Source organism: Armigeres subalbatus, chromosome 2 (genome assembly GCF_024139115.2).
Source record: "Armigeres subalbatus isolate Guangzhou_Male chromosome 2, GZ_Asu_2, whole genome shotgun sequence".
Lineage (NCBI taxonomy): Eukaryota > Metazoa > Arthropoda > Insecta > Diptera > Culicidae > Armigeres > Armigeres subalbatus.
The window spans coordinates 93,038,207-93,110,295 of NC_085140.1; the positions used below are offsets into that span (position 1 = coordinate 93,038,207).

Here is a 72,089-nt window from a genome sequence, read left to right on the forward strand (position 1 = left end):
GCGAAGATCATGAAGGCCAATCCAGCTCTGTATGTACTTCGTGAGCGTATTCGCAAAGCACTACAACTGTACAGTTCGGAGCCGACTGAACCCTACTTGTCCTCGCAAAACTACGGAGAACTCTTCTCGAATCAAATTATTTGGTTCGTGGACGATACCAACGTGTACCGAGTAACGATTCATAAGACATTTGAAGGTAATTTAACAACCAAACCCATCAACGGAGCTATTTTCATCTTCAACCCGAGAACAGGACAATTGTTCTTGAAGATTATTCACACTTCGGTATGGGCAGGCCAGAAGCGTCTTGGACAGTTAGCTAAGTGGAAGACCGCTGAAGAAGTAGCTGCGTTGATTCGGTCCCTTCCCGTTGAAGAACAGCCGAAGCAGATCATTGTCACCCGAAAGGGTATGTTGGATCCTCTTGAGGTGCATCTGCTCGATTTCCCGAACATCGTGATCAAGGGTTCCGAACTCCAACTGCCGTTCCAGGCATGTTTGAAGGTCGAGAAGTTCGGCGATTTGATTCTGAAGGCAACCGAGCCGCAAATGGTTCTGTTCAATTTGTACGACGACTGGTTGAAAACGATCTCATCCTACACCGCTTTCTCACGATTAATTCTGATCCTGCGTGCCTTGCATGTCAATACCGAGAGAACCAAAGTTATCCTTAAGCCGGATAAAACTACCATTACTGAAGCTCATCATATTTGGCCAACTCTCAGCGATGAAGAGTGGATTAAGGTTGAGGTGCAGCTAAAGGATTTAATTCTTGCAGATTATGGAAAGAAGAATAACGTCAATGTGGCCTCTCTAACTCAGTCCGAAATTCGTGACATCATTCTTGGTATGGAGATATCGGCGCCATCAGCTCAACGTCAACAGATCGCAGAAATTGAAAAACAAACTAAGGAACAGTCACAACTCACTGCAACTACCACCAGAACCACCAACAAACATGGCGATGAGATTATAACATCGACAACCAGCAATTACGAAACCACAACATTCAGTTCCAAAACAGAATGGCGTGTTCGAGCCATTTCCGCCACGAACCTCCACCTCCGAACAAACCACATCTACGTTAGTTCGGACGACATTAAGGAAACTGGATACACTTACATCCTGCCGAAAAACATTCTCAAAAAGTTCGTCACAATTTCCGATCTCCGGGCCCAAATAGCCGGCTATCTGTATGGCGTAAGCCCGCCTGATAATCCTCAGGTCAAAGAAATCCGCTGCATCGTGATGCCTCCGCAGTGGGGAACCCATCAACAGATTAACCTTCCCAACACTCTTCCCACCCATCAGTATCTCAAGGACATGGAACCGCTTGGCTGGATTCATACTCAGCCGAACGAATTGCCGCAGCTGTCGCCCCAGGACATCACAACTCACGCCAAAATCATGTCCGAGAACACCACGTGGGACGGAGAGAAAACCATCATCATCACGTGCTCATTCACGCCCGGTTCCTGTTCGCTAACGGCCTACAAACTTACCCCGTCTGGGTACGAGTGGGGCCACAAGAACACCGACAAGGGAAACAACCCCAAGGGTTATCTCCCGTCGCACTACGAACGGGTGCAAATGCTGCTGTCGAACAAGTTCCTCGGATTCTTCATGGTACCGGCCCAGGCCAGTTGGAACTACAACTTCATGGGTGTGCGGCACGATCCGAACATGAAGTACGAACTGCAGCTGGCCAATCCGAAGGAGTTCTACCACGAAGTGCACAGGCCGTCGCATTTCTTGCTGTTCTCCAGCTTGGAGGAAGGCGCCGACGGAAACGGCGCAGACAGGGAAGATCTGTTTGCGTAATTTGACGGCAAACGTGAAAGACTTACTTTAGAACTTTATTTTAAGATTATTAATAAGTAGCTGTGTAAATAGTCGATTGGTTATTTGACGGTATCAATAATAAATAGTTTACAATAATATGTTTCTTGACCTGCTTCACTTTTTCCGAAAACTTGACTATCATGCCGTGATGGGTTAGCTCAAACTGCAGTTGTAGTTGAATGATGTTATTAGGTACTTATCACCAGCTAAGAGAAGACAGTATCGTTAACAGTATGATAATGGGGCTGGGGCTGAGATTGCCAATCGCTCTCATAAGCAGTGTAGTACCCGAGCAAAGTCTGAAAACATAATGAGAGCATATAGAAAATACATTTTGATTTCGACATCAAATTGAAATCATAATTTGTTTTCAAATATGAACCATCATGATTGATTACATATTTTGATCTCATTTTGCTGTAGATTTCTAAATTGTATGATCTGACATCAAATTTGTATACTTATTTTGTTATCGGAACCAATATCAAATTTAGTTTTCGATTTGTTCTCATCGATAGCAAGAATAGTTTTCGATTTGATGTCACAGTAAGATTTTTCTGCTATACATTTTGTTATTTTAACCGTTAAAACGACCAAAAAGATATCAAATTAAGTAATAATATTTGGCGATTTCACAACATCAAAACGAGTTATCGTTTTGCTCTCAAGCTTTGCTCGGGAGATCGTGTATCTAAATATTTCAATTAGGTCTTTTATATTTCAGTTTTTTGTTTTTAGTTACATTAATTCCATTATAAAGGTATTCTAAGCTAAGTTGTTAAACCAGTGTCCCATTCTCACCCTCGTTCGGTGGGGTTTGAACCCAAGACCAGATGCCGAGAATTTGAACATTTTTCTAGCATTTATTTTTTTTTTCGTGAGGATTGGCTGGCCAAGAATAGAGATGGGAGGTAGGGATACGATCATTAACAAAAAATAATTGGTAAGCGTAGTAGCGGACACCTTCCTACATAACCGGTGCCAAATAGTTTTTCATGAAAAGATCCAAAATTTGAGAAAACCCTCGTTAGATGGCTTTCGCCATACAAATTTCTGGTGGTTAACTCATGCTGGCTATTTGCGCATATACGATAGCGCCTGAAAGCTGACAGCGGCGGGTCAAAACCAACCACTGTAAATAATTCATTGTGTTTATTCTGCATCTCAATTGACTCGAAAATTGTCAATTTCGACACGTCTCACGACCGTGTAATTCAAACGAGAGGTACCTATCGACAATTCGAAACACCTCACCTCATAGGAGGTGCGGAAAAAGCACAAATCTAGACCAACATTTGAAAAGGGCGTAACAGCCAAAACTTATTCCTTATTATTCTTTGTGATAGAACATTTACCAACGCATCGCCGCTTAGACTTTCAGTGTTGGCTTCCAGTCCCAGGGCCGCGGTGAAAACTTCGTTGTCGAAGTGATTGGTTCTCCGCACACGGGCCTGACAGGGATCCCCGGACCTCGGATGTTGCACACCATAGTTGATCTTTAAGCGAATTGCTAGATGATTACTACGGATGTAACCCTCGTCCACCCTCCAGTTGAAGTCTGATGCCAGGCCAGGACTGACAAACTTTACGTCAATCCATGACTCGACCCCGTTCCTTCTGAACGTGCTAGCGAAATCATCATTGATTAGCACTGCGTCGAGCTTCGCTAGTGCCTCTAGTAATGCTTGATTCTTTCGATTAGTGCAGCGGCTACCCCACTCCACTTCCCAAACGTTAAAATCTCCTGCTATGACGACCCACTAGGTCAGACGATAGCCTATCGATCATCTGGTTGAACTGTTCTAATGGCCAGCTTGGTGGGGCATAGCAGCTACAATAGAACACACCATTGATCTTGGCTATCGCGATACCCTCCGCAGAGGAGTGTACCTCCTCTTGGATCGGGTACCGTTCCGTCGTGCAAATAGCCGCCATCCTAGACCCGTCCGCCAACCAATTGCCGTTATCGAGAGGGACGTTGTACGGGTCGGACATCGGCCCTCGTCTCCGAGACTAACTGCCACAGCAGTTACTGGGCAGTTGCACAATTGTTAAGATTCAGCGAAGGGCCTGGGAACTTCTATATTCCTCAGGAAAGATATCCACAAATTCCTCTGAAAATCGTTCGAAAATACTTCTCCTGTAATTGTAATTTCTCCTTATCTAGAAACCCCCAACTATTTTTTTTAGGAAATTTCTTGAAGATTTCTTTTCTTCTGTTCAAGTTTTACTTCCAGACATTTCTTCGGCTATTCTTCCAGGAAAATCTCCGGCATTTCCTTCAGGAATGCATTCTAGGAGTACTCCAGGAGTATTTCCAAAAGTTCTTCTAGTAATCCCTCCAGGAACTTCACAGGGGATTCTTTGAGGATATTTGGCAGGATTTTCAAGGGAAATGGGATTTCGGAAGTTCCTCTAGAAATTCGACTCCGGGTGTTCCATCGGCTGTTCCCCTTAAAATTTCTCCGGGAGTTCCACTAGTATTTCGGAGAAAAAGAAAAATTTGGATAGCTTCGCGGAGATAACGCGCAGAAGGCAATCCCCGCATAGACCAAGTCATACATAGTGTGCGTTGGATTGAACATGATACTAAAGCAATTGTCACCTATTGTCACTAAGCCCAAAAAGTTGAATGACGTGTTTACACGCGTTCATAACATGTAAGGACTGATCATCAGCATCCTGTCGGTGTCAACTAACCTTAAGTGTATAGAATTGGTCCCTAATATGTAGTGGCTCAGTGGTCAGGCCAGTTATTCAAAGAAATATCAAATTTAGAAGAATGTCAAACAGTTTCATGCCCTAAAAAAATGTCTTAATAATGATTGGTTTTATAGGGGGGTAACTGAATCTGAACAGCCTTTTTTTCTCACTGGAAGGCCATCGTGTAGAGCCTATTAAGAGTCCCACGATCCAAACACCATGATTTGGACCAGTGCGCTTTGAACGGAAATCGATCGTTCTGGTAGGCAAGTTCCACAACTCGCAGCGACTAAAGGGAAGGATTGTTGAGTATCTCGGGCATAGTTCGTAGTTCTTGTTTTTCTCCACATTGAATTGAATATAGAAATGTCATAGATATAAATATAAACAAAGCATCACAAATTTAGCATTAGCTGCCTTTGATCAAAAACCCGGAAAATATTCATTGGAGGCGCTTTGAATTTTCCAGGACTCTCAATTTTTCTTGCAATGCGTAATAGTTCCTCCGGAAATACATTCAGGCTTTCTTTCAGGAATTCATTTAGGCCAGTGATCCCCAGCATGCTTACAATCAAGGGCCGCATAGCAATTTTGAACTGCTGAAGCGGGCCGCATTACATATGCAACATTTGATTTGTGTTTCATGTAGAATTTTAAAGCCTAATCAAACTTATTTTTAATACACCTAATTCACATTTGAATAAAACTTGTTGCGATTAATCTTCTTCAAATAACATACTAGTAAGCAAATTTTATTCTACGGGTTTTATTGCCGTAGCTGACTTTTAGTTGATACTGACAGATACTTTTAAGGTAGCGGACTTGGCACGAGAAACATATTTTCGCATAATGTCACCCGATACTAAGATTTTGAATTTTTATTGAAGGATTATTGTTCACTACAAAATAGTAACGATTCCTGATTATGGATCGACTGTACGTTTTAATTATATTTATTGAACGGCTACTCAATCTTACAATTTTTACAACGAGTTTATTATTGACCCGACGTTTCGCCACGGGAATTGTGTCTTTTTCAAGGGGAAATCGGCTCAAGGACTTTCAATATGCAAAAATTTTGCGCATAAATTTATGGAATAAAGAGATTTTGATTAGCTATGATTTGACTCTGATAATTTTATTTCCAATTTGGGTAGTCAAAATATTGAAATCTCCCAATTCTGTGTCATTGAACTCATCATCGTGTCAAATAACGTCAAACATGTTTCGGCGATAAGTGAATTTGCCAGCAATTTTGAATAGAAGTTGAATAAATCTGAATTCTGCACTATTTACCGTGTTTCCAGATTTCCGATCAATTGAAATTTATTGAAACCTTCATCAACTAATCGGAGCATGGACAAAATCTTGACTTTGTTAAACAATTTAGGCATTAGCATTAGCATTAACATTAGCATTGTTACGGTGTAATTCGTATATTGGACACTAGTGATACTCATGTTTTACTTATGAGATCCTTATCTAGAATGCTATCAGAAATCAAGAAGGGGAATTGTCCTTGATTCCAGTCTTAAACAAAAATAAATGAGGATTATTACTCCTGGCCACGCCCATCTTCACCGTAACTAGGGAGAGGAAGGAAGTTTTGATGTGGTAGGTACTTACTTAACGAGAGGCCACCGACTTAGCGACACCCTCATAAGTACCACGGAGTTGGATAATGAGGAAGGTATTTGTTGGGTCAGGATTTGCCTGTAGCTGGCAATGTAACCGTGGTAGATCTTACTCCGTAACACACCACGTAAAGGTGTCTACCCAGCGTTACGGGTGGAAGTTGACTTTGTTAAACAATTTAGGTAGCGAAAAGTACGTTGATATTCAGATTCTTTTCTGGAGTTAAAAAACAAGATTTCTCATTTCAGAGCAGTGTATGACAACATTAGTTTGATCTCAAGTCCAACATGTTGTTCGTTTGAATATGTGGGTAAAAATATTTTCATAGCTCGGGACAATACCATCACAGTTGTTTATTATGTTGTCCTACGTTGGTTCTTAAACATCATAATGATGTGAACTTGACAGATTCCCTGAAGCACAAACAATTGGGCATGATGAAAAGCTTTTGATGACATCTAATCCGTATCAACGGGCCACATGAAGTGTATATTCTGAAATCCTTCGCGGGCCGCAGGTTTCGGGGGTCGCACTTTGGGGATCACTGATTAAGGCTTTCTTTGGAAATTTATCTACAATCTCCTTCAGAAGTTCCTCGGAAAATTTCTCTGGGAGCTCCTTTAAGAATTCTTCCAGGAGTTTCTCCTGGAATTCTTACGGAAGTTCATCCAGAAGTTCTTACGAGATTTCAACCAGAAATTCTTACGAGAGCTCATCAAGAAGTTCTTACGAGAGTTTCTCCAGGATTTCCTCCGGAAATTCTTCCTGTAGTTCTTCAAGAAATTCATCTAGAAGTTCCTCCGGCAGTTCTTAAGAAATTTCCTCTGATAATTTCTCCGGGAATTCCTACAGAAATTCCTCGGGGAGTTCCTCCGGAAATTACTCCGGGAGTTCCTTCACAGAGGAATACCCGGAGGAACTGCCAGTGAAACTCCTGGAGAAATGCTCATAAAGAATTTTCAGAGAGCCCCCGTACGAACTGCCGATAGAACTACCGGAATAATTCTCGGAGGAAATCCTGGAGAAATTCTTGGAGGATTTGCCGGTTGAACTCCTGGAAGAATTCCCGGAGGAATTTTCGAAGAAACTCCTGGAGGATGTCCAGTGGAAATCTTGAAGTTTCCACTGGAATTCTTTCAGGATTTCTTTGGGATTTTCTAGGAATTCCTCCAAAAAATCTATTATTGATTTTATTTTCGGTATAATTTCTGTATAATTTTTCGGTTGAATTCCTGATGAAATTCTTTGAAAATTTCACGAAAAATTATTCGAAACTTTCACGGAAAAAAATATGGAATTTACACAGGAAGTTCAAAGATTTTTTGCGAAATTCTCAGGAATGTTTATTGCCAATTCTGCGGAATTTTCGGAATATTCTTAGGAATTCCAAGGTGCAATTTTTCAAATTTTATTATGGGAAACAGCACGAAAGAATTATCTGAAGAATTCCCTGCAGAACTTATAAAGGAATTCGTGGAGGATTTCTTGGAGTAAATAATGATGGAATTTTTGGTCAATTCCCGGCGAAATTGATGGTGGAATTCCTGAAGACATTGCCGAAGAAATTGCTGGAGGCATTCCTGAAGAATCCGGGCGTAAATGCGTCACGTTTATTGGCATTGCGTTTTAGTACAATACGCTGACTTCAACGCTGACGCGCTGTTGTGATTCAGCCTTTACTGTTGGTTGTAGATTTGGTTTCAGAGTGTTTGGAGCTTAGAAGGAAAAAGTACCAAGCACTAATATTCATGTGTTTTTATAAAACTACGATTCAGAAGACCTATAAAATTTGCCTCCCCCTATTCGAAATCCTGGCTACGCCGGTCTTCTCGACCTCTGTACCGCAACCGCACTGGTCTCTGACGGCCGAGACGACGTCGTCTGCGTTCGTGACCTCGTCCAGTTGCTTGCACTAGAGGGTCAATTCCGCCCCCAACGACCTCACTTCGGCGTCGTCACCCAAGACCTCTTGGGCCAGCTTCAAGTAGCTGATATAACTAGCTTCTTCACTAAAAATGGATGTTCTTTAAGGGAAATAAATACACGTCCGAGTTCGTGGTCAGTCAAACTAATTCTGATTTTATTATCATCAGCGCTCAAGCACAAGAGCCCTGCTCCACTCAATACTCTCTCGATACAACAATATTCTGAGAACCCTACTGGATGGATTCTTCCAATTTACCGAACAGTAATCTTTCGCTTAGTCATTACAGTAGCCAGTCCCACTAGCCTGCGTTCCGTGTTTCATTGTCAAGATTATTTCACTTGGTGCGTCTGACGCTTCGCATGTTCTGATCCAGCGCCGAAAGCTTTTCGGCCGCCCGCATCGATTTAAGGACTTCAACGTACTTTTCCTTATCAGTTTTCACCAACAAGGCTTCGCCTCTGTCCTTAGCTTTCTTTGCGACTTCCGCTTTGCCCTACTGACCAGCTGCCAAGGATTTTCGGTCCCTTGCGGCCCGGTGACTTGCGCCTGGTTGGTGCCTTCGCCTTTTTGGGCCGAGAAGTCACCTTCTCGGGTCGACGCACTTCGGGCTCCTCTGCACTCCGATCTGCTCCGTCCAGACGATGTTTGGCGTTAATAGTCGTGTGGCTTTGCTCTGAGCGCCTTCGCCGGATTACTGACTGAGCCGTTTCGGGTTAGGCGCAGTCTTTTTTGCATTGGCCGTCAGGGCGAAATCAATCGCTTCTTGGGCCATGGTCGCTCCTCAAAGGAAGGAGGAGGCATCGGTTTGGGCACCTTTGTCGGCCTTCTTTCTTCCCACCACCCGCCTGATAAACGCATCCTGTTCTTTTCTTGCGACTCGAACAGCCTGGTGGACCATCCGAAGGACGCATCGTGTCAGGACTCTGGAAACCGTACAACAGCTCATTTGCCATATATGTTCCCTTTTGTCTGATTTTTTGGTAATTTAGGGGCCTTGGCCTGGGTTCTGTGCCGGTTGAGAGTTGGGCGCTTCGGTGTAGTAGATGTGTAGAGCTGGTTTTGGCATACTGTCTGGAAAATTGGATTCATTGGTAGAGGTGTTCAGAGGGTCGTTTTCTTCTGGTATGAGTGTTTTTGAATGGCTATAGGTAGCGAGTTCGATGAAGGATCGATCAGATCGTTTTCTTGTGGTTGTGAGGGTTGGCGGTTGATTCCTTTGAATTGTAGTCACTCCCTTCTGCATTTCCACGTTGGCGGTTATCAGACTTCTGATCACTCAGCTAAACATAGCTTCTTGCATATCTAGTATGACTTGGATGCTAAGGGGAACTGCTGGTTTTTCATTTAGAGTCGATTTTTGCCAGAATTTTTGCTATTCGCAAAAATCGAATAAATAACATCCGAAAATTCTCGCCAAATCTCTTTATGCTTGTATTTAGAATTGGCCACAGATTAAAAACGCGTACGGCTCCGCTAAAATAATATCAACATGTGCATCTTCACGCGTACTACGCATGAGCAAGGAGAAGCCAACAGTACGACGGGTGCTACCATGCCAACCGCGTATAGGAAAAGGGGGTTGTGCAGAAAAATGTTCCATCATGCTGCAAATGTGCAAAAAGGGACACGGAATTCATAATAAATAAATTTCGAAGGAGGGTGACTTCAATGATGAATCACCATAGCGATCCGATAAACAGTTGGGGAAAAGATTTCGATTGAGTTGGAAGAATTTTGTCTGGGTGATAAAAAAGTTTTAGAGAAAGATTTTGATTTTTAGGCGATTTTCTCAGGTATTAGCGGTAGAACAGAAAGAAAACGGATGACAGGAAGGTGCTTTTGAATCGTTATAGATTCTCGTTGGACGGTTAGCAAACCACGATGGATGACCAACCGAAAGCGGAAGGAGAAGCCGACAAAAAGATTGTTCATATCTACCCGTTGGTTAAGGTAGGGTAAACATCGTTTTTGTGCAATTTTCATGGTATTCGCTACACTTGAACTAGAATCGTTGGATGCACGCTTATAGACATTTAAATTGTTTTATCCTGGACCAGTTTTCTGACATGAATGACGATGTCCGGGCCGAGGCGATAGAACTGAGCATTACAGCGTGTGAGAAATACGCACAAAACTACGAGGTAATCCGTCTCTCCTTATCTTCGTTTTAAGGATTTTAGAACATTCCCTCAAAAATTTATTGAGTTATTCGATATTCTTTAGAAAATAATTTCTCTTCTGTAAATATTAAAATCTGCTGTTGAAAAGTGGACCACTTTGCCTATATCCATATAACTGACCGCGACCCATATTGTTTGATCGTTTTCCAATACCGTACCGTATAGTTTGCAACAAAAGTAATTGACCTTGAATAAAATATTTGGGGCTTGTTATTGTGAAATGTCCCACGTTTCTTTTGTTAAACCATGTTACAGTAAGGTTCCGTTTTATCACCTCTTGGGAGAACTCGAAGTACCTCGGGTTTTTTAGATTTATTAGGATTTCATTTAAAATAAGGGACGGAAAAAAATAAATGGCAAAACAATCAAACAGCAATGAAGAAGTAAATGGATATTGTGATATCGTCAGTGTACCTATTAATACCTTTCCAATAAATTAATTGATTTTGGGGGAATGTTTTAGAATCTTATACATCTTTTATGTCTGTCTACTATACATTTGTCCCGCAAGTAAATAAATCAATCTAAAACTAAATGTTGCGCCCGTTTTTCATAAACTTTGTATCATGCGATCACTTTTAAAACGCGAACACCACCGGTTTGAAACACGACCAGCACGCCGCCAAGGCAATCAAGGAATTGATGGACAAAAAGTTTGGCACCTTTTGGCACGTGGTCGTCGGCGAAGGATTCGGTTACGAAGTCTCTTACGAAACGAAGAACATCCTGTACCTGTTTTTTGGCGGTAATTTGGCGATCGTGTTATGGAAGTGCTCGTAGATTGCGTGGCACGCAATGTGATTGTGAATTGGAATAAGTTAAATTGGCAATAAAACGGTAGAATATATTGTTGTACATAATAATACACCTACAGGTACCGATGTTTTATTTTGTACAAACTTGTAAATGAGTCGAATGCATAAAAAAGTGAATCCCAAGAAAGCTGTTATTGACTTTTATGATAGAGGGCATAAACTACAAAGGAGAATGGCCAATTATTCATATTTAGTCAGCGTTCTGCTAAGTCGTACCAAGCGCCATTTTTTTGTCTAAGTTTTTGTGTAGCAGTTCTCATTCATTAAAAATTGTATCGAATATCCATCGATCTTGTGGCTGAGTATATCCTAACTAAAGCAAATGTACACATACATTAATGTATATATTCACATTATGTTTTATTTTTACGAAGGAAGTATCGAAAGTCAGTCAAAAAGGCGTTTGTTGCGGTTTCAAGAACACCGACCATTTTATTTATTTTATGTCGTTCAATCATATTACATGCATCAATAGAATAAAACTTCCAGCTATCTTGGTATCCATTTTGATCAAGGCCAATACAAATATCTATAATTAATTTGATTGTTCAGTAGCTATATTTGTAATGGCCTAATTTATTTGTAAATTGTTGTAAATATACTCTAAATATAACTGTTGTTTCGTATCAAAGAAAATTACTCAGCTATCAGAACTACACAAGTATGTTTGAGTGATCTAACTTATAAAAGTATCAATTATGTACAAATTATGTTTCTTGCGTTCTGCAATGCTGTTCTATTCAAATCAGGAACAAACAGCGTCGTTAAGGGTCAATGTACATAAAGTATTGATTTCGCACTCTCGAAAGGGAAGTGTATCTATCAATACGAAAGACCATCCGAAACCGAGGTCCTGTTGGAATATATGTTTGTAGTTTGCTTCCCACAAGAAATAGCTGTAATAACACGCTTCATCACGCTTTGCACCATTGGTCAATTGGAGCTATTAATTATATTTTTAAGGCCACAATTTACATCGATTTTAATTCAAATTCATTGTTGTGTCGTGTTACAATAGATCACAGATAAAATAGATGGTGGTTGTTATCATCATTTATCGTCAGATTAGTTTTACTTTGAAGAAAATATGAGTATAATTCCTGTTAAATATATGTAATCGATAATGCACAGCAGATTTGTAACAAGTGAGCACAGACAAACAGAAATAATACTGGTCAAATTTCCATCGTTCACTGATTTACTGGGCAATTCAAGTAAACATTAGTTGGTAAACGATCACCCGCATCGGATTTGTTCTAGTTTGACGTTTGCTCACTACCGCCATCTGGTTCGTGATTTGAGCCCCCGGTTACTACTCCGTTACTGCCAGGTCAGCTGTAATTACACAGAGAACCAGAACCAGAACCAAGAACAGATGAAGTTTAGGATTAACATCATCTTCAAATACTATGTCTGAAACTCGATTATGCATTTGCACAACATGTGATAAATTTAGTTCGGAAAAGGTATTGAAGGGTAACCGCTCCCTTCGGTTGGGTTCGATCCCACGAAACCAGTACGCTAGAAAAAAAAAATGATTCAATATCTGTCAAAAGTAATCTTGCTCTGCGAGCAGGGTTATTTGAAAATTTTCAAACTGTCACTTTTAAGTTTAATTCGGTTTTAATTCACGAATCGGACCAAAGCCTTAGTATTGTCTGGCTAATACACACTTGCTTCATCAGCAACGGCGCTCAATGAAGTAGGATTGTGTGAGGTTGTGCCAGTTGGTTCGTAGCTTAGTAGGCAAAGCACCTGTCTAGCGTACTGGTTTCGTAGGATCAAACCCCACCGAAGGGAGCGGTTACCCTCCAATACCTTTTCCGAACTATACTGAGAAATAAATGTATTCTAAATAGGTTAAAAGTCATACTAATTGGCTATTCGCCTGGTTGGCCCCGAATTAGTTTAAGCTTGAACAATACGGAGATAGTATAAAATTCAATTTATTAATGCATAGTATAACCTTCTTGTATATGGGAATAGAATAAATGCGTTTGAACGATTTTAGTTTTAATTTTGATCTGTCAAAAACAGTAAATGAAAAATCTTTCTAAATCCTTCAATAAAGATCAGGTTACGCATATATTTTATTACAGTAGAATATATTTAACTGAGTCATAATATTCTATAATGGAATTGCAACGGAAGACTTGTAAAAGGTGTCCACGCTCGGTGTGCGAGATATTGGTCTTCCAGACCCGAAATCAGTCGTCAGTGGCACGTATGATGTTCCGGCGGATCGGTGATGGCCATCCTATGCTCGGTCAGGATTTCCTCCTCCGTCACCTTGATGCAATTGTACGACATTGTCACATGTTGTACAAATGCATAATCGAGTTTCAGACATAGTAATTAATTTCCACTCCGGGTGGCTTAATACCCTGAACATAGGCAATTAACTTTGAATGTACTGAATCATCCGGTCATCGGACCGGATAGTCTGCACACCGTATCGAATGACAACGGCCAACGATGCATAAACTTCGCAGCCTCCCGCGGAATGGTAGTCCGAAGCACCTTTTCCCCCGCAAAAATATCCACAAGGCCACATGGAGATCATCTAACCACGAAACGGAAAACCAAATCGATCACGTTCTAATCGACGGTAAATTCTCCTCCGACATCACGAACGTCCGCACTTACCGCAGTGCGAATATTGAATCCGACCACTACCTCGTTGCAGTATGCTTGCGCTCAAATCTCTCGACACAACACGCGTCGAGGTCGGACGCCGCGGCTCAACATTGGGCGGTTACAAGACGGAAGACTAGTCCAAGAATACGCGCAGTGGCTGGAAGTGGCACTCCCAACAGAAGAGCAGCTAGGCGCAGCGTCTCTTGAAGATGGATAGAGAGATATTCGATCCGCCATTGGTAGCACCGCAACCGCTGCACTGCTGCAACACCACACGAGGGCGAACGAGGCACGATATAAACGGGCGCGAAACAGACAAAACTCGATTTACCGGAGGAAAAAGCGCCAGCAGGAAGATCGAGACCGTGAAGAAACGGAGCAACTATACCGCGCTAATAACACATGAAAGTTCTATGAGAAGTTAAACCGTTCACGTAAGGGCCACGTGCCACAGCCTGATATGTGTAAGGACATAAACGGGAACCTTCTTATAGTATACGAACGAGCGAGAGGTGATCCAAAGGTGGGGGCAGCACTACGAAGAACACTTGAATGGCGATGTGGCAGACGAAGATGGAGGTATGGTGATGGACCTGGGATAACGCGCGCAGGACATAATTTTACCGGCTCCGGATCTCCAGGAAATCCAGAAGGAGATTGGCCGGCTGAAGAACACCAAAGCCCCTGGGGCTGACCAACTACCAGGAGAGCTATTTAAACACGATGGTGAGGCACTGGCTAGAGCGCTACACTGGGTCATCACCAAGATTTGGGAGGAAGTTTTGCCGCAGGAGTGGATGGAAGGTGTCGTGTGTCCCATCTACAAAAAGGGCGATAAGGTGGATTGTAGCAACTTCCGCGCAATCACATTGCTGAACGCCGCCTACAAGGTACTATCCCAAATTTTGACGTAGAACTACGTCTGTCTTTTCTATATTGGGGTACACTTAACGATTACAAAAAAATCGAAAAACGTCACGATATATGATAGACTTTGATCGTTAATATCTCAGCCGTTTCTTGATGGTTTTTCAATTTTCTTGGACCATCCGATCAAGGAAGAGTCAACGCTTCATTCCCGATGTACACTGGAGTCGTTTTTCACGCGTGTTATTTTTACACGAATCGCTTTTTATGCATTTTTTTTTTCACTAGAATTTCGGAATTAACGCGATTCATTTAGACATATTTTGGAATTTATGCGGTTTTTTAAGTTGTTTTAATTTACGCGGCCCATATCCTCCGCGTTAAAGGTGACTCCAGTGTGTTACAATATTTATGTATGATTATTTACTACTGAACACTTGCTAACAGTTTAGCAATCGGTTTTGGTGAATCATTCAAAGTCGTAAATGCATCGCAAGCTTCTTCTTCCATAACACTACATTCCAACTGGAACTTGGTCTGCTTTCAACTCACTCAATCTCAGCAGACAATCACGAAAACCACCAGTACTGCCACGTAGTTCAACGTCACCTTTGCGTACAACCCGATTGGGCTGCACCTTTGAGTTTTTTTTTGCCGTCGACTAGCACCAATTGCAAGGGAGCTCGTGGGGCAGTACCAGGCAGGTTTTATTGGCGAACGCTCCTCCACGGACCAGGTGTTCTCCATTCGCCAAGTACTGCAGAAATGCCGTGAATACAACGTGCCCACGCATCATCTATTCAAAGCCGCATATGATACAATCGATCGGGACCAGCTATGGCAGCTAATGCACGAACACGGTTTTCCGGATAAACTGACACGATTGATCAAAGCGACGATGGATCGGGTGATGTGCGTAGTTCGAGTCTCAGGGGCATTCTCGAGTCCCTTCGAAACGCGCAGAGGGTTACGGCAAGGTGATGGTCTTTCGTGTCTGCTATTCACCATCGCTTTGGAAGGGGTAATACGAAGAGCAGGGATTAACACGAGTGGTACAATTTTCAATAAGTCCGTTCAGCTATTTGGTTTCGCCGAAGACATTGATATTTTGGTGCGTAACTCTAGGAAGATGAAGAAAGCCTACAGAAGATTAAATAGGGAAGCTAAGCGGATCAGACTAGTCATCAACACGTTGAAGACGAAGTAGATGATAGCAAGAGGGTCAAGAGAAGACAATGTGAGCCACCCACCGCGAGTTTGCATCGGTTGTGACGAAATGGTGGTGGTAGAAGATTTTGTGTACTTGGGCTCACTGGTGACTGCCGAAAATGATACCAGCTGAGAAATTCGGAGACGCATAGTGGCTGGAAATCGTACGTATTTTGGACTCCGCAAGTCGCTCCGATCGAATAGAGTTCGCCGCCGTACCAAACTGACAATCTACAAAACGCTCATTAGACCGGTAGTCCTCTACGGACACGAGACCTGGACGATGCTCGTGGAGGATCAACGCGCACTTGGAGTTTTCGAAAGGAAAGTGTTGCGTACCATCTATGTTGGGGTGCAGATGGCGGACGGTACGTGGAGGAGGCGACTGAACCACGAGTTGCATGAGCTGCTGGGAGAACCATCCATCGTTCACATCGCGAAAATTGGACGACTGCGGTGGGTCGGGAACATAGCCAGAATGTCAGACAGTAACCCGGTGAAAATGGTTCTCGACAACGGGCACAAGAAGGCGAGGTGCGCAGCGGGCAAGGTGGATCGATCAGGTGGAAGATGACTTGCGGACCCTCCGTAGACTGCGTGGTTGGCGACGTGTAGCCATGGACCGAGCCGAATGGACCGAGCCGAATCTTATATACCGCACAGGCCACTTCGGCCTTAGTCTGAATAAATAATAATAATAGTAGAAGAGAAGAATGCAGCATGGGAGAGATTGCTGCAATACCAAATGAGGCACGACACAAACGAGCGCGGAACAGACAAAACTCAATTTTCCCGAGGAAGAAACTCCAGCAGAAATATCGTGACTGTAAAGAAACGGAGGAACTGTGCCCCGCTTTTAACGCACGAAAGCTCTATGGCCACGTGGCACAACCCGGCATGTAGAAGGACATAAACGGGAACCTTCTCATGAACGAGTGAAGTGAAGTAATCTAGAGGTGAGGTGGCAGCAGTAATATGAAGAGAACCTTAATGGCGATGTGGTAGAAAACGGTGATGTGATAGAAAATGGTGACGGAGCTGGGAGCACGTGCAGGACAAACGTTTTCCGGCTTTAAATCTCCAGGAAATCTAGGGAGAGATTGCCCGACTGAAACTTGTTGATAAAATAAAAATCATTATTCGTCGTTCGCTTGATCAGTCCGGTTCTTTCATTCCACACAAGGAACATTAATATCGGAAACGTCTCGATAATTCGGCTGCTGCAAGACTACAATTTTTCAGAAGTGGGATAAATCCGCCGAGTGATGACAATAATATGTCCGACAGAGAAGAGTTTTATGGATTTGAAGACGAAGAACCCTAGCAACATGCTCAAACACGCCGCTCGCCATATTGCGATGGTGCTGCAGGTGGCCGCAGCGCATGTGATGAACAGGGGATTATAAATTTGATGAGAAGGTCAGAAGGCTGTAGGTCAGACCAAGATGAATACAGTACAAGGTGCTCCAATCTGCCAAGTTTGTGGAAGAGAAGAAGGCGGGGGTGAAAAATTAATTTTCAGTGCAAAACGAAAATAAAACGGCTGGCTCTCCCATACTAAAATCCAAGATGGCTGAATCGTGAATTTGGCAGATTGGAACACCGATGGGTCAGACCGACATCACAACTTAGATTCAGTTCCATATGCAGATCTGAGATATGCAAATACAGACCGTTTTTTCGGAGCATGCCACGCCAAAGCGGTTGTCAGTTTTCGAACGAAAGGTAGTTCTTCGCCTTCTTCTCTTCCACAAACTTGGCAGATTGGAGCACCCATTACTGTATTCATCTCGAGTTCTTGGGCCGCGAGTCGCCTTCCTCGATTGCACATAGCCAGTGAGTGCGGGGTCTACCCCGGAGTCGATGTCCTCCAATCAGGGATTGAATTTATCATTTCATTATCATTTAGTATTCAGCCAATAACTCATTCCAGAGGCGGAATTCCGAAAAATGTTGTATGGCAGACTTCTAGCGCTGATTCCTCTCTACAACTTTGTCTAAGGGTACATTGCTCTATGTCTAATATTCACCGCGGGAAATGCTAGTATCATTTAATATACTAAATGATAATAACACTTATTATCATTTAGTATAAGGTACAGTGGGGTAAGTGGGTAAATGGGGTAAGTGAAAAAAACGCAAGTATTTCACTGATGAAGCACAGAATTATTCAATTTCACTTCACAATCATACAAGGCCATTCAAATCAATGCGTTAAATAAGTGAAACATGAAATAATGAACCATTTCAACATGCGAGAGTAAAAGTTTATTAACCTTTCAAGTTTATCTTTTGCACAAATTGTTTTGCGTGTCAATAAAAACGAATATTTTTTTTATGTTGGTTTCCATAACACATTCAATTAGTGCATTGATAAGTTGGTTTTCTTTGTAGTTTTGAATTCCAGCCACAAAAATATTGATATATACACCAAAAAATAAAAAAAAATATTTTATTGCTTTGCTTGTTTTTTACCATGGGTGGGGCAAGTGAAAATTTTCCGACACTGAATGCATTTCTCTATTTTTCCAAACACAAATAATTTCTATTAAGCGTATATAAACAAAAGATACCAATTCGAACTCATTCGAAGGCTTTTGGTTATTACAATGATACGTGGTAATACTAAATCAGGAACCCAAAGTGCCAAGCGTGTCAGTGTTTTAAATAATCCATGTTTGATAAATAATTCGTGAAAAAATTGTTATTTATATAGCTTAAATACAAGAATCACTACTATTGCAAATATATCAACAATTATGATTTATTTAGTTGAAATTCATAAAATTTATTTATTTATTAATGTAGACTCTTCTACTGAAATCATAAGTGGATTGTTAATAAAACACAATATAATTCCAGGTTTGATGAATATTTCAAAGATAATTTCTCTGCATTATCGCCAAGGTTCATTATCTTACTATAAACCTGAAATAGAAAGTAGTGTTAGACACAAATGGAGATGAGATATTAGATCTCAAAAAATTCAAGTAAAGAAAACATAAAAACATAAAAATCATTTAATGGAGGCACTCTAGTGCCCTTTGACTTTCATGAAGTGCCAAAAAGCATCACAAAAGATCACAGTTATGTTCTATTCAGTAAAATTATCATTTGCATGAAATATATGAACAGAAAATGTGTTTTTATATTGAAAAATCCTCTTTTAAAATCATTTTTTCACTTACCCCACATGTGGGGCAAGTGAAAAATTGAAACCGATTTTTTTGTTTTCCAAATATTTTGTATCCTAAAAGTATTTTTCAAAGATCTTGTTCGCAGGCATATAAAGATTGGATAGATGATTCGTTATGTCATAAATATGATCAATTTCAATATTATATCCAACTTTTATGACTTGATGAACATGAAATATACGATTTCCTTTACCCACTTGCCCCACTGTACCTTATTGAGTGATCCTAGCGTTTCACGCTGTGAATATCAGACATAGAGCAATATACCCTTAGACAAAGTTGTAGAGGGGAATCAGCGCTAGAAGTCCGCCATACAACATTTTTCGAAATTCCGCCTCTGGAATGAGTTATTGGCTGAATACTAAATGATAATGAAATGATAAGTTCAATCCCTGCCTCCAATTCGTCGACAACCTCAAATCGCACCCCATCCATTTCCATCTCGGGACCAGCACCGTTTGGACTGCCACGTTCTCTGCCAGACACATGGTGCTGAATTTTGACAGAGTTTATGATCAGTCCTCTTCTTTTAGTCTCCCGTTTAAAAGTTTTTGATTATTGCACATTAGAGAGCGCATCGCCCTGCTTCAATCCATTTAATGTCACGAACAAATCGGACATCTCACCAGATATTCTGACACTCGATTTGGATCCATCCAACGTCGCATGAATCAGCCTAGCATTATATGCCACAGTTCGTTGGGTTTCACTGAGTCGTAGGCTGCCTTAAAATCTAAAAATTGATAATGCCTTCGAGGGTACTTTTTCGTTGTACCCCCGTTTCTTACGGTGTAGTTTTTTTTTCCTCAGCTGCCCTTAGTTCTTTATATAGTTCTTTATTTTGGCGTGTAACCGCCACTAGCATGCGGCTCCTGGACTGTTTTTTCTCATCTGTCGCTCTTTGGCACTCAACACCAAACCAGCATTTGCGTAGGTTTCCTTGTATGGTACCAAGTACCTCTGTAGCTGTTGAATTGACCGCCTCGTGGACTTGTTCCCGGAATTTATCAAAGATTTGTCGCAGAGTAAACATCTGGTTCGTCGTAGATCGTCCTTCTCGGATTTTTGCCGACAAAGGTCTCCGGAAACTGGCGCAGTCCGCTAAACAGAATTTGGTAGATTACCTTGTATTGAAGAGTGTTATAACCTCGATAATTAGAACAATCGAGTCTGTGCCCTTTCTTGTAGATAGGATATGTGAGGCCATCGTTAGCTCGAAGGCATTTCTTCTCCCTCCCAAATCATTTCAATGACTTGTTGGACTTTTTTATTCAGCCGACCACTCCCAACTTTCGGGATTCGTTGATGGCTCCACTGTTTGCACATCATTCTCAATCCTGATTCTGTTTGTACTCTCTTTGTCCGATTGTCCATTCATCAATAACTCATAGTGCCTCTCCCACCTAGCAGCCAGCCCTGCTCGGTCGATCAACAGATTTCTGAAGGTCTCATTGATCCATGACTGGCGCCGGTGCGCTTTTCTTGCGCATGTTGTTTGATCGTTTTGTAGAACTGCCTTGCGTTGTTTCTGGCAAAGCTTCTCTCTGCCTACGAGGGTACTTTTTCGTTGTACCCCCGTTTCTTACGGTGTAGTTTTTTTCCTCAGCTGCCTCAGCTTATATAGTTCTTTATTTTGGCGTGTAGCCGCCACTAGCATGTGGTTCCTGGCCTGTTTTTCCTCATCTGTCGCTATTTGGCATTCAACACCAAACCAGCATTTCTGTTGGTTTCCTTGTGTGGTACCAAGTACATCTGTATCTGTTGAATTGACCGCCTTGTGGACTTGTTGCCACAATGCGTTCACATTTTCTTTAGATGTTTCGAGATTTTCTTTTAGATGTTGTTTAGATGAAATTGTTTCGCAACGCCCTCGCCCGGATGATTGGTTCTGGTTTTCGGGTTTTTCAGTACATTCTGGCTGGAATTCGGCACAAAGCAGAAGATCAAAAATTAACAATTTTACGTTACGTAATTCACTAAGTAACTCGATAAAAGGAGGTTTCGGACTAAATTGATGTTTTACTACACAGATGTTATTAGTAACATTTTATTGCTACCAGTTTTTTTTTGTGGTTGTGTAAAGTGTAATGTGATTAAATTCTTGTTTTTTTACTGGGACCGATTAACTACATAAATGTTTTTATTTTGTTAATCGCACGTTGAAAACTTTATGTTTGTTTGAAGACAATGACTAAATTGTTAATAACATGTGAAATGCGCGCGTTTACTAATTTCTTCTACCAAACCATCCTTTTATTTTCTAGGAAAATAAATAAAACATGATAAAACTATATTACTATTTGTTTTATCATGGAAAATACAAGTTTTGTAGAATATGATTGTATTACTTCATTAGTAGTAACAAAGCACTATTTTGGCACATTCGGCAATTAACTGTTATCCAATGTAACTATGTAGAAATAGTAAATACTTTCATGATATATTTGCTACAATAATTACTGTATTTGATAAAATGTATGTAGGTATATATGTATGCGTGTGACAGAAATGTTTGAGCTCGTAGAGAAGAACACAACACTGATTGATTGTCTTTAGATCATTAACCATAAACTGATTAGGATTTACGCTAGTCGTCAACAAAGTGGGATTTTAAGCGCCCTTCGACCTACCAAAGTTTATTTGCTTAATTTAATTTTACCGATTACAATCTGTATCTAAAATAGTTGGTTTTGAAACGTAAGCTGTAATTAAATTTTAAAATAAGAAACTGTTTCATAGTTGGTGAAAACATTTGTACTCTAACTTTTGAATGCAGAGACTTATCGTCAGGAAACATGTTGGTTGATTTCAACCTTAAAAATATCAAATATCAAATAGTTTCCACGAGCAATTTTGCAACTTGAAAGTTTGCTCCGACTAAAATTAAAAACTTTATGTTGAGTAAGTGGAAAATGCTGCTAAATACAAAAGAGTGTTAAAGAGATTTACTCAAACGATTGTTAATATTTTTTTTGTGTACGTGAACAACTAGGGGAGCAAAGGCTCATGCAAGATTGCTTCACTGCCAACATCGGAATATTCGGAATGCTACAACTGTATAAATGATCTGGAGTCGGTTAAGAGAACGACAGAGAACAAGAAAACAACTATACGTGTTCCAGTGCACATGCCAAGTGTGTGATAAGTAGTATTGTAAAATGTTATTAGCATTCATTTGAGCAATTTTCAAAGAACTTTTTTCAGAAGTGAGAAATCAATTCATGAGTTATGACGAATTTGTAGCGCTTAAGTTCTCTTATGACTTTGTCTAACGGGATACAGATATGTTTTCTAAGGCGCCATAACCAAAATGTCATTTAAATAAAACCTGATTTGTCTCAAGTTTTGTAAGGTACAGTGGGGTAAGTGAAAAAAAAACTCAAATAGGTATTACGATGATAAAGCATAGGATTAATCCATTTCACTTCACAATCATATTTTTAAAATACACAAATAATTCACAAATAATAAACTATATGCACGAGGTTCTTAAAAATGCCTAAATTTATATTCTTTCGAAAGCTTTCGGCGAGTATAACAAATTCTTCAGAAAGATGAACCCTTCGTTAGTTATACATACACGAAATCATTTTAATGGACCCCTCGATTTTTGTCAATTCTTGACTCACCAAAACTGTCATAACTCCAACATAGAGATCATCATAGAGATCAGTATATCGTTGGAAAGAGGAAAAGTGTATCCTCAATTTGCAGTAATTAAAATAGAACCAGCAGTATTGAATTTGGGCGCCATCTTGGATTTCTTTTTGAAAAGTATTTTTCCGCCAGGTTCGCAACCACCGATTTCGAATATTAATACATCGATGGAAAGCTTAGCTTATTTTGTGCATTGTGTCCAAAAATCTCAGGTGTATATTTCTTCTATCGAAAGTTATGTACGATTTACCAATACCAAAATTATTGAATTATTTAATACAATAACTTGAATACGGCTGCGTTATGCTCAAAACTTTTGAGCCCTTCAAATAAAATACTGTTGTAGATGTTTCTCATTTTTGAAACATATTTGGCTTAGAATAGTGTATGAAATCAAGGAACTGACGTCGTAGTACAATATTAACCATAAAAATAATGTTCGTTGGTCAGATGGCCCTTTAAAAAATAATTTGGTAAATCGTACATAACTTTAGATAGAAAAAACATACACCTGAAATTTTCGGACACAATGCACAATATATGCTAAGCTTTCCACCAATACATTGATATTCAAAATCGGTGATTGAGAACCTGGCGGAAAAATAGTTTTCAAAAAGAAATCCAAGATGGCGGCCAAACTCAATATGGCTGCTTCTATTTAAATTATTGCAAATTGGGGATACACTCTTCCTCATTCCTACGATATGCTGATCTCTATGATCGGTTGCGAAATGTTGGAGTTATGATAGTTTTGGTGAGTCAAGAATTGACAAAAATTGAGGGGTCCATTAAAATGATTTCGTGTTTAACTAACTAATCTTTCTGAAGAATTTAACTCGGATCCTTAATATACTCGCCAAAAGCTTTCGAAAGAATATAAATTTAGGCATTTTTAAGAACCTCGTGAAAATAGTGGCCCGGTCTCAGCGAGAATTACTCAATACAAATTTTTATAGAATTTTGTTCGCAGGCATATGAAGATTGGATAGATCTGGGAGGGAGCTCTCGATACTACACATCAAATAAATAAATACTGTCGTCAGGCTACAAGCAAATTTTCAAAAAGAATAAACAATCAACGTAGGCGCCACCTGAAAAGACTAAATTTTGTTTTGTGTGTTATTGTTGTTATACCGCCTTGGAAAATTTTCTTGACGAGAGTTTTATTCTCGGCTCACACTGACATGTCATGACAGCTAGATTTCGGCTCGGCTTGACACACACATTTTTTGAATCTGTTTCTCCCTCCCAGGGATAGATGATTCGTTATGTCATAAACATCATCATATGCAATATTGTATTCAACTTTTATGACCTCATAAGCATTGAACATGCACTATACTGTCGTGAATCGCATATTTGTCCCATATGAATAGGAAACCCAGCAAAGATGGGACAGATATGCGATTCAAGGCAGTATAATACCCTTTACACACTTACCCCACTGTACCTTATGTTTTCGTGGTATTTTTTTTTACAAAAAGTTAGATTTCGAAAAGTTAGATTAAATTGTATTGGCACTGACAAGTTCACGGCAGGACCTCTGTTAATGATTAAAGTGGAATCTATTTTCACCGTTAAGTGGAACCCATTACAGTCTATTTGATACAATAAAAAATCCGCAAAATAAAACTCATCAAATCCTTTGAATTGGTCTAAGGACGTAAAACACTTCCGACTAGTTCTATTGGAAGCACACTATCAAATTAAAAGGTATGTCGTATGTATAAATATTGGTCAATCGCCGTACCGAAAAAGGTGCGTGGTTGGTATGTAATTTTTGCTTCTCTATAGTCTCAAGTTTGCTGAAAATGGGTGATCAATATCTTGGTGGACATGGCCAAGTCATAAGCACAATTCCGAACTTGTTCCATGTTCAGTTTGATACTGTCGGACAGCACCGACTGGTGACTGCCTTCCTCAATGAACGAACGCTGTAACCGTGTGCATTCGGTTTGAATTAGATTTGTGTTGTAATTCAGCTGCTTAAGCGCATTGCGGAGAGTTTCTTCGCGCATCGTCGGCGGGAATATGGCAATAAGTTCGGCCACCGCCAGCCGTATCCGTTCGGCACATGGAACAAACGCGTCCGTTTTCGCGAGGTCCTGCATCGCAGCGAACAGTTCCTTGATCCGTCTCGCTACCAAATCGGTGCGCTTCTTCACCTCATCGAACAGCGGCAACTGAGAGTGGCTTCCACTGCCCGAAGTGTTGAGGTCCGAGCCGGCACTATTATTTTTGCTGGATCCGCCCGCGACTGAGGAGCTATTGTTCACGGCCAACGGTGCCATCGAGTATAAACTTTGAGTGATTGGGGGACGGTTTTCGTCCCGCTGTAGCTGCCGTGCTTCGTACATACTCACCGGTCGCTTGCCATACTGTCGTCCATCGGACGTTGGTTCGGATTCATCCGGGTTGCCAGTGGGAGATCCGTTCAAGTGACTGTCGATTCGTCTGTAAGAATTTAGTGAAGAATGATGGATATTTCATTCAAGTAACTATTCATTAATGAGTAATAAAAAAAACTGCAAACTCGATAACGAAATACTTACAACTGCACATCGTATTCCTTCGAGTCGATATGCGACTTGAGTTGATTGTTTTCGCTGGCCAGCTTCTGTATCAGCTCGCGCAGCTCGTGAATGGTCGATTCCTGATCCTGCAACTTCTGCCGGAGGGTCTCGACCTCGACATTCGAGACAACACTGGGTGGTGATTTGTTCACCAGTGCCTTCCGGAAATAGGACAGTCGGTGCGTATCAGTTTGGTCGGTTATGCAGTGTTATGGTTATTAGTTTCAGCTTTATGCTCACGAGTTAGGGAAGTTGAGTAAAAATGGACGTGGGTGATACAAACGGATTATAAGAAATCTCACTGCAACAGTTGCGTTGTTAGTAACACGTATATTCTTTGGCTTTCTCGTTCCACAGACATAGGTTAGTGAGCTATACAAGTTTCAACAAAATCAACGGTTAACAGGCGGTTTAGCTGCAAACTACAACTGGCTACAATGAGTTTCGTTAATGTCACAAAAAATGCGCGTACATAAAGAGGTTAGGATAAATAGTAGGGAGATAAACGGCTTTGTTTTGTTCTATTATTGTCAGGAGTTTTCTATCGATGAATGTTTCGAAAATTTGACTCACATGCTAACAAGATAATGATCATATCAAAATTTAACTCAAGAGATGTTAGAAAACCCCTATCGATAATAGAAATAAGCCTAGATTTGATCAGTTATATTCTATATGATGTATGATGCAAAATACTCATGTACATTTTTGACTAATAAATATCTACTATATTAAACGTTATAAGTCTGGACGGCATTATGTGATTAAACAAGTGAGTACGATTTTTTTATTCGTTAAATTTGAAGTGATTTTGTTAGGCTTCAACTTAGCACTGGTTAACTAGCACTGGTCTAACCCGAGGTTATTCAACCGACAAACCCAACCCATGCGCCAGTGCCCGCCATGTGCAATAACCGAGGTGGCAGCCACGTGGAAGGAGCATTTCGAAGATTTGTTGAACGGTGAAAATGAAGGTGCATTAAGGAGTAGGATGGACATAGTCGGCGACGGTCAAGCTGTGGAACCACCAACGCTGGACGAGGTTAAAAAGGCTCTAAACGAGCTGAAAAACAGTAAAGCTGCTGGGAAGGACGAGATCCCGGTCGAGCTTCTTAAACACGGAAGTGAGCAGCTGCATCAATCAATCCACCACATTATCCAGAAAATATGGGAGGATGAAGAACTGCCTGCCGGCTGGTTGGATGACCTCATATGCACAATCTATAAGAAAGCGCACAGACTAGAGTGTGCCAATTACAGAGGGATCACCTTCTGAACTCGACGTACAAAATCCTGTCGCGTATCCTGTTTAACAGACTGAGACCACTTGAGGAGTCCTTCTTCGGCGAATACCAGGCAGGTTTTCGTGAAGGCCGATCAACGACGAATTAGATGTTTAGCCTGCGGATGATCCTTGATAAATTCCGGGAGTACAACTTGCAGACTCAACATCTGTTCATTGATTTCAAAGCAGCATAAGATTCAGTAAAGAGAAAAGAGCTGCGGCAGATAATGTCCGAACATGGTTTTCCGGCGAAACTGATAAGACTGATACGTGCAACGCTGGATGGCTCGAAATCAAGTATTCGGATTGCAGACGAAGTGTCGACCTCGTTTGTGACCTTAGACGGATTGAAGCAGGGTGATGCACTTTTGAATTTATTGTTTAACATTGCACTTGTAGGCGCTATTGGGAGATCTGGCGTGCAGAAGAACGGCAATACCATCACACGGTCGCATATGCTCCTGGACTTTGCGGACTACATTGACCTCATTGGAATCGATCGCAGAGCAGTAGTGGAGGCTTTTGTCCCACTGAAGAGGGAGACGACGAGGATAGGCTTAACCATTAACTCTACCAAGACAAAGTACATGGTGTCAGGTAGAGATAGATGAATACCTAGTGGTGTTGGTGCTGAGGTAGTGCTTGATGGGAATGTGTTTGAAGTTGTTGAAGAATTTTTATTTAACTTGGAACGCTTGTGACATGCGACAATGACGTTTCCCGTGAAGTGAAAAGACGTATTGCTGCTGCGAATATGGCGTTTTACGGATTACGTAACCAGCTTAGGTCCCGATCGCCATCAGCGAGAACAATCTGGGCGAACTGCGCACCCAGAGAAAACAATGGATCGCCGATGAGACCTGGAGGAAGATAGAGGAGCGAAGAGAAGCCAAAGCCGCGATAGAGCGATCAAAACCCAGAGGAGCCAAAGTCTTAACCCGTCAACGATAGTCGGCTCTTGAGAAGGAAGTAAAACGCTCATGTCGACGGGACAAGCGAGCGTGGGCAGACTCTATGGCCGACGAAGGAGAGAGAGCCGCCACAACCGGGGACATTCGCCTCCCCTACGATATCTCACGACGCTTAAGCGGGGCGAAAATGAATGCAACGATGCCTGTGAAAGACGTGAATGATCAGTTATTGATCGACCCAACTGACCAGCTGAAACGCTGGTTCGAGTACTTCGAAAAACTTTTTCAAGTGCCAGTCAGGTCATCACCACCTCGGCATGATCTACCTAGGATCCGACGTATAACACGCGTCAACACGTCAAAGATCCATCACTGCTAGAGATTCAAACACCCATTCAAAGCATGAAATCGAATAAAGCCCCAGGAGTCGATCGCATATCAGCCGAGATAATAGAGGTAATAAAATATAGAGGACGATTGTCGCTGCAGTTCCCTTTGTTATCGTTCCCAAACATGTTGGGTACCTATCTGTCAAAACGTACTGATTTTTCCTTCGTTGATATTTAGTGCCCTATCTTCGCCAGCAAAAGATGTTTCGCCAGTGACGACAGCGACAATCGTCCTCTATAGTTTATTACCTCTATTGCCGAGATGCTCAAAGCTGACCCCATGACATCCGCTCAACTACTGCATCGTTTATTTCGTAATATCTGGAACACCGCAACTTTCCCGGTCGACTGGATGCAAGGTATCTTAGTGAAGGTGCCCAAAAAGGGTGGCCTGACTGTATGCGATAACTGGCGAGGCATTATGTTTTTGTGTACCGTTCTCGAAGTTCTATGCAAAATTATCCTAGCCCGGATTCAGAAGAAGATCGATGCGACTCTCCGACGGCTGCCGGATTCCGTGCCGGGAGATCCTGTGTGGACCATATTGTCACGCTCCGCATCATTCTGGAGCAGGTCAACGAATTCCAAGAGTCCCTTTACTTGGTATTCATTGACTACGAAAAAGCTTTCGACCGTCTCAATCACGAGAATATGTGGGGCGCCCTGAAACGCAAGGGGGTTCCTGAGAAAATCATCGGCCTCATCGAAGCACAGTACGAGGCCTTTTCGTGTAGAGTGCTGCACAATGGGGTCCTGCCAGACACTATCCGGGTCGTAGCTGGTGTGAGGCAAGGATGTATTCTATCACCGTTACTGTTCCTCATCGTAATCGACAAGATTTTGGTAGATGCGATTGACCGTGAAATAAACCGCGGGCTGTTATGGCAGCCTATAACCATGGAGCACCTAAACGACTTCGAATTGGCTGATGACGTTGCACTCCCCGCGCAACGGCGCTCTGATATGCAGAGTAAGCTCAACGACCTTGCCGAGCGCTCCTCTTCGGCAGGTTTAGTCATCAACGTCAACAAAACCAAATCGTTGGATGAAAACACGGTGACTCCTTCTAGTTTCACAGTAGCCGGGCAACCAGTGGAGAATGTTGAAAGCTTCCAATATCTTGGTAGCCAAATGGCGTCAGACGGCGGTACCAAGATCGACATAGGCGCACTGATCAAGAAAGCAAGGGCTGCCTTTTCAACTCTAACGTGAAATCTGTGCTGTTATACGCTAGCGAAACATGGTGTGTCAGTGGAGAACACTCAGGTGTTCATTAACAGATGCCTGCGGTATATAATTCGGGCCTGGTGGCCTCACAACTGGATCTCAAACAACGAGCTCCATCGTCGTTGTCACCAGAGGCCGATAGCAAAAGATATTCGGGATCGAAAGTGGGGCTGGGTCGGCCACACTCTACGTACGGGCGGATACGAAATATGTAAACAAGCACTAGACTGGAACCCAGCGGGACATCGCAGCAGAGGCAGACCCAGAGGCTCATGGCGGCGAAGCTTCAATAAAGAAATAAAAGAACTTGACCGAAATCTAACCTGGCAAAAGGTTAAGGCGATAGCCGGGCAACGCTCAGAAGGAGATCTCGTCGGCCCTTTGCACCACCGGAGAGCTTTCGGGGTTTTCGAGCGAAAAGTGCTGCGTACAATACTCGGAGTCGGAGGGAAACTAGAAAATGGTTGCGCAGACGCATGAATCATGAGCTGTATCAAGTATGCAAAGAAGAAAATATTGTGAATCGTATAAACTACGGCAGACTTCAATGGGCTGGTTACTCAGTGCGAATGTCAGAAGAAAGAATAGCGAAAACAATATTCAACAGAGAACCAGATAGGGGCCGACGTCTTCTTGGAAGGCCACGAACACGCTGACTTCACGCGGTGGAATCGGACCTGAGGACCCTGAACGTTCGGGGAAACTGGAGGAAACATCGCCCAAGACCGACGATTATGGAGCACTACAATACGCCAGGCATAGGTGTATCGACGCTGTAGCCAACCAGGTATCCAGGTAGGTAGCAGCATGCTGATCAGAAACACGATCAAAAGCGCTCTAAGCAATTCATATTTTTCCGGTCACTCTACTCGTAGAATAATCCCAACTGCCTTGTCTATTCGTCTGATAAGATTTATTAGGAGCTTCACATTGCATTGTGAGCCTAATTTAAAGCAGGATATTTTGGGTCGAAAAATACGTTCGAACTTTTTCAATGTCCAGTTTAAAAAGGGAAATCTTACTCATTATATTCAGCTGTTTGTAGGTAGGGGTAGAAAATTGTCACAAAAGTCATTTTGTGTTGTCAAGTTGATTCTTCATCAATAAGGCCGATACAAATATTAAATTTATTTTATGTCCGACAGCTCTTGAAAAGTACGAGGGGGGGAAATAAAAAAACTAGCAAGGAAACAAAAAAAAAGTTCAAAATGCAAATAATCCATGGAAAATTTGAAATTTTAATGGAAAATGATAGCAAAGAATCTTTAGAGAATGCAAAGGATATGAATATTTGTAGCATATTTATCCAGTAGTGAATTTAGCATAAACTTTATAAAAATAACTTTTAGAATTAGATGCTTTTGTTTAAATCAAGTCTGAAACTCAAACTGGTTGAATCAATAAGGGCAATGGTCAGATGTACTTTTGAAATCACAGATGTGTTGTCTGAGCCTGGCTGTTTTATAAATTTCTTGCATAGGTTTGGAATTGCAGGCTTCCCGGACTATATGGAATACATGTGAAGTCTGAAGCAGAATCGATGGAGCACGTCATATCAGCCCATGTCCCTCAAATTATTGGAATGCCATGCTACTTGTTGGTGGCATAGATACAACCTCGGGTCAACCCGTAAAGAGGATGCAATGGACGCTAAACTCACCCATGCAAGAGTTGTAAGGAAGTAATTTCGGCTCATGCACGGCGATTGCTGCCTGGGCGCTTCCAAACCCCCGCATGATCTGCGATGTCTTCTCGGGTATCTAGTTGCAGCTTTTCGTTTACCTTACTCCATGCAAAGGTACGAAACACTGAAAACAACCTAGATTTTTGAGACCTACAACAGTTCCACTTGTTTTATGAAAAATAAAACATTCTTCCAAACAAGTTCTAAAATAAATCTCCATTACTTTGTAAAAATAGCTATTCAAAGTTACACAATACATTGGCTTAGATTGGTTTCCTTCTCAGTAGTCAGCACCCATGTACATGTGGCATTCATCAAGTGGGATCCAATTTTCACACACTCACTCTTGTGTTCTGAGCTTTAGGCCCAATGCCCTAAGGTACCCAGCATCAAATATAGTCGTGCACACGACACACGTATATGTGTGCATTAATACTCTATTTGATGCTGGGTACCTTGCGTGGACGCGGTGTGCACGCAGCCTAAAAAATCGACCCTTAGGGGTACATAGGGCCAACGTAAAAGATCTCCATCCTTGACTTGGCCCAAGTCTGATTTCTATCTACTGCGTTCATTCTTCTGTTAGGGTTTCATCGCCAGGAGATCCTAGCTCTGCCTCTTCTGCGATGTCCTGTCTAGCGCTTGCTTGGAGATTTCGTCTCCGTTCTTATGTGGTGCGTGGCCGGCCTATGTTCGTTCATACTGTGGAGTTGCTGTTGATATCGAATTTCGATGGCATAGTCGATGGGGCTCAGCATTCGGGATCCAGTTGTAAGGCCACCAGGTCCGAGCTGTAAAACGTAGACATCGGTTGATGAATACTTGCAAATCTATGTGATCTCTGCTAATACGCACAAAGTCTCACTGGCCTATAACAGCACAGATTTCACGTATTCGAGGTTAAGGGCATTGCCTAGACCGATTGAATCTCCATGTTCTATTTTGCTTGTCCCGCCACCCGACATTGGCTGGCTTTGGTTTTCGACCTTCTTTCCACTGTTTGTCCATCTACCGTGGAGTTGGAGTTATTCACATCTAATGATTTGGTCTTGTTGACGATGATGAGTGGGAGCGTACGACCAGGTCATTCAGTACATGGTAGAGCGATGTTGCATTGGTAGATCATTATTATCATCTGGATCGAAGGTATTCGATTGTTCTATGGTGGTGGGCTGGTAGAGTGGCCAATGATTTCCTCGATTACGATGGGCAATAGCAACAGAGACAGTGGCGTAGCCACGGGGGTGGTTTTGGACATAACCTCCCCCCCCCAAAGACAAAATTTTCAGAACAAATTTTTTTTCGAAAAAAAAAATATGTTCGGAGAACCCCTCCCAGACCAATTTTCTGGCTACGCCACTGAACAGAGATATAATACATCCATCCTTGCCTTACGCTAGCGACTCCATTGTGCAGGACTCTGGATTTTGTCTAGACTTCCCTTGCTTCTAGGGACGTCCTGCAGTTTTTTTTGTGATTCAGATGATTGAAGGCTTTTCCATGGTCAATCAGTAACAAATAGAGAGACTCTTGAAATCCATTGACCTGCTCCAGGATGACGCAAAGCTTTGTAGTATGGTTCTCACTTGATCATCCGGAATCCTGCCTGCTGTCGTCGGAGACTTGTCAACCTTGTCAACCTTTCCCTATATCCGAATAGAATAAGTCGTCAAAAGTTGAAGAATTTGTGCTAAGATCGAGCAACGTTTCAGCTGATCAGTTAGATCGGTCAGTGATTGACATGTCGCGTCTTTCCCTGGCATCCACGGATTTGTCCTTGTTCCAATCAGGCGTCGTAAAATATCGAACAGTAGGCGATGATCGCCGGTTATTTCGACTTTCTTCCCACCGCCTATCTTGTCTGCAGCCAGCAACTTACTTTTTTAGAACCGCTTTTAGTTGACATCGCGTTTGACTATCATCGTCTAATTCGCGAGATCCGGCAACGCATTGCTCGATTTCTGCGGCGGGAGGAGATGCTCGGGTAACGAATCAACATAGACCAACTAGATGATCCAGCTGTGAAGAGATCGTTCGTTGAAGCACTTGAAACTCGGGTAGTGGATATTCTGGAAGGGGGCGGCGACGAATGCTTTATCGAAACCTACGAGAACAACTTTGATGAACTGCGCACTCAGCGAAAAGAATGTATTACAGAAATTATTATGATTACCCGTCGGAAGATTGAGGAGCGTAGAAAAGCAAAGGCTGAGGAACGAGAAAAATCAGAGGAGTAAAGAATCCCACAACGATTTGTATCTCTGTAAGTGGGAGTCGGGCGCTGCTGGAGACAGGAAAGGCGGGCATGGGTCGACTTCCCTACCGATGAAGAAAGGATGGCTGCTGCAACTGGATATTATTGCTTCAATTACTCACTGACTTGGACAGCTGAAAAGTTGGTTCGGGCAGTTTGAACAGCTTCTTAAAGTCCCAGTTTTCTTCAAAAAGCAACCATCCGAGGCATAAAATCTGAAGGGGCCCCCAAGGTCGATCCGCTGTCGGCGTAGGTGTTCAGGGCTGACCCTATGCTGTCTGTGCCAATGTTGTAGCAACTATGATGCAATATTTTTCACCGCTCTGAATCATTATGAAGCAGGTAAAGAAGTTGGAATTGGCCTAAGCATGCAAGGGATTTTTAGATAGGATCGGAAGTTTGTCAGACCCCATTTGGATAGTCGCTGATGTGAGGCAAGGATGCATTTCATCTCCACTGTTACTTCTCAATCTATGAGATCTTAGTGGGTGCGATTGACCGTGTGTTTAACTATTGTATTTATTTGACAGGCTCAGGCGGCGCGATTGACCGTGTACCATACCGTAATCGATTCTGATTTGGCTAATGAACACGAAATACTATATTAGTGCTGTGACGCTCTTTTGTGCGGAGTGGATTCAACGAGCTGGCCGTATGCTTCTTTGTGGCGGGTCTCACTATCAACGTCAGCAGGACCAGGTAGTTGAGTGTCAAACTGGAACAGCCCCTCAAAGTTTTCAGTAGTCGGACGATCGTAGGATTTCAATATCATCAATATCTCTTTCAATTTCTATCAATATCTATATCATCAGATGGCTAAATTGGGATCGACATGGAAGCACGAGTCAGAAAGGCTGGCTACCTTTGCGAGTTTTCGAAATATTTTGAGACTCAACCGGATTCATCCATCCACCAAAATTCGAATGTACTACACGAAATACAACACGTGTTGTATATAGGCAAAGATAACGAAGATGATGTCTTAAATTTATAATTCTGACGACCTTACAGCTGGATATCGGACACATAAAAGCCATCAAATACCAATAAAAAAGATGTTTAAGAACGTGGATGGAAATGGGTCGGTCACATATTGCAAATGAGCTTAGACGGAATCTGTAAGCAAGAGTCCCCTTAATATTCGTGACCTGATAGGATATAGAATATTTATGCCAATAGAGATATATGCTCGTATTTTTATTAAATACTCTTGGCGACAAATTTATGAACTATAAATGATATATTTCGCACCAAGATACAAACAGTGATGCATAATGTTCAAAATTTAAAAAAAAATTAAAACCCCACAAAAAAAATTTTTTTTCGCCCCCTCAATATTTTTGGAAAGCTGAAGGGGGTGGGGACTGGGCGGTTGACATAAAATAGATTTAATATTTGTATCGGCCTAATGTGCTTTTTATCATAGGGGAACTGTTCCGATCTCCATCTCACTGAACATATATTCATCTCATTCATCGCGAAACATAGAAACACGGCACCAATTTCATTGCTTCTTTTTGTCAACATGTGTGCTCACTGCACAAAAATAAGAAATAAATCAAATACCTTTTCTTTGCTTTGTTTATGATGGGATGAATATCGGAGCCATTAGATGAAATCCAGGAACACTTCCCCTCTATGGAAATAAGAACAGTAAATAAAGGCATCTAGCTTGATTCTTGAAAATTAGTTTTATGAATCATTTGATAAGAAAATGCGCCAAGTTTAGACCCGCGTCAAATATAGTAGGAACAATGCCTTTTCAGCTGATTGGAATTAGGACCATACAAATGCACAGGTTTGTATTAACTTTTGGAACGAAATTCTATGAATGCATCCCAACATTATTGATTTTCAATTGTACATAAAAAATGACGCTATACAGTGAAATGTCACCTTCATAACACACTTTTCAGGTTTATTAGACACTAGAAGACCCGACGAATTTAGTTTCGCCAAAAAATGGATTTATTCTCTGCTTAGTTCTCGAGTTTCCGAAGGAGAGAAGGGTCTCGAACCATCTTAAGAACCTTCCCCGGCCCCAAAAACCACTGCATACAAATTTTCAAGCCAATCGGTCCAGTAGTTTCGGAGTCTATAAGGTTCAGACAGACAGAAATTCATTTTTATGTATATAAGTAGAGTAGATATCGCATTGCCTTAGGTGAACGAAATATGGGCACAGCACGGTACTGAGTGTTGGCTTCATGACCAACATTCCTTGACTACTAACAGTGAGGCTTATAAACATTTTCTTATCGATGAAAAATAGCGCCTTTCGACTTTTCGCAATTCTTCAAATGTGTATTTGTCAGAGGGGTGTAAGTGACATTTTGATCAAAAATGAGTTGACTACAGCAAAAAATGCTTTGATTCTCGAGCTTTCCAGCAATATGTTGATAGGGGAGGACGGGGCAAGATCGCCACCCAGAGCACCCCTTAATTTAACCGACATTGTGCTTTTTTCTCTCCAAATAACTATGCACACTGTTAGACTATAGTCCAACAAAAGACTTAACATTAAATTAGCAATCATTGGTGAAAACTTGGGTTTTCTTATAAGAAATCAACATTAGAAAATAAATTATTTAAACACATAGGGTAAAATGCCCAATAGTGGACCCCCTTGTAGCGGAAATATGCCCTTCCAGTCATACGGAGTAGAAATTTTCAACATATTAATTCTGCTTGATATCTAATAACAAGTTCTGCATCTCCTCTTCACGATCCATACATAAAACACTCAAATGCACGACGTTATTCGTTGAAATTAACATTTTAAAGTCTGACTGAATTCGCCCTATAGTAGACCCCCTGGGGGTCCATAATAGGAAATTGCACTTCATTTGATTTTCATTTTCATGTTTCGTTTCGGGACGTTCTTCTGCCCTATTATGGACCCCCCAAAATATTCCTATAATGGACACTCTCGTGTTTATTTTTTATAGAATAAAAAAAAATCATCTAATTTTACTTTCCATAGCATTTCCAATGCATGTAATCAAATCATAGGACTGTAAGGTAGGTTCTCCCGATGGAATTTCATAGCATAATGTATACATTGTGCTGTAATAATGCAAAAATGGCTGGAGGGTCCACTATTAGTTGGGGGTCCACTATTGGGCACTTTACCCTAAACATTTTTTAGTGAAAATCTTAACCAAGCACACATATTATGTGTAACGATGTGTGAATCGAGTTAGCATTGATCTGAGATGAGATGTGCCATGGTATCGAATCGGGACCATTTTTGAACCAGTTCCTGATAGGTTGATTTTGAGTAGAGTAGAGTGGGGCAAGAGTGCGCGTGGGGTAAGAGTACGTTTTCGATTTTTTGAAGTAATAAAAAAAGATAAACTAGCAACACTGCAACATCAGTTTGACAGGTATTCTGGCCAACTATTATCATGTGTAATTGTAAACGATTTGAATAAACAACAAGGGAGATTTGGAGTTAGATAACTTTTTGGTCATTTTGCTAAAAATAATTGGGTTTCCGCAACTAGTATTTCATTACCATATATACGTTCAATCAGGTGAACATTATACCATTTCGATAACCTATTGTATAGAGTACTTTATGGTACAGAACACCAATCCGGTTGGTTTTCCAAGAAGTCAAAAGCATTACTTGAATAATTTTTGGGACTGTGGGGTAAAAGTACGCAGGAACCGGTGGGGCAAGAGTACGCATTTGAATCTTCGAGTTATGATGTCAAACCCGTATCTCCGGCCGAAATAAGACTTCTTCCAAAGCGTAAAGATCCACAACTAAGAAAAAAGGGACAGAATTCGAAATTATCACAAGTTTTTAGGATAAGTTGAAGTAATTCGGTGTTAGAAAGGACTTAGCGAACAAAGCACTGAAGCGAAATAATGAAATTGTATCAGGACTTGTTGTACACCTAAACATAGTACGAAAACACAATTTCATCTAAATTATGATTTCATTTAATCAAAAGAAACATTCATAAATTACGCAACGTTTAGCTGGGAGGGGTTGCGAGATGTGTGATAATCCATATAATTTCTAGAATATTCATACAAATAGTGTAAGCACAGACAAACAGACATAACACTCGTCAAATTTCCATCGTTCACTGATTTACTGGTCAATTCAAAAAATCATTAGTTAGCCAATCGATCAATCGTGGCGCGCGCATCGTTTTTGCTCGAGTTTGACGTTTGCTCACTACCGCCATCTGGTTCGTGATTTGCTCAACTAACTGAAATCAACAGATGTCGTTAGTGTTGGAACGACGATGAATTTGATGATTAAATGTTCAATGTGTTATGTCTGTTTGTCTGTGGTGTAAGATAGGGGGGAGGGTGATGGAATTGCCAAGTTTTACGTTACGTGATTGGTGGACTTTCTTTAAGGAAAATGCCTTAGTATACGCCACGCGAAACCTGATATATATTTTTACCTCTGTAGTTTTTTGTATATATAAAAAAACAATGGTTTTCGTATGAAAGTGCACATTTTTAGGACCCCCTCCCCCTTTAAGAGTTACGTAATCTTTTAACATTCCCTAATATATGCTCAGTAAACATCAATTAAATGTTAATAACTCTTATTTGTGTTAATATATACTCAAAGCACATGATTGGATAAATGCGTACTCTTACCCCACCCGATGCGCACTTTTACCCCACCGGTGGGGTAAGAGTGCGTTTTTCACTTGTCTTGAAATAAGGGTTCTACTAAAACGAATCTCAATAATTTCAATATTTTTTCACTGGGTAACATAAAGGAAGAGTATATGAATCATCGACACTGATTTGTTATGCAGAAGCTTGCTTCATAAGGGTCACATGATCGATTGAAAACTAAGTGCGTACTCTTGCCCCACTCTACTCTACTGCGTACGTACACGTTCGTTTGCCTAAGCACGGAAGGGAAGCTCCTTCTAATACCGGCAGTGTTGTCAAGAATGATTATAGTTTCTGCACGGTGAAAACTCAGGAAAAAATATCATAAAAAATTCAAATATATATTGTTTACCGCCACAACTTCTTTTGAGTAGTGCTATTATAATGAATAACTGTAAGAATCCTTAGAGCTGCCAATGGAATGAATCAAATTTGTTGAAATTAGTGGCGTATCAGAGATCTCGTCATTTCACAACACATGTTAGAACATACAAGTAAAATTACAGTTAAAACGAGCCATTTATTATGCGAATTGAAGCCGCTCGATGAACATATGGTTCAATAAAAACAGAATCAAATCATGTAATAAAAAAACAACATTTCTGACAACACCGGTCGGGACGGCGATGGTAGTGGCTAAAAAACACAACTGGGGACTAAGCAAGAATGAAGAAGAAAAATAAGAAGCCAGTTGGCACGTCTCATCTCATTGATGCACCCCTCGTACAGTGAGTTGAGTGAGAAGAAACATGATGTATAACGTTGTAAAATTGATAGTCGAATAAAACATAAGTTAAGACGTATAATATAATTATCGAGTAATTATTCGTGTACATCACATTGGCGACTGGACGGGATCCGGATCATTCATAACAGAACGGATGTGGTCAGCCAACGGCGCAGAGAAACACGCAAAGTGACAAAAACCAGCGGCCAGCTGGAAGTTTTTTTTGCCGTTTTCAAGATGGCGGCGCCGACAAGCTTCCGATGTTTCGACGGAGAGTCTGAAGAATGGGAACTATATAAAGAACAGTTGGAGCAGTTTTTTGTATCCAATAAGATTGCCAACGATATGAGAAAAGCCGTTCTAATCAACCATTTGAGTGCGACGACATACAAGCTGCTGAGAGATTTGTGTACACCGCACCAACCGAAAGAAAAAGATTATGATTTCTTGTGCAAGGCTCTTTCAACGCATTTCACACCGCCGGTAATTGTTCACAAAGAAAGACGAGTGTTTTTTCGAGCGCAGCGTGGAGAAAATGGTCACGAAACTGCAAACCAATGGATAGCGAGGATCAAGAACTTGGCGGTGAATTGCAAGTTCGGAGACCAGCTGCAGAAAGTTTTGGTAAACAAATTTATAGATGGTTTGAGCGGAAAGACTTTCGATCGGGTCTGCGAAGAAGATGAGAAGCTATCGTTGGACAAGGCTCAGGAAATAGCATTGAAATACGAGCTGGATACGTATGCTAGCGTTAATTATACCAGAGGAGTACGACAACCGGGAAAGCAGGCAACGGAATATGGATCAAAGGAACCTCAACGAACGGACAAACGTTTTGATGGCGGATCAAAAAGGTGCTTAGTGTGCACCAAAATAGGCCACCAGCGAAAGGATTGTCGCTATCGGAGTCTAACATGCAGGGTATGCAATAAAAAGGGTCATCTGCAAGCGACCTGCGGCAAACAGCAAGCATTTTATATGCCAACCACCAGTCACGTAAACCAGGAAAACGATCTCGATAGTGAGTCGGAAATCCAGTTGGAACAAAATAATATCAGTGAGTCGATTTTTCTTCTGAACAAATTAAGTTTCAAAGAAGAAGAAGAATTTAAGGTAGGAGTGAGAATAGCGAATCAGACATATAACATTGAAATAGATTCAGGGGCAGGAGTGTGTTTTTCCTGATTCTTTGTACCAAAGTGCTTTGAGTAGTTATAGGCTAGAGGACACGTCTTTGAAGCTAATGCTCTATTCGGGAGGAAAATTTGATCTGCTAGGTGCTATCAAACCAGTGATTGAGTATAAGGGGATTTCCATAACAGTGTTGGTAGTAATAGTGCAAGAAGCTGGTCCTCCTTTGATAGGGAAGAATTTCATGGAAGCCTTCGGAATTCGTTTAGCACTAATAAACAAGATAATGTCAGGTACTGAACGAAAACTGATGGAATTGTTGGAGAAGTACAAAGGCCTTTTTGCCGATGAGTTGGGGAAGTATAAGTATGAAACTATTACCCTTGAAATAGAACCAGAGGCAAGTTCGATTTTCAAGAAACCTCGACAGGTTTCGTTTAAGTTCCATGGGAAGATGGTGAAGGAATTGGATGACATGGAACAGTCTGGCATTATTACGAAATGTGATAGTTCTCCATGGGGCACCCCGTTGTTACCAGTTCTCAAGCCAGGAGGAGGATTAAGGCTTTGTGGAGACTATAAAGTGATGGTCAACAAGCATATCAAGGATGTAAAGCATCCACTTCCAACGGCGGACGAAATCTTTGCAAAACTTAACGGAGGAAAAAAAATTCTAAGCTTGATCTGTCGAAAGCTTACAATCAATTTGAATTGTCTGAATCTTCAAAAGAACTGTGTGCAATTTCAACCGTGAAAGGAGTTTACAAGATGAACCGGTTACCGTTTGGTGTTAAACCGGCTTCCGGTATCATACAACGGGAACTTGAGAAACTACTGTGGTATTCCCGGAGTGCAAAACTTTTTGGATGACGCGGTGATTACGGGAGATAATGATGAGGAACATTTGGAAAGGTTCGAAAAAGTGTTCGAAGTGCTCGATAAAGCGGGTTTGAAACTGAATAGACACAAATACCAGTTCTTCAAAAATGATGTTAATTTTCTTGGATATGTAATAAATGAGAATGGGCTGAAGAAACCGGACGAACGTATCCGAGCAATACGAGACGCACCGGAGCCGAAGAATGTTAGTGAAGTCAGGGCGTTTGCTGGTTTAGTCAACTACTATGCTAACAACCGTCTAAGACGAATTAAGTACTCTCCATTTAATTCCACCAATTATTTTCGATATCTTTGCAGATACGTATTTCGACCACAACTGTGTGGTCGTCTTCAGTGTCTCGTACTTGACTCGACTTACGAGACACTGAAGACGACCACACAGTTGTGGTCGAAATACGTATCTGCAAAGATATCGAAAATAATTGGTGGAATTAAATGGAGAGTACTTAATTCGTCTTAGACGGTTGAATACATTCCACTAAAAGAGCTTAATATATTTTTCTACTATGCTAAGTTCGTGGATAATTTAGCTACGATGATGAGTCCGATCTATAAATTATTGAAAAAGGAAATAAAGTTTAAGTGGAGTGAAGAGTGCAGGATTGCTTTCAATCGAGTGAAAGCGGAAATTTGTCGTGATGTCACTTTGGCGCACTTTGACCTGACAGCGAAACTAATCCTTACGTGTGACGCCTCTAATGTAGGAGTCTCCGCTGACTTATGCCAGAAAATAAACGGAATCGAACGTCCAGTTGCTTTTGCATCCCGGATTTTACATGCTTCGGAGGTCAACTACAGTGTAATCGACCGCGAGGCACTGGCAATTATGAATGGAGTGAACAAGTACTTCTTTTATTTGGTGGGGAATATGGTCAAAACGTTTAAAGCTGCTTTGATTAAGAGTCTTTCGACGAGTAAAAAAGTAAAAATGATGTGCGAGCTATCGTGGCCAATTTTTTGATAGGCTATCGCAAAGCAACACACTGTACAACACAAGTAGCTCCTGTCGAAGCGATGTTGGGGCTAGACATGAATACATCGCTAGATCGATTCAATCCACGACAGTTATCAAACGACAAAATAACGAAAGCTTATATTACCCGAAACATCCTGAGACAACAGAAATCTCAAATAAAGAATTACGGAGGTACAAGGAATGCAACTTTCGTCGTTGGTGATAAGGTAATTGTAAGAGACTACAAGGATCTAAATAAACCAGCTTGGACTTCTGCATTAGTGCGCAATGTTTTGGGACAACGGAACTACAGGGTGGAGTTAACTGCAAACGGAAGAACGATCAAACGTCATTTGGATCAAATGAGACGAGACACTGAGACATTGGAAAAGGAAAACGAAAGACATGTTGACAACAGTAATCGTCGCAGTATTGTCGGAAATTCAGCATTCGTTCCAGTAAAGCGAATGTGGGAAGGCGTGTCCCATGGACACATGCAAGGAGATCAGTACAAAAGGCCTAATCACAAAAGGTCGAACCACAGAAGGCCGAATCACAAAATGCCGAAAATGTTCTAGCATACCACAAAAGGCCGAAAACCCAGAAGGCCGAACCACGAAAGATCGAATGATACAAAAGGCCGAATCTCAAAAGGCCGAATAACACAAAAGGCCGAATCATTACAAAAGTTTCAATCTTCCAACCAAGAGAACTTGGAATACTCGTTTACTTTTATTATGCTGCCCCATAAAGAAAAACTTGTCCACGTGTTTTGCGATGTAATTAATCTTGTTTAGTTGAAGTTCAATCTTTCAATTGAAAGAAGTGACGGTGTTTACAGAGTCAATTTAAATCCTTATACATTGCATAATGAATCAATCTTCACTGTCAAATCACAATCAAACACTGTATACATATAAATATTAGCACTTTAAAGTGCTAATGTAGTAAACTAATCATCATCAGTAGTATTGGGAAAAGTAAAATTCCCAAATCTAATGCAAGAGCCCGAGTTAAAAGCCACCGGGTTCATGGCTCACAGAATCACAGAATCGAATCTCCGATTCGCATAAATGTAGGAGTTGTGCGCTTCATGACGCATGGTTGTGCCAATAATGCGCACTACTCACGTTCTAATTGCGACATCAGAAGCTAAACAAAATCAACTTTTCCAATTATTACGTTTTTAACTAAAAGCTGTATAACTCACTGTAACGCGGTGTTCTCAATTGTATTTTATTTTCTTCTAATTTAAAAGAAACTGACTTTTGGAAAGAAATCACAAAATAATCCGAATAATCTAAATTATATTAAGTATTTGAATAAAGAAAAAGTCCGAATGAACTCGACAGACCAACAAAGTGGACCGGAGCGAGCGCTCCAAACCAAGCATTTCAAGGGACAGTGATGAAGATTTAGTCATTAGTGGTTTCGATAGAGGTTTCTGGCGGCTCAGAGATTAGGAAGGCAGAATTTTTGAAAAAGTAGATCATTAACTTTGAAATTTATGTTACAGATGTTGCATACTAAAGGATTCCATGATGTTATAATACGGTATAAGTTTTGAAATAATAAAAGTCTTACAAGGGGGGTGTAACGATGTGTGAATCGAGTTAGCATTGATGCACCCCTCGTGCAGTGAGTTGAGTGAGAAGAAACATGATGTATAACGTTGTAACATTGATAGTCGAATAAAACATAAGTCAAGACGTATACTGCCGCTAACCGCAAGTCGAGCACATCTGTATATGGACGCTCACATACAGATGTGCTCGACTTGCGGTTAGCGGCAGTATAATTATCGAGTAATTATTCGTGTACAGTACATAACATTATGTGAAGACACAGAATATTTTAGGGATATTTAAAATAATTACAGTGAATTGTTTGACTATACTTAAAAATATTTTAATAATTTATCTTAAATGGGGCAAGATGACCACCCCATTTTGAAACAATCAAAATTTGATTTTAATACACAAAATTCTAAAACTATTGCATAACCTACAATTATGATTTACTATGCGCTGAATCTGTTGAGTAACTTACATTATCAAATTTACTGAAATTCTATACTGATTTCTATTATTCAATGTGATTTTAATAGTATCAATGAAAAACAGTAACATATAGACCACAAAAAAATCTGTTGTCTAATATGGCCAATACGCATCAACTAAGCTTTCGTTTTTTGTTTATATTGGCGCTATAATACACTTCAGTTAAAAAATTGATTTTTAGAAGGGTACTCTTTTCTTGCCCCGTAGTTTATTTTAGCCAGCCAAAAAGAGCGATTTGGTTAAGTCACATTTATCGGAATTTCCGTTCTTTTCGAAATTCGCGTTCTAGTCTAAATGCTAGATAAGATGCAACAAAAAAGAACTGTCGTATTGTAATACATATACAAAAGCATGCTTGTTGAGAAGGTATAAAGTGTCTTTCTTAGGGTGCTCATCTTACCCCGTCCTACCCTATAGTTTATACGATGTTTATAAAAAATTCAAAGAAAATTAGTATTTTTTGAACTTTCATACAGTTTGTATGGAGCGAAAAAATATTGAAAAACTTTGCACCCATTTTTCTCAAAACTAACTTTTTGTCACTTACACCCCTTTGCGTTTAACCCCCTCAAATGTCATTATGCCAAGTGATTATTGGCTACACGACTCCTTTTGCCAAATGAGGTAGCCTCCGAACACTGGGTATGCTGTATTTTCCTTCAAACATCTCGCAATTTGTGTTAGTCTACAGCCCTAAATATAAGCGGCGTTCAGGAGTGTGTATGGAACATCGTCATAAAGCCACCGTTTGCTTGTGGTACGTAATCCCGGTGCGAACGGCTCAATACGATGTATGTTATTAGCATTATACTTTGTGATAATACGATTTATCGCGACCCATCTTTCGTTAGGTTTCCTGATTCAGTTCATTATTATATCTGCATTAAAAAATATCGTACTCACCCCAGCAAAACAATATTTGGCATGCTTCGTATTTCCTTACTATTAGTATATGATGTTAGTTCTAACAACTTTCGTTGTATGGACAAAAAGCTAATGATTGCACAGCATGTTATACACAATTTGAGAACGATGATTCCTAGAAAACTACGTCTAATGGCACACGAGATGATGACACAATGATTTTATCGATGCAATATATGGCTCCCTAATCCGGTTCTACATTAATATCACAATCCTTTCCCTTATCCCATCACCCCTCACACAAACACATAAACGCGTCGCATTGGAGCTCCCGAACATGCTGCTCCACACAAGCACAAGGTTTCACCCGAAGCTGTTGTTATGGTTTAGTACCGCTTTTTGACGCATCAGAAATTTTACCTGTTGCGCCACCGGTGCCAGGGCGGCATAATCATCATCCGAGGCAACCGCATCGTACAGCGGCTCATCGTCCGAAAGGTTGGACTCCCTGGTCGCTGTGTTCCGCAACTGGGACAGCGCCGACGGCAGAGGGGAATCGATGGGGCGAAGGTTGGCCATGTTTTGGCGGCGGCGCGCATCGATCAGCACGTCACTGATAAGCCCGGTGAACTCCTGCTGACTGAAGCGGGCCAACTTTTGGCGACCCTAAACGTAGAAAAATAAAGCGTGTAAGTTGTTTCCAACATTTAAAGGTACATACAATATTCATCACACCTGATTCCTTGTAGCACTCAGATGGGGATTCGTTGGAAGAAACGGTACGGCACCGGTCTCCGGATTGAGTGCACTCGTATTCCATATGGCTTCCGTTTCCCGTCGATCGACTTCGTCGTACAAATCCATCACGAGTTCTTCAAACATTCGATTGGGAATCAACTGTAGCTTGCCTCGAGCAATCTTCAAATGTTCGCTAATTTCTTTCTTTGATTGATCTGGGATAAGAAGATGCTGACCGGACTACAATGAAAACATCATTATAAAAATTGATTTGTATCTCTCTGTGAAGGAAAACCTTTCAGATCAACTTACAGCGTGATCCGGTTTCTTGCACATCAAAAAGTAGCTTAATCGATCAGTCACTTCGTACATAGCCTCTATCAATCGGTCAACAATTGCCGTCTGCTTACAACTTTTGGCCACGCCCAGAGGTGTATTTCCCTGGGAATCGAGCGCATTTACATCAGCTCCATAAACCAATAGCAGTTCCATTTGCGAGAGCTGCCCCGCTCGCGCAACAACATGCAGCGGTGTGGATCCTTTCTCTTCGTGGAAGTAGTTGGGATCGGCTCCCTGTACGAGCAGTCTCAAACTGGTTTCAAGGTTTCCGGATCGAACGCTGGCATGCAGCTGCTTGCTAAGCTCCGCTTCCAGATTTGTAGCGTTGTTTACTCCATCATCCAGGGAAGGTTTCAGGACGTACGAAAGGTTGACATGTTTGGCACGGATGAAATCTGCCTTGGTCGGGTGAAGCGGATCCTTGGCCGTTGGTTTTCGCTTCATATTTTTGGGAGCCACCGAATCCAGCAGCAGATGCTCCCACACGCTATTGGCGCCATGACTGTTGAGCTGATTGACGAACGCCAGCACCGAAGGGGACCAACTTCCTTGGCGCAGTGACTTCACTTGGGAGATGTGCCGCCCGAGACTGCGGTGAATCGAGCAACAGTCAGCACATAGTAGAATGCCCCGATTTGTAGATGCCCATGATGGATCTGTAATAGAAAAGGATATGATTTCCCTAGTAAATACATGGACAATTCGTCCAAGTTTTTATACTGTAATATTATGATTTTCTGATTGTACAGCTAAATTAAATTAATTAATCATATAAAGATTATTTCTTCAAAAGCACTAATATATTCATTCTCACTTTTTCACAGAAATTTAATAATAAATAATAAATTTTAGTTATTCTCTAATGAAGAAAGATGCAATAAAACTTTCATAAGACTTCAACTTTCATTCATAATATTCGCGTAAACATCGCAAAGCTCATAAATCTTGACAAAACCCAGATATTATAAATCTCTTGAAATCCGAAACGATTGCGAAAAGCGCAACAAGTCCATAAATAGCGATTCGAAGGTATAATATTGTTGCCCTTCGCATCTATCCGCCCGTGGGTGTGTGAATGAAAGTCCACCCTCGACGTAATGAATGAAAAGTTATTCCACCATTGACTCACCTGAGCTCCCACAATCGCCGCAGATTTCCGCCGGGATTCGTGACTTGGCGCGGGACATTTTCGGCTTGCTGTTGCTGCGGCTCAAACAGGTAAGCGCTAGTTCATGCTTCGACGCAATCTTTACGTGTTTCGGGCCTTGTTCCGCCGGGGGAAATTCACAAAATTTCGGGCGACTTGTACACTCTGCAGAGCGATGTACTGCACGGATCAAAACAAATCACTGCACTGACGGTAAGAAATCGCCATCTTTTATTTTGGTTTTTGTTGTTGTCAGATGTCAGGAGGAAGATTTTGGTGTACAATTGGAGGATTGCAAAATATTTTCCTGACGGAGCATTTCATGATTTTTTTTATATAGGGGTCTTTTACAAATTACGCAATGCTATAGGAGGAGGGAGAGAATCAGATCAAGCGTGTTTTCACAAATAATGCAAAATTTATATGAACAATAAAGAATTTTCCACGTAACAAAATGATATTAGCACTTTTAAACAATTTTTAAAAAATAAGAAAAATTTCACAAAAAACAAAAAAGCCATGAAAATTAATAAATTTTACATGAACGATAAAAGGTGATAAAAGCTTCTAAAGAAGAGGTAATCTATGAAAAAAATGCCCAGTTTTATTCATTGCTGATCCATATTTATCCAAGGAAATTTTCGTATTCTTTTGTGAATGGTAAAGTCGAGTCGAGGACTGATGTCGCCCTCCTGTCCGACCCGTACAACGTCCCTGTCGATAGCGGCAATTGGGTGGCGGACGGGTCTAGGATGGCGGCTATTTGCACGACGGGACGGTACCCGATTCAAGAGGTGGTACACTCCTCTGCTGAGGGTGTTTTTTTTTATTCCTAAGCAATGGAGGGGGAATCTGCTCAACAGACATCCTGGGTTGTCCAGGAAGTGCGGGGTTAGGGACCACCTCCGACAGCAAACGAGGGAGGCAGGACTATATCCCCGACCCGCTAAACCGTTTCCATTGCCGCCAAGCCCATAGTCCCTTTGGTACAACCAGAAAGTAATGCTTCAAAGGGGGGCCAGTGCACGACGCACCCTCGAGGTTTGCTGCGTGTCCTTGCAGCATCGAACATCGTGACTCGCTTTTTAGCAGAACACCATGGTATCGTGCCAGCGCGTTGCCGACTTTCCAGGTGGCCTTACCACGCCCTATGTCCTCGGAAGGTGGGAAGTTTAGACTTCGCGCCTGCTTCCCTCTGCACGGCTGGTATCAAGAATGATTATGCCGCGTGCACCCCAAATTGACCTCTCTGCGATAGGGTCTGTTCGCCAACACTCAGAGGGACTTGCCGACGCGGTGCCTACGCCTACCCCAGCCTTGACGAGGACCCCTTTCCGTCCTCGAGCTCGAAACCCGCCCGTTTGACCGACGCCGCGAAAGCGACGATACCATGTTGTTCTTCGCGCGCCACTTGTTCGATAAATATATCGAGTTCGACCACAGGGTATGACCACCGGTATGACCCATGAAGCCGACTCCGAACCCTTGGACCACCTCTTGTTTGCGCCTGAACTAGCCATCCTTGAGTCCACGCGCCACCTTCTGTGTAGCTCCGAAACTATTTGGACGATAGCCGATAAAACGGCGTTCCAGCCAAATTCATCTTTACACATCCTCCGAACTAGGTTGTCCGGGGTAGTGTCCAGACCACATGTGGCAAGCATGTGGCAACGCATTGCACGAAAACGTGGGCACACGAGCAACACGTGTTCCGCCGTTTCCTCTTAACCTGCGCACACCAAACACTCGGGCGAGGCCGAGCAAGCCACCTGCGTTACCTGCACTGTGAATTTGCAGCACGTTTATACGCCGGGCACTTCGAACCCCCCATGGGGTGCTTGCTGTTCACAGCTTTGCTGGAACAAATCAAACAATTGGGAGGGTTCGTGTAGCATTGCCCAACAAACATTCACTAGTTGAACTAACATCAGTGTGATGATTTAATTCAGCGCTGTGTTGAATTATGTCTGTACTCTTTCTTATCACAACTTCTGTTCAAGCTTTGTTCATACAATTTTGGCGAAGTTATACAACTACAACATCTCATTTTGAAAAACAAATTTATTATCTGTACTATACAAACTATATACTATTTTCTCTGTGCTATATACTTATTATATACTTATTAACTGTTAACTATACAAACAAATGTAATGTGCTTTCTAACTGAAAAGCGGCTTATTTTCTTTAAAATGAGAGTAAAAATCGTCTCCTTAAAATGTTTGTATTTTATGTAAAAGTTTTCTCGATTAAGTTGAAAAACGGAATACGGGACTAGCGAAGTTGGATTTTTCTCGCAATCCGTACGTTAAACCTAACTTCGCTAATGGCGCGCTAGTCTAATTAGGGCCTAATTAGACTAGCGCACTACTAGCGAAGTTAGGTTTAACGTACGGATTGCGAGAAAAAACCAACTTCGCTAGTCCCCCATTTCGGTTTTCAACTTGACTAGCGATATTTTGTTTCAAGGCTGTGTGTAAAATTAAAAGTACGCGCTTTCGTCACAGAAGTTCAAGAAATGTTAAATCACCTTACGTAAACAACACATAGCCGGTGCTGTGACACCGAACGATGGAAAGAGAAAACAAATGTTTGTATTTTTCTTCACTCACAAACAGTTTGTTTTCGTCTTTTAGAATCCCCAATCGAATATAAGTATAGTGCAGCGAGTGCAGCCGACGTAAATCGCGCTATGGTCAAGGTTTTGGTGGTAAGTAACACTTTAATTAAGGCTTTAATACATTAAAAAAGTGTCACTTGAGATGTAATTTTTTTTAATCTTATGAAAGTTATAAAGACATTACTATTTATTTACAGCATCTTTCCGACTCTTCTAGGTATTCTTCCGGCGCTGCAAACTTCACCCGATATGGCGATATGGCCACCTAATAAGCATTGTCTTCAAACAACATATCGGGAATAATCTAAGGAAAACTGAAGCTGATCGCCTGGACATCAATTCTCACCCAAATAAATAAATAAATTATGTTAATGTAAAATAAAAACTAACAAATATCAATAACAAGAATCCATAAATTTTCCCTATTTTATTCTTTAATGGTTTGACAGTATTAAAAAACTATAAATGAAACATACTTTTTATCAATTTAAAAGTATTCGTACTTTTATTTTTCATAGTTTCTATTTGACAGTTCTACAATTGATTTTTAAAAGTTCAAACACAGAGAAACAGACGTCTCACTTAGAACAAAATACAATCAAAATCATCGTCACGGAAACATTACCGCCCAATGCTAAATGCACTGTAGGTGGACAAACGGCAACCAGGTGGCGGTAGTGAGCAAACGTCAAACACAAGTAAAACCGATGGAAGCGCCATCGGTGGCCGATCGACCTCCTACAAAAAATTAAATCCACTGTTAGAAAGTTGAACGATGGAACTGTGTAGAGTGAGACGTCTGTTTCTCTGTGGTTCAAACTTTCAATTTCATATATGACAACTTACCGATTATGAATCGAAAGTTGACGAACTTTTATTTTAATGATCCGTGACTCTCTACGAAAAGAACCAACGAAACTTTTTATTTTAACCAACGGTTTTTTTAATTCGATTAACGTTATTTTTTTGTGTGTAGAAGGTAACATCATTAAGATCTCCAATGAACGTATTTTGAAGCAATTGCTATTTTCATATAATCATTTTAAAATTTTCCTAAATCGGGTCTCGAACTGTTGTCATTTGATCCTCTGCCGGTAACGTTGACATCTGCGCCATCCTTGATTTGTTAGATATGGCTCACTCAATGCATAACATAAATAAACTTATTGCTGAATATGAATCATAACTGGACTCTTATTCAATAAGTCGATCTGTCAAACCACAGTTTTCTAATAACTGTACAAGATTTATATTTCAACCATTGTTCAGTTGGTCATAACCATCGCACACTAGGAAAAATACGTAAAAATAATGTCGATAAACGATAAAATAAAATCCGTCCCCAATGCTATTTATGAATTTATGAAGAAAATAAAATCAATGTATATTCGGCCTTCCTCAGAATCTCTTGATAAACGGTTGCGATATGACTGTCAAATGCTAAGATTATTCCAATTTCGCCGTAATAAAGATCAACATCCATGCGATAATATTGGGTTTCCACAAATCAAAGATTCAATAATTTTCCGACGTTGTTCAACGGCGTTATGTCCGGCTTTTAGTAAATTTAGTTGCGCATGAATGCATTATTTTTTCATTGCTCCAGCAGTTTTGTTCGTTATGATCTCCGACAGCTTAATAAATCACGAATATAAAAAGCATGTCTTGAAAAAAAAATACATTATTTTCCTATAAATCAAATTTTCCAGATCTAGAATTCAGATTTTCTTTCAAACTAAAAAGCATAATGTTTTTTACCACTGTGCGATAGATCAGATAAATGTGAAATCCGACAGCCTAATAAATCACGAATATAAAAAGCATGTCTTGAAAATAAATCATTATTTTATTGTCTTTATTGATTTATTTATGTCTATTTGTATTATTCAGCATCCATTTTTCCTATAAATCAAATTTTCCAGATCTAGAATCCAGATTTTCTCTCAAACTGAAAAAGCATAATGTTTTTTTCCACTGTGCGATAGATCAGATAAATGTGAAATCCAATGGTTAAGAAGAACAAAGGTTAAGAAGGATGTCTAATGCTTGCTTAATAACTTACTATTCAAACTCAATTCGACCACCTTTTCAGGGCATCACATCATAGTCGAACAGAGAACTTTAAAAATCATTAGTTTAGCACATTGTTAAACTTCCCTAATGTGCTGAAATATGATAAAACGAAAACGTTAGTTCGACTTCAAATAAAGGTAGTAAACAAATAAATAGGCCATGTCGAATATTAGTTAGATTAAATGCTGAAATGAAATCTGTCTAGCAAATTATTCAGCATCCATTTTATTCAGCTACGAAGATCACAAATAAACAATAATTCAACCTAGATGCATATTTGTAGCTTGTCGTTGTTTGTTGGGTGTGCATTATGTCCCTCCAATCCGCAGCGTCGACAGAGCTTGCTTCTGTCAGGGCCTTTGCAGTCCCATTGCTTGTGCCCCGGTTCCAGGCACTTGAAGCAAACTTCGGGTTGCTCATACATATATGCCCACAGGGCACACCGACCATCCCGCCTTGACGCTCCCTAACTTGACTACCTTGGAGGCATCCGCTGCAGATAGCCGAACCAATGCTACCTGTGTCCCTGCGGGACCTTTCCGTAACCGAACGGCTGCGGTGGGCGTCTCCACTTCACACTGTCGCAGTGCCGTGACGAGCTCTTCGACTTGGGTGATCTCGTCCAAGTCTTTAACCCTTGGGCCTGGGCCTTCTTTTCGGCCCTTGACGTCTTCGGTTTCCTCTTGTTCTTGACCAGGGTCCAGGAGGCGTCATCCCCCTCTATTTCCCTGGTCTGGGGTGGCTGAGAGTTCTCAGCCTGCCGTAACCCCTTACCACCGTCTTTCCTGGGTGTACGGACTTTTCCAGGTCCTTCCTCTCCCGGTTTGGGAGGTACCTGGTCGGGGCTCTGCTGAGTGTGTCGCGATAGCTAAGATCAATGGTGTGTTCTATTGTAGCTGTTATGTAGCTGCAGGGTGGCCATTAGAACAGTTCAATCAGATGATAGATAGGCTATCATCTGACCTAGTGGGTCGTAAGCCGGTCGTCATAGCAGGAGATTTTAACGCTTGGGCAGTGGAGTGAGGCAGCCGCTGCATCAATCGAAGGGGTCAAGCGTTACTAGAGGTGCTAGCGAAGCTCGACGCAGTGCTAATCAATGATGGTTCCGCTAGCACGTTCAGAAGGAACGGGGTCGAGTCATGGATTGACGTAACGTTTGTCAGTCCTGGTCTGGTACCGACTTGGACTGGAGGGTGGACGAGGGTTACACCCATAGTGATCATCTAGCAATTCGCTATAAGATTAACTATGGCGAGGCCCGGGATCCCTGTCAGGTCCAGGGGTGGAGAACCAATCACTTCGACAGCGAAGTTTTCACCGCGGCCCTGAGACTGGAAGGCAACACTGAAGGTCTAAGTAGGGATGCGTTGGTAGCTGTCCTATCACGCGCGTGTGACGCCACCATGCCGAGGAAAGCCCTGCCGAGAAATGGCAGACGACCGGTATGCTGGTGGAGTCCCGAGATTGTCGAACGAAGAGTTACTCACGATGACTAAATCCCTGGTAACGAACAAAGCTCCAGGGCCTGATGGAGTTCCGAACAGCGCTCTCAAGGCAGCAATCATAGCGAACTCGAACATGTTCAGGCTAGGTATGCAAGGATGCCTAAATGACTGTGGATTCCCCGAAAGATGGAAAAGACTGAAACTGGTGTTGTTGCCGAAGACCGGGAAGCTGCCGGGCGACCCATCGGCGCATACACCAATCTGCCTTTTAGACACGACGGGCAAGTTGCTAGAGAGGATCATCCTCAACAGGCTGACCCCGTACTCAGAGGGTACGAACGGCCTGTCTAACAATCAGTTCGGTTTTCACAAGGGTAAGTCCACGTTGGACGCTATTAACTCGGTGGTAAAGACCGCCGAGATAGCGATCCAACAGAAAAGGCGAGGTATTCGATACTGTGCGTTAGTGACACTTGATGTGAAGAACGCATTCAACAGCGCAAGCTGGGATGCCATCACGCTCTCGTTACATCGGCTTAGCCTGCCGGTGGGCCTGTACCGGATTTTGGAAAGCTATTTCCAGAACCGTGTACTATTATACGAGACCGATGCCGGTCAGAGAAGCGTACTTATTACCGCAGGAGTTCCGCAAGGTTCAATACTGGGCCCGGTACTATGGAACCTTATGTATGGTGGGGTTCTGAAGCTTAAGTTCCCTCCTGGTGTTAGGATCGTCGGTTTCGCAGATGACGTAACCTTGGAGGTCTACGGGGAGTCAATACCCAAGGTAGAACTGACCGCAGCATACGCGATCAGCACGGTGCAGGATTGGATGAGCGCTATAGGCCTGCAGCTCGCCCAACATAAGACGGAGGTGGTTATCGTCAACAACCGCAAGTCGGTTCAACATGCAGTGATTCACGTGGGTGAAGTCGCGATCGCATCAAAGCGAAGTTTGAAGCTCCTTGGGGTCGTAATAGACGACAAGCTGACCTTCGCCAGCCATGTCGACTACGCGTGCAAGAGGGCTTCGACTGCTGTTGCGGCATTATCGAGGATGATGTCCAACAGTTCCAAGGTGTGTGCCAGTAGACGTAGGCTACTATCACACGATGCAGCTTGCGTGATTGCGAGCATGATGCCAGTCGGGCTGGTCATCCGGGAAGACGAGGAGTGTTTCGAGCTTCGTGGCACCAGAGGAGCCCGCGAACGCATCAGGGTGACTTCGGTTGCCAGATGGCAGCGCGAGTGGGATAACTTTTCTAAAGGTAGGTGAACCCACCGACTGATACCTAACATATCGAGCTGGGTGGGAAGACCCCATGGGGAAGTTCCCTTTAATCTGACGCAATTCCTGTTAAGCCATTGCTGCTTCCGGCAGTACCTCCACAGGTTAGGGCACGCGGAAAGTCCCGTCTGCCCTGACTGCCCTGGTGTTGATGAAACCACAGAGCACATACTGTTCATATGTCTTAGTTTCGACGTCGAAAGAAGAGCTATGCTTGACGTTTGCGGTCGGAACACAACCCCTGATACTCTTATCCAGAGGATGTGTCAAGCGGTAGAGAAGTGGTACGCAGGATCGACTGCAACCACTCAGATTGTTTGCAGCTTGCAGGGAATGTCGCGCCGAGCAGCAGTCGACAAGCATGACTAACTTGTGATTGGTTAGTTAGAGTAAAAATAGGCTCGTCAGACTCGCATGGCATGTCAGAAGTGAGAACCTAAGTAAGTCCCACATGGTGTATCAGGAGGAGTGGCAGGGTGTGCTAGAGTGAGCACACAAATAAGTCTCAGATGTGTGTGCTAGAGCGTGAATCAGGTGGTAGGGTGAGCATCCAAGTTAGTCTCACATGGTGCGTAAAGGGTGAGCACCCAAAATAGACTCACATGGTATGTAAGTGGTGAGCATCCAAGTAAGACTCATATGATGCATCAGAAAAAGTGTCAGGGTGTGTCAGAGGGTGTGTTAGAGAGAGTGCGTTGATGTCTTATCCGACAAACTCCACTCGTGTGGACTTTCACCAATTTTTGTCAGAGAAGCGTATGAGTTTTTCTCATGGTGACTCGGCAACTTCACGAATTAGCCCCCTACTTTACTATTTTTACGTCAGAGACATTGATGAATGTCTCATGCCGAATTGCTCGTTAAAACAGCTTGCGGATGACTGCGTTGTATCCGTTTCGGGGCCAACCGCAATTGATCTGCAAGGACCATTGCAAGATACTCTGGACAATTTGTCCACTTGGGCTACGAAGCTGGGTATCGAATTCTCTCCGGAGAAAACTGAGATGGTTGTCTTTTTAAAAAACATTAGCCGGCAAAGTTCCCGCTCCAGCTGATGGATAAGACAATCACTCATAGCATGTCTTCTAAATACCTCGGGGTCTGGTTCGACTCGAAATGCACCTTCGGGAAGCACATTGTGTATCTGACACAAAAATGCCAGAAACGGATCAACTTCATGCGATCAATAACCGGAACATGGTGGGGAGCGCATCCCGAAGATCTTATGACGTTGAATCGAACAACCATTTTGTCGGTCCTCGAATACGGTAGTTTCTGCTTCCAGTCCGCGGCTAAAACACACTTGCTGAAGCTTCAACGGATTCAGTACCGCTGTCTCCGTATCGCGTTAGGATGTATGAACTCGACACATACGATGAGCTTGGAATTGCTTGCGGGAGTACTGCCATGAGTATTTACCACTGGTATATGACGCTGGAGGTAAGCCCATCTTCGGTTGACACCAATCGTGCTAACTTTTTAGACTCTTACAGTTCCTCTGTTACTTTTGATCTGTCCATGAAGCAGGAGGTTCATGGAATACCAGTCTTCCTTCGTGCGGAGGTCATACCTCCATTATTTGAAAGCAAATACGGGCACACCAGTGAGGAGAAAACTCTTTTTCACAGACGGGTCAAAAATGGATGACTGCATCGCTGGAGCAGGTTGAATACAAAGAAAACTTTTGATGAACTCTACCACAACATTCATGTTTGCCCACCTATAGTCAATCTTTGGTAACAACCTGAAAGATGATTAAATTATCTTTCGAAACAGCCTCAAAAATTCAAAATCGGCCAAACATTAAAAAAGTTATAACAATTTCAATTTGGGATCAATTTGACCCCAGAGCACAGACAACGTAAGTTTTTTGAAAAAAGTACACTGTAGCGCATATTTTCGAGATTTTTCAAGCACCTAGGAGACAGATCTCGGCAAGCTTTACCAAACTACCAAAAATTAGGAGAATCGGTTGAAAACTTAGAAAATGGCAGCCACTCAAAGTGACCTGGGGTCATATTGACCCCAGAGCACAGACAAAAGGTCAATAAAATTCGAAGTACAATATAATAAATTGTTACGTAGTATATACCCAAGTAACCGTAAGCATTATAATGCTGCTTTAATTCAGCTATATAACTGCACGTAATGCTACCCATTTATGGTTTATTAGCTTTGAGTGCAGATACAATGCTGATATAATGCCGGAAAAGGCGAATTAGCATGCTATTATAATGCACAGACGAAAGCTCAATTGCTGCATTAGTGATGCTAATATAGGGTTAAGAATGAAACGTCAGATTTTTTCGCTCATTATTTATCGAGCGAATTTTTCGTGCACTTTTGAAGAGCTTTTGCGGGCAGCTGATCAGCTGCCTATATTTAAGGTGATTATAGAATGAGGGGCCCTCCTTAGCCGTGCGGTAAGACGCGCGGCTACAAAGCAAGACCATGCTGAGGGTGGCTGGGTTCGATTCCCGGTGCCGGTCTAGGCAATTTTCGGATTGGAAATAGTCTCGACTTCCCTGGGCATAGAAGTATCATCGTGTTAGCCTCATGATATACGAATGCAAAAATGGTAACCTGGCTTAGAAACCTCGCAGTTAATAACTGTGGAAATGCTTAATGAACACTAAGCTGCGAGGCGGCTCTGTCCCAGTGTGGGGATGTAATGCCAATGAGAAGAAGAGAAGAAGATAGAATGAAGCCAGAAATCGGCCATTTTGTAAACCACGTGCTTTTCCAATATTTTTTTTCAAGAGCACGAGATGAAAGAACCATAACGCGTATGGGGCTGAAATAATGGTAGATCGCTTGCTCAGTTATGCTGAACAATCATAATTTGAGTTTCGGCACTGTACGAAAAATATTATGCCAGATTTGGGGCTTTGGAAATGTATGTAGATAAACGTGTGGTGAATTTGAAATTCACCACGGGCTTCATTCTATAATCACCTTAATAAACAACTGGCAAATCACCACGAATTAGAGAAATTGAGGCAAAACAAAAATTATCTTTTCCACCATTATTTGTTGGTGATTCAAGTTATTCATATATAGGTTTATACTTAGCAAGTTAGACCGATGATATTGTGTTTTGCCAATTTTTCGTCGTAGAATGTGCTCATATGGGTCTCGAACCTGGAAGCATGACACGCGGCTCTCACAAAGTTGTCCTTCCTTGCTCTTTCGGCCACGGATGCGATGTCATATCTTTCTGCTGAAAGGCATATTTAAACCATTTGTCTCTTTTTATTGGCAGAAATTATAGTAGTGGTTGTGTTACATTCACCCGAGGAAGTTCTCACTACTACATATAGAAATTTCAACCGGATTTTCTTCCAAAATATTCGACTGCATTAAACACTGCTTTTATTACGCATATAACGCTAATGTAATGCTAATTTAATATTAATAAACATTTGATCTTGCAGCATTAACGATGCAGATATAATGCTAGATGACAACTTCGATGCATTTGCAGGGCTGTTTTAAAGCTTTGAAGCACCTTTAATGCTGATTTAAAGCCTAAAATTAATGCTTACGGTTACTTGGGTAGTTTATATTATTTCAAAGAAAGCAAATAATTAAAAAAAAACTGGGAGTTTGTTTTACTCTACATATATGATAAATTTTTTATGCGTAACATTATTTATTAGAAAGAATGATGGTCATCGTATGTCACCATTGTAAAATAAAAATCGAGAGAAAGGAGGTATAGGAAATTATTTTTATTACTAATTATTTGCTATGTTAATCTCAGATCGATAACATTTAAAGATGAGCCATTACCAGATTCGTCAGTAAATCTATTATCTCATCAACGTCCCCAACCGACTCACGCTTCCATTTATAACCCAGTGCAGGCCCATTCTCTACATCAGTATCAACCTCCTTGACGATTCGAATATTCCGCTGCTTAAGTTCGTCGACTAGCACTTGCTGAAACATCCGGTACATTATGATCTGGGCATGCAAATGGATCTCATTCTCCTTCAAAATCTCCACATCCTTGCGCAGACCATTGAGCAAGGTCCGTTTCCGACAAGAACACATCGTCTGCGACATCCTGTCCCACTGTTTCCGGGCTTCAAGTTCGGTTCGATCCTCAACGTGGGTTTCTGTCTTTTTGGCAATTCGAATCGATTTTGAATTTTTAGATTCATTGTTGGGTTTCCGATGGGTGGCGAGACATTGTAGGCAATCGGAAATCATTTTCACCATTTCTTGTGGACAACATTTACAGGTATCCATTGCAGCATCGATCGACAGGAATTTTTCGGCTGAATAAATGCACAGGGCTGATGAATTTAATTAAACACCGTTGCTTGATACCAAGCTTAGTAACTGTATAAGGCGTGTGTACAACTTGACTTTGAAGTCAACTAAACTATGGATTATATATAAGTATACTTGGTTTTCTCTTGTGAGGTATGAATTGTTTGGGACTGCAGAATGAAAGATGTGTATGTCAGGTTAAATACCTTCTATAGGTACATTTTATAATACATACCTAATAATGTAAGTTGGCTGTGCATGCCCACTGTCTAGTGTTTGAAATCAGATTGTATAAACTTCTGCGCCAAGTTGAGCACATTCTACAATGATTTTTTTTCCTTCTAAAAATCATTGATAGCTCGTACGCATGTGCTCTCATTTGAATATTTTTTACACGCGCACAATTTAATTTCACTTGTATGAATGCTAATATTTGAGCTTTGAGTTAGCATTATGAAACTAATTATTTTTTAGGAAAAATGTTTCAACTGCTTAATGTTCAACGACGTGTAATAGAGGTAATTTAATACAGGCTACGAGCTCAATAATGCCCAGACAGAGTAATCAATTGGATTAAATCAGGAGAGTTTGGCTGTCTTTAGGTGCCTCCTTGCATCCTTTTTTGCCTTTTCCAATGTGTGGAAAACACAGATGATATTTATTTCCTCACCCTGCAATATTTTCTACACCCAACCAGCAGATGTCAGATTTTCTTACAATTATGTAGGGGATCCAAATCCAAAAATCCATTCACAAGACAATCCCACAAGAAATACTCCTGCAGTTCTTCCATGAATTTCTCCTGGAATTCAACCAGCAGTTCCTCCTGGAGTTCCTCCAGGAACTATACCAAGAGATCTTAGAGAATTTCCCAGAAATTCCTTCTGCAGTTCTTCCAAGAATATCTCAGAATATTTCATGAAGTTCCACCAGAAATGCATCCTATAGAAACTTCTTCTGGAGGTCTTCTAATAATTCCTTTCTATAAAATCCTACAGGATTTTTTTTTTCGGGAATGTCCTCTAGCGTTCCTACAACAATTCTTCCAAAAAATTCCTTCTGAGTAGCCCACAGTAATTTCTCCTGAAGTTCTTCCATAAATGTCTGATGAAAGTCCTCCAAGAATTTTTTACCTAGAGATTTTTGAGAGTTCCTTCAGAAAATCTTCCTGGAACTTCTCCAGTGATTCCTGTTTTGGTTCCATCACACATTTCTCCTCGAAAACCTTTAGAAATGTCAAATGTCTTTCCACAAGCAAACCCTTTTTGATTTCCTCCTGAAGTACTCAAATTTTGTGTAGTTCCACTTTTTACAAAAATTAGTAAGATTTCCGTGGCAAAAAGAGATGGCATCACAATTTCACTCAGTCTCTAAGTGATTTGAAACGGACGTGCAGGAGTTTTTCCTGTAGTTGCTTCAGTTGCTATATATTAATAATTAATTAATCTATTAATCAGTGTCGATCGGCAGTTATCCTGAATTCCCCAAGGAATTTATTCTCAGTTCCTTCAGGAATTCCTCCATGAGTTCCGCCAGGAATTCCTCCTGGAGTTACTTAGGAATTTCTTGTTGCAGCTCTTCCAGGATATCGGCGTCTCTTCGGCAATTCTTCTTAGAATTCCTTCGGGAATTCATCCTGGAGTTCACCAGGCAATTATTCATGAAGTTCTCCCAGTGATTCTACCTGTTGTTCTACCAGGATATCTTTTTGGAGATCCTTCCTTCTTGGAGTTCCTTCAGAAACTACTTCTGGAGTTTCCCAGGATTTTCTCCTGGAGCTCCTCCAGAAACAACTCCTTAGGTCCTCCAGCTGTTCCTGCTGGAGTTCCTTAAGGGATTCCTCCTGGAAATATTTCTAGAAATGCTCCTGGAGTTACATCAGGAATTTGTCCAGGGATTCCTCCTAGCGTCTCTCCGGAAATTCTTCTTAGACTTAGTCAAGAAATTCTTTCTGGAGTTTCACTAGGAATCCTTCCTGGAACTTCTACAAAATTTCTTCTTGGTGCTTCTTCAGAAATTACTCCTGAAGTTTCTCGAGAAATTACTCCTGGAGCTCTTCCAGGAATTTCTCTTGGAGTTTTTTTTTTCCAGGAGTTCTTCCAGGAATTCCTTCTGAAGTTCTTTCCAAAATTCATCTTTAAGTTTCTTCAGGAATTCCTCCAGGAGTTCCTCCACGAATTACGCCTCGAGTTCTTGAAGTAATTCATCCCGGAATTCATTTAGTAATTCATTCTAGAGCTCCTTGAATTCCTCCAGAAGCTTCTTCAAAAAATCATCTTTGTGTCTCTCCAGAAGCTTATTTCAGAGTTACTCCAGGAGCTTATCCAGGAACTCTTTGAAGAACTCACGCCTGGGGGAATTCAGAATAAATTCCTGAAGGAGTTCAGAATGAATTCTTGGGGATATTTAGCTTGAAATCCTAGGGCTATTCATAATGAATTTCTCGGGGCATTCAGAATGCATTCCTGTTCCTGTTGGTATTCAGAATGAATTCTTGAATGTTTGAAGTGCTTCGTGCTGCTTCAGAAATTACTTCTGAAGTATCTGGTATTCTTCTTACATCATTTACATTTTCAGGAACTCTACCAGGAATTCCCTCCGGAGTTCTTCTTGAACTAATTCATCCCGGAGTAATTCCTTCTAGAGCTTCTCCAGAATTCCTCCAGAAGTTTCTTCAAAAAATCATCTTTGTATCCCTCCAGAAGCTCACCTCGGAGTTACTCCAGAAGTTTATCCAGTAATTCTGTGAATAACTCACGCATGGTGGAATTTAGAATAAATTTCTAGGGGAGTTCAGAATGATTTCCAGGGGTAATTCAGCTAGAAATCCTAGGGGAATTCAGCATGAATTCCTGGGTGAATTCAGTATCAATTCTCGGGGGAATTCAGAAAGAATTCCTGAGGGAATTGAGAATGAATTCCTGGAAAAATTCAGAATGAATTCCTGAGGGACCTCAGAATGAATTCCTGGGGGAATTCAGAATTAATTTCTGAAGGAATTCAGAACAAATTCCTGAGGGATTTCAGAACAAATTCCTGGGCAAATTCAGAATTAATTCCTAGAGGAATTCAGATTGAATTCCTTGGGGAATTCTGAATAAAGTTCTGAAGGAATTCAGAATGATGAATTCTTGGGGAAATTCAGAATGAATTCCAGGGGGAATTCAGAATGAACTTCTGGGGGAATTCATAATGAACTCCTGGGGGAATTGGTAATGAATTCCTGGGGGAATTCCAAATTAATTCCTGGGGGAGATCAGAATGAATTTCTGAGGGAATTCAGAATGAATTTCTGGGGGAATTCAGAATGAACTTCTGGGGGAATTCAGAATGAACTCCTGGGGGAATTGATAATGAATTCCTGGGGAAATTCCAAAATAATTCCTGGGAGAGATCAGAATGAATTCCCGAGGGTATTCATAAGGAATTTCGGGGAATTCAGAATGAATTACTGAGGGAATTCAGAATGAATTCCTGAGAGAATTGAAAACAATTTCCTTGGGAAAGTCAGAATGAATTCCTGGGGAAATTCAGAATGAATTCCTGGGGAAATTCAGAATGAATTCTAGGGGGAATTCCGAATGAATGTCTTGGGGAATTTAGAATGAATCTCTGGGAGAATTTAGAATGAATCTCTGGGGGAATTTAGAATGAATCCCTAGAAGAATTTAGAATGAATTTCTGAGGGAATTCAGAACGAATTCCAGAGGGAATTCAAAACAAATTCCTGGGCGAATTCATAATGAGTTCCTAGAGGAATTCGGAATGAATTCCTTGAGGAATTCAGAATGAATTTTTGGGGGAATTCAGAATGAATTCTTGGGGGAATTCAAAATGAATTCCTGAGGGAATTCAGAATGAAATCTGGGGAGCATTCAGAATGAACTCCTGGGGCAATTGAAAATGAATTCCTGGGGGAATTTCAAATCAATTCCTGGGGGAGATCAGAATGAATTTCAGGGGGAATTCAGAATGAATTTCAGGGGGAATTCAGAATGAATTTCTGGGGGAATTCAGAATGAATTACTGAGGGAATTCAGAATGAATTCCTGAGAGAATTCAGAACAATTTCCTTGGGAAAGTCAGAATTAATTCCTGGGGGAATTCAGAATGAATCCCTGGGGCAATTCAGAATGAATCCCTGGGGGAATTCAGCATGAATCCCTGGGGGAATTCAGAATGAATCCCTGGGGGAATTCAGAATGAATCCCTGGGGGAATTCAGAATGAATCCCTGGGGGAATTCAGAATGAATCCCTGGGGAATTCAGAATGAATCCTGGGGAATTCAGAATGAATCCTGGAAATTCAGAATGAATCCTGGGGAATTCAGAATGAATCCCTGGGGAATTCAGAATGAATCCTGGGAATTCAGAATGAATCCCTGAAATTCAGAATGAATCCCGGGGGAAATCAGAATGAATCCCTGGGGAATTCAGAATGAATCCTGGGGAATTCAGAATGAATCCCTGAAATTCAGAATGAACCCTGGGGAATTCAGAATGAATCCCTGGGGAATTCAGAATGAATCCCTGGGGAATTCAGAATGAATCCTGGGGAATTCAGAATGAATCCTGGGAATTCAGAATGAATCCCTGGGGAATTCAGAATGAATCCCTGGGGAATTCAGAATGAATCCCTGGAATTCAGAATGAATCTCTGGGGAATTCAGAATGAATCTCTGGGGAATTCAGAATGAATCCCTGAGAATTCAGAATGAATCCCTGAGGAATTCAGAATGAATCTCTGGGGAATTCAGAATGAATCCCTGGGGAATTCAGAATGAATCCCTGGGGAATTTAGAATGAATCCTGGGGAATTCAGAATGAATCCTGGGGAATTCAGAATGAATCCCTGGGGAATTCAGAATGAATCCCTGGGGAATTCAGAATGAATCCCTGGGAATTCAGAATGAATCCTGGGGAATTCAGAATGAATCCCTGGGGAATTCAGAATGAATCCTGGGGAATTCAGAATGAATCCCTGGGGAATTCAGAATGAATCCTGGGGAATTCAGAATGAATCCCTGGGGAATTCAGAATGAATCCTGGGGAATTCAGAATGAATCCCTGAGGGAATTCAGAATGAATCCCTGAGGGAATTCAGAATGAATCCCTGAGGGAATTCAGATTGATCCCTGAGGGAATTCAGAATGAATCCCTGAGGGAATTCAGAATGAATCCCTTTGCGAATTCAGAATGAATCCCTGAGGAAATTCAGAATGAATCCCTAAGGGAATTCAGAATTAATCCTGGGGAATTCAGAATGAATCCTGGGGAATTCAGAATGAATCCCTGGGGGAATTCAGAATGAATCCCTGGGGGAATTCAGAATGAATCCCTGGGGGAATTCAGAATGAATCCCTGGGGGAATTCAGAATGAATCTCTGGGGGAATTCAGAATGAATCCCTGGAGGAATTCAGAATGAATCCCTGGGGGAATTCAGAATGAATCCCAGGGGGAATTCAGAATGAATCCGTGAGGGAATTCAGAATGAATCCCTGAGGGAATTCAGAATGAATCGCTGAGGGAATTCAGAATGAATTCGTGGATGAATTCAGCATGAGTTCCTGGGGGAATTCATAATGAATCCCTGAGAGAATTCAGAATGAATCCTTGAGGGAATTCAGAATAAATTCCTGGGAGAATTCAGAATGAATCCCTGAGGGAATTCAGAATGAATCCCTGGGGGAACTCAGAATGAATCCCTGGAGGGAACTCTGAATAAATCCCCTGGGGGAACTCAGAATAAATCCCCTGGGGGAATTCAGAATGAATTCCCTGGGGGAACTCAGGATGAATCCCTGGGGGAATTCAGAATGACATCCTGGGGGAATTCAGAATGAATCCCTGGGGGAACTCAGGATGAATTCCTGGGGAAATTCAGGATGATTTCCTGGTGGAATGTAGGATGAATTCCTGGTGGAATTCAGAATGATTTCCTGGGGGAGTTTAGAATGAACTCCTCTTGGTATTCAAAATGAATTCCTAGGGGAATTCAGAATGAATTCATGACGGAATTCAGATCGAATTCCTGAAGGAATTCAGAATGAATCCCTGGGGGAACTCAGAATGAATCCCTGGGGGAACTCAGAATGAATCCCTGGGGGAACTCAGAATGAATCCCTGGAGGAATTCAGAATGAATCCCTGGGGGAATTCAGAATGAATCCCAGGGGGAATTCAGAATGAATCCGTGAGGGAATTCAGAATGAATCCCTGAGGGAATTCAGAATGAATCCCTAAGGGAATTCAGAATGGGAATTCAGAATGGGAATTCAGAATGAATCCCTGAGGGAATTCAGAATGAATCCCTGGGGGAATTCAGAATGAATCCCTGGGGGAATTCAGAATGAATCCCTGGGGGAATTCAGAATGAATCCCTGGGGGAATTCAGAATGAATCCCTGGGGGAATTCAGAATGAATCCCTGGGGGAATTCAGAATGAATCCCTGGGGGAATTCAGAATGAATCCCTGGGGAACTCAGTATGAATTCCTGGGGAAATTCAGGATGATTTCCTGGTGGAATGTAGGATGAATTCCTGGTGGAATTCAAGATGATTTCCTGGGGGAGTTTAGAATGAACTCCTCTTGGTATTCAAAATAAATTCCTGGGGGAATTCAGAATGAATTCATGACGGAATTCAGATCGAATTCCTGAAGGAATTCCGAATGAATCCCTGGGGGAATTTAGAATGAATCCCTGGGGGAATTCAGAATGAATTGCTGGGGCTATTCAGAATGAATTTCTGGGGGAATTCAGAATGACATTCTGGGGAAATTCATAATGAATTCCTGGGGGAATTTAGAATGAATTCCTGGGATAATTCAGAATGAATTCCTAGGGGAGTTCGGAAAAGATTCCGAAAATTTTTAAATACTTGAAAATAATGATGAACGTCTTACTGTGCGTCATCATGGTTCTGCACCACTTATGACTTCTTGATTTCTTAGTGCACCAAGAACATCTTGCCCCAGCAATCAAACAATTGGATGACCATGGTCATCATCATCATCACCAGACTAAGGCCGGAGTGGCCTGTGCAATACATAAAAGTCTTCTCCATTCAGCTCGATCCATGGCTGCACTTCGCCAACCACGCAGTCTACGGAGGGTCCGCAAATCGGCCTCCACCTGATCGATCCACCTTGCCCGCTGTGCACCTCGCCTTTTTGTTCCCGTCGGATCGTTGTCGAGAGCTATTTTCACTGGATTACTGTCCGACATTCTGGCTACGTGCCCGGCCCATTGCAGTCTTCCGATTTTCGCGGTGTGAACGATGGATGGTTCTCCCTTCAGCTGATGTAACTCGTGGTAAATTCGCCCCCTCCACGTACCGTCCGCCATCTACGCAGCACTTTCCTTTCGCAGCGCGTTGGTCCTCCACGAGCATCGTCCAGGTCTCGTGTCCGTAGAGAACTACCGGTTATCGTTATCGGCGGTCACCAGTGAACCCAAGTACAAGAATTCTTCAACCACCTCGATTTCGTCACCACCAATACAAACTCGTGGTGGGTGGCTTACGTTGTCCTCTCTTGAGCCTCTTCCTATCATGTGTCTTCGACGTGTTGATGACTAGTCCAATCCCTTTAGCTTCGCTTTTTAGTTTGATGTAGGCTTCCTCTATCCTCTCAAAGTTACGTGCCATATGCCAATGTCGTCGGCGAAACCAAATAACTGGACGAACTTCGTGAAAATCGTACTACCCTTCGTATTACTCCCTTCAAAGAGATGTTAAATAGCAGACACGAAAGACCATCACCTTGCCGTAACCCTCTGCGAGTTTCGTTTGCTTACCTAAAAGATTGCAAACTTTTTTTACGCTCTAAATTCCAAATAGCGCTTCTTTTTTTTACGCTCTGATTCAATTAACGCTCTCCCGCCCCGTTTTGAGCACAAAAAGATGTACCCTCTGTACTCCTATTCGCATTTAAAAATTTAAGTTTTAAATCCTAGATATCGATTGAACGCCACTTAATTTACGGGGTCAGTTTACTTCTAGCAATACCAGAGCTGATTGCGTCCTTGACTTCTTACTCTACGAACCGACTGGGCGTAAATTCTATCCTAACGCTTTCCCATAGCATAATTTTATTTGTTCTTCTCAATCTCCTCCTCCGTTGTGCTGCACCATTCACTGTAATGGCAATTGGAGGGCAGCAACTGTGAGGTGCACGATGGATGATGGTGCAGTTAACAGACGTTGGCGTTGTACCCCAGAAATCCCCGCACGGCAACAAAGTGGAGAATTATGCAAATCGTGGGAGTGGATGGAAGTGAGAGAAAAAGTCTATTACCGTAATTAAAGGTCACGATGGGCTGAACCGGACACAATGTTGTCCCAGAAAAGCTGCTTCTTCTGTACTCTTCTTTTTGTTGTTGTTGTTGTTGTCGCCATCTTCGTCAAGATGTTTTATCCTGTCTTCCTCGGCTGTTAGGATTTTGGGAAAACGAAATGAGGAAACGGGAGCATTCTGTTAGATCCTCGTAATTAAACTAATTGTGGTAGCAAATGCGATTAAACGTAATGGCTGTCACTATCTTATCGGGTATGCTATCAAAAAAATCTTCTACAAATTGAATAAACTTTATTAAGTATTCCTTAATGTTCTAACAAATATATTAAAGCTCGATTGTTTCTATTGTCAATAGTGTTATAAATAAGTTAATTCGTTCTATTAGTTCTATTGACTAATTTCTTTTTCCTAAAGTACTCGTTTCTGTGCGAAGGAAGCTTTGTCGTTATTTTGCGGTCATTTGTGTTCTCCAGGGTCCAGTGTTGGCGCTTTTTAGTTGGGTTCAGCATAAACGACACGTGATTTCGTTTCAATACTTCCAATAGTATCGCTCCATACGTATTATAACTGGCCATCATCGCCTTCAAGCGCAGCTCTTCTGCCTGGTAAATTTCGTGTGTCTGCTGTATGTGTTGAATAATCCGTTTTTTCTGGCATGAGCACAAGTTCTGAGACCATTCATCCCACTTGGCGCGTGCATCCTTTTCCACGAGGGCATCCAGCGCCTTTCTCAGAACGTCCGGCTCGGTGTCTCGTTTGTCCTTGGTGAAGTCCCATCGGTCGACTGGTTTTTCTGCATCGGCGAATAACTGCGCAAAGTCTCGCAACCCAAACTTCTTATTGGACTCAGTCAAAGATTTGCCGTGTTCACGCGATAAATCGTCTATCGAATACACAAACTCGATTGTGGGTTTGTATTCGTCAGTTGGATTCGCAGTCATCAGTGCTCCTATGGCGTTCTGCGGTGGGTTCACGACCCGGTACTTTTGGTTGGCGACGGTTACATGCAGAACGTGTGTTTCGAGTTCGATGGGCCCTACGCGGCGGATTAATTGCCCGTTTACCTTACGGAATTGTTTTTTGTCCATTTTGGTGGAAATTATTATTTCGGATACACGATACCGCGATGTGACATACGAAGCGTACGATACAAGACTGAATTGTTTGATGAATCCACAAGAAAACAAAAGGTATACCATTGTCTTGTGATCAACTGACCAGTTGACCACCACGGTATTCGTTATGGTAGGATTTGAACTTCGATGTAGTTGAACATATTTTTTCGTGCGTGTAAAATCTGTGCTACAGAAAAAATACCACCACTAGGTACAGCTGAAAACTTCTTAAGGCTAGATTATATGGTTCAAGTGACTTATGAAAATAAATGGACCAATCATTTAATTTAAAAAACAAATTAGGAGCATTGGCGTAGAGCAACTTAAAAAATATACCGTTATCCGGGGAAACATTGATAATTTTTTTATTGTTTTGTAATTATTTCCTCCAACTTTTAGAACGAGTACTATAACATGTAGATTGTGGGAGGGTCATTTTGAGGAAGAAGGAGTGGAGGGGGAGGGGTTTTGTTTAGAAAACGAAGAATTCAGTGCAACTTTCAACTTCTAGGACCGATTGCAACTTAATTTTGTACACATATTCACTATGATGAGCTGATTATATATGAGAGTAATTGGAGAAAAGGGGAGGGGTATTGTTTAGAAAGCGGACAATTCAGTGTAACTTATGAGCTTCTGGAACGATTTCAACCAAATTTGGTACACACGTTCTCCTAGAATACATTCTCTATGCCGTGCGAGATTAAAAAGTAGGAGGGGTACTGTTTAGAAAATGAAGAATTGACCGTAGCTTCTGGAACCTTGGGATTAACTTCTGTGTAACTTCGGAATTCCTAGACCGATTCTGTTCCTATATTCTTTAGCCTAAGTAGGCGATTATATAGGGGATGGGAGAATCATTAGAAAAATAAGGCGGGTGTGGTAAGACATTTCATTACAACTTTGGGACCCCTTGACCGATGTCAACCAATTTTAGGACACATGTTCTCTTTTATAAGGAGATGATTATAGGGAATATGAGTGTTTTGCAGAAAACGAGTACTATAGTTAAAGTGAACGAATGGAGTGATTTGAAGAAACGAGGTAGAAGAAAAAAAAAAGAAAAAAGAGAGTTAAGAAGAAAAATAAGAATAGAAAAAGAAGAAAGAAGAAATAAGACAGATAGAAGAAGAGGAAAGAAAGAAGGAAGAGGAAGAAAAAAATAAGAAGAAAGGAGGAAGATTACAGAACAAAAAGAATGGAAAAACAGTTAGTTAGAGAGAAAGCGGAAATGGAAATGGAAAGTTAATAGATTTCAGTTTAGTTTTTACGTAATTGAAAAAGTTCTTTTCGCCGGATTTAATTTTTTTTAATTCTATGATGTCTCGACTGTTAAATATAAGTGATGGGATTCGGCTTTACAGTCTCAAAATTGTTCAAACAATAATGTTTTAACTGCCCGACGTTTCGGCTGTGTTTGGCAGCCTTCTTCTGGGGGCTGCCAAACACAGCCGAAACGTCGGGCAGTTAAAACATTATTGTTTGAACAATTTTGAGACTGTAAAGCCGAATCCCATCACATTTTTTTTAATCGTTTTTCAATTTTCGCGAATGTTTAAAGTTCAGACACACTTGTTCCACCGATATAGCTTCTGGGTTGTTCTATTGGAAAATTAATATATATATATATATATATATATATATATATATATATGAGGGTTTGAACGTATAACATGAGGCTAACGCGATGATACTTTTATGCCCCTCACGATGAGGTTGAATAAGAGTAGCCGATTATCTCGGAGAAGTAAAAAGTCAACTACGCCATAGCTCCGGTTAGCGCAGCGAGGGCTAAAATACTGTGAAGGGGGCCCTGGTGCTTCACAGGCTCCGTTTGCGGTTAGGTTCTTATTAGACCCCCCTAACCATTCATTCGTAGGCACGGTAAGCATAAAGCCGCATCACACCGAAAATTAGGGGTCACCTGTAAGGTGGACTTTTACCACTGGAACAGGCAATCCGTAATGTTATTCTTAGCCAGATAACCAGCTGCCGACACCACACGGCTATCTAGGCTGTTCGTGGAGAGAAGTTGACATTGACTTTACGTCAACTCTCAATTTGGCCGAACAGCCGACTCTCAGGACTCTCAGCATCAGGAGGGGCATATTCCAAGGCGATACCTTTAGTCCTCTATGGTTTTGCCTTGCCATGAACCCTCTTAGCAGAGCACTCAACCAACACAACTATGGCTATCATTTGAAGAGTGGGGAAAGGAGTACAAACATTACCCACCCCTTCTTTATGAACGACTGTTGTTTGCGGAGAAGCTGTCTGTGGAGAAGCTGCACCAATTTCTGCGGCTTGTAACGGTATTCAGCAACGACATCCGGATGGAGTTTGGTATCGATAAATGTCGATCCATACATCTACACCGGGGTCACCTGGTGGATGCTGACAGTTTCCGCGTCAACGAACAGGAGGAGATTCGAAACATGGTTGAAGGCGAAACGTACAAGTTCCTAGGTTTCCTGCAACTGAAAACTTGGTTAACCAGTTTGTCGCCTACTACAAATATGTGCCTGTCCCGGTTCTGGAAAATAGTTTCGTGAAGCTGTACTAGGATCGCGAGATCATAACGGATGTCCTCATTCGTGCCAATCGGCCCGATATTGTGGTCTACGACAAAAGGATGAAGCGGGTAACCCTCATCGACATTGCTGTACCGCTAGACCATAATGTCCAAACAACATTCTCCAACAAGATAACGAAGTACCACGACTTGGCGGAGGAGTTAGAGCAGTTGTGGCACCTGGAGGACGTGCGTATAATTACGGTTGATATCTTAGGAACCGGAATCATCCCGAAATCTCATCAGAGATCCTTAGGAGAGCTGGAACTATGTCATAACCTCCATAGCATCCAAAAAGCAGTGGTTCTTGGAACTTGCAACATCGTAAGAAGATTCCTGAACCACCTTAACTAATACATCCGGTGTAAACGTTTATTATAGGATTTTAAGTCAACCAGTGAATGAGATCCACAAAGCCTAATCCCCTTTGACATTCAGTCGAAGGGATATTTGGGCGAATGGAAATGGTTTTCTTTTTTTTTTTTCATTGGTACTCTTTATTTCACTCAATAATTAGTAATTTATCTAACCAACCACAATTCGTTAATTATTGGTCGAAAATTTAATTTAAACCACATGGTCTTACAACCTAATGTCAATTAGACACAATGTCCTTCAGACCAAGTGTAATTTGACGAAACATCATTGGACTAAACATCTTTTGAGATTTATCGTATTCGCTTAGAGGGGTTTGCCAAAGTAAATATCCTGTCGGGAGTATTCACCGTTTTCCTATTATTTATTCTTTTTATGAACCCGTCATTCTTTGGACTATCTTGGGGCAATAATTATGTTACTTTATGAACAAACACCGCAATATTTTTTTTAAATTTTTATCGACTTAAGATTTTTTTTATCAAATATCCATTTGACGAAACGTCATTCGACTAAATGTATCAAGATTATTCATTCGAAAAAGCTTTCGACCTAATGTCCATTCGACCAAATGGTCGGTCTTCTGCCAAACCGTGATTTGGCAGAACCCTGGCCAAACGTTCTTTCGACCAAACGTCATTCGACCAAATGCACGAAGATTCTTCATTCTAAAGTCTGATTTAAACTAAATGTCCATTTGATCAAATGTCCATTCGACGTAGTATCTTTTCGACCAAACAACATTCGAGCAAATGTGCTACGGATCTAGTGGGCTAAAAATTCATTTTCGACTAAATGTCCCTTCGACCAAATGTCCATTCGACGTAATGTCCTTTCGACGAAATGGTACAGATTCGGTTATTAGTATCATAAGGATCCTTTTATTATTATAGAGTTTCCACCTACCCCAGGCAATCTGAATGTCAAAGGGGATAAGGCTTTGTGGATCTCATTCACTGGTTGACTTAAAATCCTATAATAAACGTTTACACCGGATGCATTAGTTATGGTGGTTCAGCAATCTTCTTACGATGTTGCAAGTTCCAAGAACCACTGCTTTTTGGATGCTATGGAGGTTATGACATAGTTCCAGCTCTCCTAAGGATCTCTGATGAGATTTCGGGACGATTCCGGTTGCTAAGATAACAACCTTAATTATACGCACGTCCTCCAGGTGCCACAACTGCTTCAACTCCTCCGCCAAGTCGTGGTACTTCGTTATCTTGTTCGAGAATGTTGTTTGGACATTATGGTCTAGCGGTACAATATCGGGCCGATTGGCACGAATGAGGACATCCGTTATGATCTCGCGATCCCAGTACAGCTTCACGAAACTATTTTCCAGAACCGGGACAGGCACATATTTGTAGTAGGCGACAAACTGGTTAACCAAGTTTTCAGTTGCAGGAAACCTAGGAACTTGTACGTTTCGCCTTCAACCATGTTTCGAATCTCCTCCTGTTCGTTGACGCGGAAACTGTCGGCATCCACCAGGTGACCCCGGTGTAGATGTATGGATCG

At 41.5% G+C, this 72,089-nt stretch overlaps 4 protein-coding genes across 6 annotated transcripts in view; 3 read left to right on the plus strand and 1 right to left on the minus strand.

Moving 5' to 3' along the window:
- Positions 1-1,940, plus strand: part of LOC134210002 (pre-mRNA-processing-splicing factor 8) — a 25,565-nt gene extending 23,625 nt beyond the window's left edge. The window contains exon 7 of the mRNA XM_062686028.1: positions 1-1,940. This exon is cut by the window's left edge and continues 2,318 nt beyond it. Within this exon, the coding sequence (XP_062542012.1) occupies positions 1-1,821 (1,821 nt within the window). The 3' untranslated portion in view covers positions 1,822-1,940.
- A 7,741-nt stretch (positions 1,941-9,681) lies between these two features.
- LOC134214728 (dynein axonemal light chain 4) lies at positions 9,682-11,155 on the plus strand. 3 transcript variants are annotated; one of them, XM_062694051.1, is made up of 4 exons: positions 9,682-9,829; positions 9,888-10,057; positions 10,165-10,248; positions 10,903-11,155. In XM_062694051.1, the coding sequence occupies exons 2-4, from the start codon at positions 9,989-9,991 to the stop codon at positions 11,065-11,067; spliced, it is 318 nt and encodes a 105-aa protein (XP_062550035.1). In that variant the 5' UTR covers positions 9,682-9,829; positions 9,888-9,988; the 3' UTR covers positions 11,068-11,155. The 3 variants fall into 3 exon arrangements, with proteins under 3 accessions (XP_062550035.1, XP_062550034.1, XP_062550033.1); XM_062694050.1 differs by having other exon boundaries at positions 9,700-9,900; positions 9,961-10,057; XM_062694049.1 differs by having other exon boundaries at positions 9,703-10,057.
- A 12,117-nt stretch (positions 11,156-23,272) lies between these two features.
- Positions 23,273-46,747, minus strand: LOC134210004 (ARF GTPase-activating protein Git). Its single transcript, XM_062686030.1, has 6 exons — positions 46,489-46,747; positions 45,333-46,015; positions 45,018-45,260; positions 44,703-44,948; positions 25,222-25,400; positions 23,273-25,123 (listed from the first exon to the last, which is right to left on the minus strand). The coding sequence occupies exons 1-6, from the start codon at positions 46,544-46,546 to the stop codon at positions 24,466-24,468; spliced, it is 2,067 nt and encodes a 688-aa protein (XP_062542014.1). The 5' UTR covers positions 46,547-46,747; the 3' UTR covers positions 23,273-24,465.
- A 20,811-nt stretch (positions 46,748-67,558) lies between these two features.
- Positions 67,559-72,089, plus strand: part of LOC134210016 (uncharacterized) — an 11,905-nt gene continuing 7,374 nt past the window's right edge. The window contains exon 1 of the mRNA XM_062686042.1: positions 67,559-67,696. The gene's annotated coding sequence lies outside the window, so the exon portion shown is untranslated. The remainder of the gene's footprint in view (positions 67,697-72,089) is intronic.

Excerpts from the sequence above, each read along its gene's own strand:
- LOC134210004 (XM_062686030.1), bottom strand. The coding sequence starts at position 46,546 with ATGTCCCGCGCCAAGTCACGAATCCCGGCGGAAATCTGCGGCGATTGT. Across the intron at positions 46,016-46,488 it reads CGGCGATTGTGGGAGCTCAG|ATCCATCATGGGCATCTACA; the intron begins GTGAGTCAATGG and ends TTTCTATTACAG. Across the intron at positions 44,949-45,017 it reads TGAGTGCTACAAGGAATCAG|GGTCGCCAAAAGTTGGCCCG; the intron begins GTGTGATGAATA and ends TTCTACGTTTAG.
- LOC134214728 (XM_062694051.1), top strand. The coding sequence starts at position 9,989 with ATGGATGACCAACCGAAAGCGGAAGGAGAAGCCGACAAAAAGATTGTT. Across the intron at positions 10,058-10,164 it reads ATATCTACCCGTTGGTTAAG|TTTTCTGACATGAATGACGA; the intron begins GTAGGGTAAACA and ends ATCCTGGACCAG. Across the intron at positions 10,249-10,902 it reads AATACGCACAAAACTACGAG|CACGCCGCCAAGGCAATCAA; the intron begins GTAATCCGTCTC and ends AAACACGACCAG.